The following is a 54,016-nucleotide window of genomic DNA, read 5'->3' as shown; positions in this document are numbered from 1 at the left end:
CTTGATCTGTCACAAAGGCAGAGCACAGACAAATGTGACAACACTGCCACCTTGTGTTCACAACTTGGAACTGCTCTTTGAAATGGTTGCAGTGGTTCAACTGGATAATATACTAATATCTCTTTCTGCACTTCACGCAACTTAATCTACGTTTTCTTCTTGAAGTTGTTTTCGTTTATGTACCATTTCCTTCTTGTAGTCGTTTTCGTTTATGCAGTGTTTACTTCTTAAAAGTGTTTCGTTTTTCCGAAATATAGCGTGTTTTATATATGAATCGCGTTTGCACCTGTCGGCCACCGTAGACGAGTAAAGCAGCCAAAACGCTAGCGGAACATCGACAGGAATTGCGCTTTGAGATCAACCAGTTTTTGTTTTTTTTTTTACGTTTTGGATTTACACACCTGAAGAGCTCTTACTTGACCACACAAAATGAATTGGTTGGTATTTAACTCCTCTGTGTAAACAGTGAACATATAAGTTCACCTGATTTACTTTTAATGCAGCCATACGTTCCTTCAGGCGTAATGCTAACCAGTTAGCATGTTAGCTCGCTGTCGCGGGCCTGCTAGTCATTGTTGATATCTCCGTGTTTTCTTCACTTCTATAAGCTATAAGCCAATTGTTGTGGGGTTTAGCAACGCGAACTAACTTCTGGCTCACCGTTGTGACGATACTAAGCGTCGCCTTTTGAAATAATGTGTGTTTCATGAATATGAAGACAGCAGCTGCACGGGCTAAACTTTAATAAGTTCACGAAAAAAATCTGCGACTGCAGCTAAATTAACCAAAAGGAGACAACGCCTGCTTAACCCAAGATACTTGTTTGGTTTGATCTTTTTGGATACTATGATCTCTTTAACTTCATCTGTTGCATCGTTGATGAATACTACCCAGCCCTGTTTGCAGTTAACCACGATAATGAGTCACATTACCAGCCACTGTTTCTCCATCAGGATCCCTTATTATGGCAGCTGGTAAGCATGTATTGCAACGGGACGTCTGTAAGATCAGCCATAATAAATCCAATGGCCTTCTGCGAACATCTCTGCACGTTTCTTCTCAAAAGAACATGAAGCAGGTATGGAGATGATGCCTAAAAGAAAGAATTGTTGTGTACCGAACCAGTTCATGCGAGAGGTCCTGGTTGACAGTCAAGTACAGTGTATTAGTATTGTAGTAGGTAGAGACTGTGTTAGTGGCCTTATCCCTTATCCTTTTGTTTTAGGTGGATATTATTAATAAGGAAGAATTAGGTAAGGAAAGGTGAGTCTAATCCACATCTGTGGGGTTTATCTAAATATGATCATGAGTTCATTGTCTGTGCCCCACAGATCATCCCTCTCCAGACCATTAAGGCGCTTCTCCATAGCTATCATCTCAATGTTTGTGCCTTAAATGTTGTGCTTTTCCAAATTATGCCAGCCTTTGGTCGATTTTGATCTCCCTCTTGGCAGATTTCAGGTGCATTACAAAGCTCAAAATCCAAGCAAAGCAAAGCGACTGTCATCTTGCAAAAGGAAGAGTTGTGCATCGGCAGAGGTGAGCATAAAGCTGCACCACAAGTCGTCAGATGTAGGCCCTCCCCGAGACCCCGGCATGGCCAACAAAGAAAATGAGCTGACATGCTCAAGTGATGTGCGGGGCATTCACTGCTATGACAGCTGTGGACTGCCCATGAATTCCCCAGAGGGCTCCAAGATGGCAGGAGCCAGCTCCAAATACAGTGATTTTACTGAGGTGAGAAACATCAAACTGCTTCATTTTATGTGAAAATGGTTATTTTTGTCTTCTCACGTGTTTCTAATTAAGTAAAACACTGCATTTCCCTTTGGCCACTTGTTTTATCTACGAGTAGCTATCAAAGGACCATGAAGCTATGACTCACATCCTTTTTGGAAGAGATCTTCGACTCAAAGTAGCGCTAACACTATGGCGAAGAAATGCAAGTGAATTAGTGGCATACTTAATAAGGTAACATCACAATGACAAACATCAGTGTCTGGTTATTGGTGCTTATTTCATGTGACATATATTACATCTTCTTTGTTCTATTTTCCCCAGAATACAAGACACAAGCCTATTGATTGACTGCTTACCCATCTTAACAAACAAGTAAGTCACTTTTTTGTGTCTATTAAAAGCAGAAGCCCAGTTTTCCAGGTAACATTTCCCAAACAACAGATGAAAACAGTAAATAATTTAAATTCAGCTTATATGGTTGAAGCATTTTTTTTAAATCATTTAAGTCAAAACAATTGATGGTTTAATCAGTAGAGTTGTGATGATATGCTTTTGTTTCGATTCAATTCTGATTTTTTTGGGTGCTGATTTGATTTTAAATAGTCATTTTTCTTGATTTCTATTAGGAAAAAGCAACACAGTATCCAGACCATCATTCTGTTGCTATGATGCCCAAGAAGACAAGTAGAAAGATCAATAAAAATGACATAAATTTTCTAGTAATTTAATTTTTTTATTTGAAAAAAAAAAAAGATTTGTGAAGCAAAAAAATCCCGATTTTTTTTTCGATTTTTCAATTAAATTTTCCCACCCCTATTAATCAGCTTTATTTATATAGGGCTGATAACATAACAAATTCATCTGGTCTGTTTACTTTTCTTTCTTCATTTCCAGAGCCTTAAGTACTCAATCAGCTGTTTATCTATCGTGATATAACTATGAGGTTGACATCAACAATGAAAACATTTTTGAATTGTATTTGTTGTTTGTTAATCTTTAGCATTACTCAGTGCTGAAAATCTGTTCCCTTTTCAATCATCGTTATTCCTCTCTCATCAGCCTTCAAACGGAAGCACCATGTTTGTCACTTGGCTGCTGCGTTGACCTCATGCCCCACGTCAAAGTCATCCTCGCCAGTAAATATCAGGAGTAAGTGTCATTTAAGAAATGCATCGATGATCTTCATATGGGTTCTGTTTTGATGGATCGAGTTGAAAGGAGTTGGGTTTCCTATTTTTATCTTTGAAATGTTTCTCCGCTCGTCCAAAAAGCTCCAGCTGGTCTGATGAATAACTAATGAAGTGAAGGGAGAGCTGATGAATCCTGTTGAACGAGTGGTGAAATGCCTTTGACTTGCATGTGTGCTCTTAAATATTATATGTTATGACAGAATTTTCAAATGTTTTTTCAGCTTCATGCTTTGACAGACTCATTACCGTTTTGTTTTTTTATTTACAGACACATTATGGTGGTTTTACACTGGGTTCAATCCGTCATCAAGAAATGGTGGCCAGAACTTTCAAAAAACGAGAAGAGACTGCGGGACAGTTGTTCAGAAGACAGGTGGGCATTTCCTATTGGAAAACAGACACTTAGAAAACTTAGAGTGGGAGGCAATGCGTCAGTGTGTTCCAGCCTCATGGGAGAGCTAATGTAGCACAAACAACTCAAAACTTTTTAATGCTGGTCGTCCATAAAGACAGTTGTGATGTTCAAAAGACTTATGAGTGGGCTCAAGAGTCTGTGCTGGACCTGGAAACTCTCAAAGTAGACATTCTGGTTCATTGAAACACATTTTCTGTTCCATCGCATGGATGGCTGAGTCCGCGTGTGTCATTTGCTCAGGCATGAGATGGCAGCAGTGCACATTATAGGAAGGAGTGGGAGTCGTGTTCACTGCCATTTTCTAGTGGAACATGTTGGATCCTAGTTAGATGTTGATGTCCTTGAAGGCATGAAGTGCAGCACCCACTAAAAGCATTGTTGCAGACCGCGTTCACCTCTTGATAGCAGATGCATCGCCAATGGCAGTGGTAGCATAATGATTTCCCCTCGCTGAAAACCTTCACGAGGAAGGATTTGACAAACATGGCAACGAGTTTAATATGTTAACTCAGGCTGTAAATTCCTTTTGATCTTCGTTTAATTGAACATTTGGAGGATTTGTTGGAAAAATGAAAGCTTTACCTGCATGACAGCAGCATCTTGCAACTGCGTAACAACTTGCTACCGGGTCTTACAGCAGATGATGAAGCTTTTTCATTTTAGCAATGTATTCTGTATTTTTTAGTGATTCAAGTTTACTCAAAGAAATTTAATCCAGAACCATGTGATTATAAAAAAGGGTAGATTCTTTAAGCTTAACTAGTCAACTAAACTACCTGCAAATGCAGGTGATTGAAATTAGTCTTCAGTCGAGCTGGATTCAGTCTTAAAGACTGGGTAAGTCATGTGAAGTAGAACATCTTCCTTCGCATTACATATGAAGCTGGTTAAGACCTCTAGTTCCTTTTCACGGTAATCTGTACAAAGGAACATCTCTGCCATGACACTAGTCTTTAAGAAGATCTTCAGATTATTTGCATAAATCCAGTTCTTGGAGTAGGATGAGTGAGATGTGTCACTGGAACACATCCCTCTGCATATTCCCAAAGCATTAACTGTGATGTCCACGTCACCTTTCACTTTTTAAGTAGCTTGCACTGCGACACAGCCTTACTTGAGATGAGCCCCTCTTGTCATTTTGCCCTGTAAACGAGCTGTCTGTTGAGACAACCTGCTGCTGCTGCTACTGGTGGGATTATGCAAGTCACCTAAAGTTTTCATGCACTGTATTTAAGTAGATTTCTCAAAATGAGATGTGGGGGGCCCTGCTATAAACCACAGAAAGCACCCCCACAGTCCAGTAGGGAAGCCGTTGCTTTTTGATGAGCCTGTCTCTAACTAGTTAAGTTTATCACAATTGTTGTCCGATGCAGGTCCTATACTGTTTTCAAGTCGTACTTTTATAAATCTTTTATTTTTTCAAATAGGAACGTTGACGTCATGAGGCAACGACTGAAGGATTTATGGAAAGAAGGATCCCATTTATGTTTGATTCCAGGATCCATCGGAGAAATGTCAAAGGTATAAAACATCATCATTACATCGTTGAAATGGGATTTAGTTCAATACTTGTCCAACATCTGTCTATATTTGAAATTAATGTTGCCCACAAGCTTCTTGTTCAAAGAGGTGAAAACTGATTGATCACTAATTTAGATATTAGGAAAATGCAGGAGAGTTAAATGAACAAATCTGTCACTGTGTAAAGATAAGGTTTACTTTATATATTTGTAACAGACCTGTGTTAGCTGACTGCAAATCCTTGAATCCGTCTCTGGCCTCTGTTGATTTTTGGGTGGACACAGACAACCACTCCCATTCTTTGAAACAAATAATAAAAGATAACCCCTTCAGGTTTAGCAGGCTTGCTTGTGGTTGTTTCTACATCCTGTTGCATTGTGGAAACAAAGCCGAAGATCCATTTCATTCTGCTTTAAAAGTCAATAATTAACAAAATGCATGTTTTAGTTTTTGCCGAAAATGTTTCCATTTCTACATTTTCAGTGTTCTCTCAAATCATCCTGCATGAAACTTTCATGGCGGAAATGTCAGCGTTGCTCATTCTCCTGATAACATCTACAAACAAATATTATTTTAATGTGTGCAGGCTGTTGGACTGTCTGTGCTGACAGATAACACGCTGTCTCTGCTTTGTGTTTCAGGTCATCGAGGCTTATCTGACACAGCTGCCCTGACAGCTGTGAATGTAGCATTCTTAGGATGCAACCACTACTGCTTACCATGACTGTGTTTTCAGCTGATAATATTGCCAGACAATTGGACTGGTTCACGCTGTTTACACTCAAACCTCTTAAATGGGACTGAACTTGACAAGTCAAACAACTCCCCTCGGTTAGAGCTGGAGACTCCTATGGGAGGCTGCAAAGGCCTTCCTGTGCAGAGAATGACTGCTTCACATTGAAGTGGACCGTCTTGTGAAGGGGCACGTTTAGTGGGCCTCCATGAGACAGGGCGTAATGTTGCTCTATGAAGTGCCAAGGTCTTTTGTCTCTCGCTACACCGTTAGGTTTCAAATGCCCTGTTGTTTTGTGTTTTGCACTTTGGTTCTCTAGAATCAGGAGCTTAAGTTAGCAAGAGTCTTTAAGTTATAAGTGTTTTCTTGTTTTCATTTAGCCTCTTCCTATGACATGTGATGTGTTGAAACAAGTGATTCTTTTAATCTTTTAAATAAATTTGATAAAAATCTAACCCTTATGTTTACCTTGTTCTTCTTTAAGAATATGTTGAAGATAATTATTTCCAATCAAATACATACCTTTATATGCTTTTTAAATAGGATATATAAATATCAAAGCTGGATTATCCAGTGGGCATTATGGGCCCCACATCCACTTGGGGTCCACATAGGGCAAACACCAGCAGTTTGGACATGAAACAAAATGTACATAAAAGCCAGATAGTTTCACCACAGTGTCTAGTGTATTGCTATTGGTACCACTGGCTGAGAGATGTTAGAAATGTCATTTCACGGTGTATCATTCACAATTCTCACAATGTTGTGGTGGGGAACGGGGCCCCTGGAACACTGGGTCCAAGGGCCTGTGCACTTTTAATCTGGTCATGATAAAGATAAATGCCAGGTTTGTTGATTAGCTTTTTTGTCATAGTCAAGGCCGGACTATCTTATGGGCATGGGCCCTGGGGCACACACCCTCTTGGGGTCCATGTGGGGATCACGTAGGGCACTGTTTCTCAAATGGGGGTATGCGTACCCCTGGGGATACTTCAAGGTATTCCAGGGGGTACATTAAATTTTTTGAAAATGTATATCTTTTAATGTTTTCTTTAAAACATCCTTAAATTAAAAAAAATATATTGTATAAATACTTAATATATTTTTTAAAAATGTAAGTATACATTCATGAAATGAATTTACATTTAGATTTACACCATTTCATTCCTCCCAAAAACCCACATTCAGACGTGAACCCCACACATAACAAACCAAATCCTTTTTTTTTTTCTTTTTTTGTCTTATCCAGCATTTAAGCAAGCAGACTGATGTTCTGGATGGTATGTTCTGCTGAGCAAATTTATTTTGCCAAGGGGAACTTTTATAGATGTAATGATCCCCTTGTATTTCTTGATTCTTATTTTATTTTTCTATTTGCTTTGGATAATAGTTTGTATTACAGAGTTTATGCTGCTGGACCTGACCGGAAAGGACAGGAAAGGGGCAGAAAGAGAACAGAAAAGAGAACATAAAAAACAAAAAGAGATCAATGCATACATGTATATGCACATACATACCCACCTACATATATATGTATATACACTCGCACATACAGTACATATATACATACATATATATAGATATACATACATACATATACACATACATATCCATACACATACATACAGACATATGTACACACACATACCCACCCACACACATAAATATATACACCCACACAAGCCAACTCTAGATTCATGGTCCCTGTGGAGAACAAAACCATTGACAATCAGGAGGACCAGAAACTAGCAAGTTAAATCAAAAAGAAAGAAAGAGAGGTACCTGCTGTTAATGAATAAACTTGCTGGATGACTCAGTGACTGTAACACTTGCAGAACATTTAGAGTGGAACGTGTTCAGAGAAGAGTGATCATGCCAATGTGACCCCGCCCGCTGTTACGCCCCTTGGCCTGTCATCTAGCTCATCATTTCAACAAGCATCACCTGGGGGATTTGATACACCTGGCTTCCTTCCTGGAGCTGCCCTCAGGCTGATGTGTGCTGGGTGCTGATTGGTCGCCACACGCCCACCTGCCCCTGATTGGCCAGACCTTCTACAGAGCACCGGAATAAAGGCTGTCACCAAACTTCGTTCTGGGCAGCTGTGTTCTGGTTGAGCCTGGTGCCACAGCTTGCCACTCCTTCAGTGACTGCGAAGGAGTTTTGACTGTTTGGTGTTTGCATTGACGCTTTTGCGATTACCGCTGGGTTGGTGCCAGCTTTGGTGGGCACTTTTGTTATTGGGTTTGTTTGGTTGTGTTCTGGTCTTTGATGCGTTTAGGGACTAGTGGGTCCCAAGAATAAAGCCTTCATTTGTACATTTTCGTGGTATTCTTTTGTTAATGTTGCCACCCCCCCCCTTTACCCCTGGACAAACTCCATTGAGGGTCGTAACACCCGCCTAGGGCTAGAGGCAGGCCAGGAGAACCCAGAGACCTGGGTAACCGACAGTCACCCCCAGGCACAGACCCCAACCACCCCACTCCGAAGCCAGCCATGCATCTGCCCAGGAGGTGGCGAAGGAGGTCCCCAACCAGAGTCCCCCGCAGTCAGGGGGAACAGGCCCCAGCAGGCCCAGGCCGGCAAGGGCCGATCCCGCCGGGCACCGGCCACCCAGGGCAGACAGAGCGCAGGTCCCAGGGCCCCAAGAGCCCGAGAGCAGCCCCCCCACCCCCGCAGGCAGAGGGTACAGCCCACACCGACGGAGGACCAGGATCCCCAGACCGCCACCTAGCGGCAGCCAGGTCACACCCCAGTGCACCAGCTGCGCTCCCCGGGTACAGGACACCCCCCCCCCCCCCACCACCAAACCACACACACATATACATGCACACCCTCCCTCCCCCAACACGCACTCCCCTCTCAGCCCCCATCCACACACCCCTCCGCAATCCACACACATCTCCCATCACATACACAACCCCACCCCACCTCTACTCACTCACCCATACCAAGTCACACAAACCCCAACCTACCCCGCCCCCACACGCTCACACCCCGCCACCCCATCACTCTACTTCTACCCAACCACACATGCCCCACCAAACACCCCTCCACCACCCACAGCCCCCCCACAGACACCCTCACTCCTCCAACACAGGCACACCCCATTACATACAACCCACCCACCAACATACCCCTCCACACACACACCTACTCATCCGCACACATCCCTATCCCCTCACCCCCCTACCCACCTATATCCCCAACCCTAATCCCCCCCCAGCCACCGCACCATCCATCTGTAACCCCATACAACTACTCCCACACATCCTCACCTCACCCCTCCATCATGTCCCATGTGAGATGCCCCAGAGGGGGCAGAGGACAGGATGGCCCCAATCAGGGCCCCCATAATTACCGCCCACCACTCCCAGTGTCCCCCCCACCACTCCACAGATGCAGCTGACCCAGCACCCCCCAAGGGCCGGTGACAACCCCCCTACAGCCAGGCCAGCCCAGACTTAGGTCTAATGGATGGCACTCTTCCCCCACCCGTACCCTCCCCCAGTAAAGCCCCGAGAATAGGGGCATGAGAGGACCCTATTGCCCCTGCCTCCCCCCCGCTTATGACTGATTGTGAAGTATGTATTAGTTGCAATTAAAATCATATCACCAAATCATATTTGTAGTCACTGTCGCCTTGACAACGCAAACAACAGAGTTCTGGTTGAAGCGTAGTAGAGATGTGCAAAACAGTTGCCACTGTTTTGCATGGTTAAAGTTTAATAAAAACAAACACAAATGACAAAGTTCTGTATTTCATGGTTTTTTTTTCTTAACCAAAAATACTTTGCAGTGGTTAGGGGGGTACTTGGCTGAAAAAATATTTTACATGGGGTACTGCGTTGCAAAAAGGTTGACACAGGGCATACACCAGCAGTTTGGACATGAAACAAAATGTACATAAAAGCCATATAGTTACACCACAATGTCTTGTGTATTGCTATTGGTACCACTGGTTGAGAAATGTTAGAAATGTCGATTCAATTTTCCACAATGTTATGGTGTTGAATGGGGCCCCTGGAACACTCTGGGCCCAGGGCCTTGTGCACTTTTAATCCGGCACTGGTCATAGTTTCAAAAAAGTATATTCAGCTATAGCAAGGCTTTAAAATGTTCAACTATTATCACGAATGTAAATATGAAAATTAAAATCTCCAGTAAAGCTGTGGAAAAGCATAAACATAAACGGTATGGTGTTTGTTACGTTCAGAGCGTCTGTAACTGCCGTTTGGACAATAAAGTTTGTTTAAAGTGACGTCATTTTCCGCAGAGACAGCTGATGTAGGATTCTGCCGCTTCTTCCGCAACCTGCACTAGAATAAATGTTGACAAACAATCAGTTAAAAGTAGTTGTAGTTTTGTAAGAAATAGACAATATGTTGTATAGAGAAAGGATGCCGCTATTATGGCTTTTTGTACAAGCTACGCTCGCCGTGGCGTGGTGTTTTACTGACATGGATCCAGGGCCTAGTGCAACACAGCCAAACGGAGATCGGTTTAAAATCGAGGGAAGAGCGATAGTTCCCGGGGTTAAAACACAGGACTGGGTCTCTTCGGCCAGGGTACTGGTTGAAGGTGAAGAATACATCGGCTTTTTAAGGTAAGAAACCACTATGTTTACAATAGCTACTTTGTTAGTCAGGTCGCTAGCTAGTTAGCATTAGCATTGAGAACTAGCAGCTTAAGTTGCGCTGCCGGTGTCGTGCGGCAGCTTTTGCAAGCAGATGGGAGGTTTAAATTACCGCTACTCATTTACAGATTAATATTAGTGAATTTATCTCTCTCTCCAGCCTGATACTGAAAGTAGTTGTTAATGCCGTTGTGAACTTAAACGATTATCACTGTAAAACTGTCACCATAACAAATCGTGGCCCTAAGAGACATGTGTATGTCTGGCGTATAATTACAGTAAATAAATGTTTAGTACTGACACTATGAGTATATTTACACCAGTATATCACAAAAGTACAGTTTTAAGAAAGTTACTATCCTGTGATTATTGTGCCACGTGCTACCTTGAATCCATTGCGGTTCACAAGAACATTTTGTTCCATTCACTCGGCTAGCTCTATTGCAGAGCTCTTTACATTAATCCACGTTTGAATAGCTGTTTTCATTGGTTTTGGGGGCAAATTGGCATATATTTGTATAAAAGAAATCCAGTATGGCTGAACAAACTGGTATTATTTACAAACCTACAGTAAAAATCTTCGCTGAGGGATTTCACAATGGAAACCTTATTAGCCAGTTTGTATGTAATGAGCACTTTAAGGACACTGGGATTAAAAAAAAAAAAAAAAAAAAACCAACCAAAAAAATCGCTGTACGAGTATGGCATACAAATAAAAAATTAAGGAAATTATTACTGAGTTGTGCACTTAAAAATAACTACGAAAGAGTTCAAATATATGCAACTGTTATCTATATTTCTAGCCATTTTGAAAGGATTCAGTCAAAATAGACATGTTTGTGATTTTGCTGTAATTGCAGGATGTCTTCTTAAATTCTGAATTGCATTATCTGTCACACAGTCATTCAAGAGTTTCTATTTTAAATTGACAAACAACATTACAGTTAGGATGTGTCAATGGTAAGTTTACAAATGTGATTAGAGACATGTGCATCTTTTGTTTTTTCTTTTTAGCCTCTGAAAAGGGTCTTGCTTAAAAGTGCAGGCTTGATGTTCTTCGTATGGCTACTAAAAGCTTTAGAAAACCTGAATGTACTTATAGATGTGGCAATTAGAATCTGAACATGATAATAAAGATGGACATTTCTTTGTCACAGAACTGATGGAAGTTTTGCTGTGAATGACGTCCCTTCAGGATCTTATGTTGTTGAAATCATCACCCCTACATTTAGATTTGAGCCCGTACGTGTTGATATTACATCCAAAGGCAAAATGAGGTAAGGTTTTTCTGCATGGAGAAACTTAACAAATACAATGTACTGTATTGTTTGGTTTTGTATACTAGTCAGTATTCAAGTTACTGATTTAAGGCAACTTCAACCCACCACAATGTGTCTTTTACCAGGGCACGCCTTGTAAACTACATAAAAACTTCAGAGGTGATTCGCCAGCCGTATCCACTTCAAATCAGGTCTACAGGTCCTCACAGCTACTTTATGAAGAGAGAAACATGGGGCTGGACGGACTTCCTTATGAACCCAATGGTAAGAAAATGCACCATGTGTTTATTTATATAATGTTGCTCAGTGGGTTCCAGAGACGTGAAGAGATAAGTCGATGAAAGATGGGTTAAAGACTCCAACTTTCTGTTCCAGTTTACCTCAAACTTCCAAAGAACAAGTTGTGTTACTATGATAATATGAAGCGATGGCATTACATCGTACACAACATAAACTGATGGACCGCTGCTTCTGATAGACTAGTTGATTACTTCTAACTGAGCTGCTGATGTCAACCCCACACAGCATTACACATGGTGCTTTTCTAGGTGACTAGATGACAGATGTTCAGTTTGTTACATGTACATGCAGGTGTTGTGTTCATATTGCTGCTCAGCTGAGCTGGAGCCGGTTAAACCAACATCTAGTCGCACGACTGAATGCAATTAAACAGTTGGAATCAACAGCCCGATGTTAACAGGGTGGGATTTTTTTTGTTTTCCTACCATCATCAAATGGTTTTAACTGGGTTTTGCCATGATTTTTTTTTCCTGATGTCATGCCATTGTGCTAAATGAGAAAAGATGTGATCTTGTATTTTTACACTTAAGACCACATGGTTTCTAGTGTGACAAATTAATTGTTTCACAACTTTACTGTTATTTTATGTAGCAAATTAAAGTGAATTTTTATGTGTGCTGATTTTAGATGGTTCTGTTGACTGTAGTGCTGCTAACTAGACTAGGACTTTTGTGTATGTGTGTCAGGTTGGGATTTTCTCACAGTTATGGCCTGTCATATGTAATATATACCATAAGATTGGCTTATATTAAAAATTATAGTTTCATATATTCATGTATGAACATGAATGTCTTGTTTATATGGCACGTTTGCTGTCTCTGCAGGTTATGATGATGGTTCTGCCCCTGCTGATCATCGTTTTGCTGCCCAAGGTGGTCAACACCAACGATCCGGAGATGAGAAAGGTAGAAAATTAGTTTTTCTTTCTTAACTATCAATTGTAGAACAGCGATGATAATAATAATGTTTCTGAATTAGAATAACTCCCTGCTGATCAGTTAAATAAGTACTTACTATGGCTCTGATGCATTAAATGTAAACCAAATGCTTGTTTAAAATGCATTACCAATCACCCCTGTCTTAGCCTTCATTCTTAAATGTAATCTGAAATAATTTGACTAAAAAAAGTGGTTTGTTTTCCAGGAATAATTTGTCCACACTGACTCTTTTCATTTATCCCCATCTTTACAGGAAATGGAACAGTCCATGAACATGTTGAACCCCAACCCCGAGCTTCCAGACGTGTCCGAGCTCATGACCAAGCTTTTCTCTGGTTCCAAGGGCTCCAGCAAAGCCGGCAGCAGCAGCAAGGGCACCAGGCCAGCAGCCAAGAGGAGGTAGTACCGTACCTGCCTGCGAAGATCCACCTAAAGAAGCTTGACTTATCCCATGGAAGCAGGATTTTTAAGTGTACAGATTTCTTTATTAGTAGATGTTCTGAGCACATCTCGATTTCTAATATTATATTGGAAACTGAATGAAAAGGGTTTTTTTTTCTTTATACTGCACTGATTAAATTATCTGCAAAAGCTGTTGTCCATCTGCTCTATACCTACAACCTACCTGTAACTCTGCTATCCATCAGTTTTTCTTTTCTAACCCTCCATTTTGTATTTTTCCACTGCTGCTAATTTACCACCTGAAGAGAGCATATATACATATTGTGAGATTTCCTTGTCGGCTTCCCTAATACGACTGTGAATGAATATAAATTTAATTTTATGATTCATAAATTCTTATTTAAATGTGTAGATGAATAAATTGCAAAGATATATGACAACTGTCTTTTTATTTTAGACATTTGTTTGAACGTAAACACATGAAATTCTTATTCCTGAAATCACTGGCTACTTTATGGCCAGAAGTCACATACTGTACATTGTGTGCCTGAGATGTACAAATTCAAGTGGATAAAATAGTAAAGCGCTATGTGGTTGCTTTTAAGATCTCTATCGAGTGTTTTTGGTTTTACTTTTAATAAAATGGAGAGTAAATATTAAAGTCATTAACAAAAGTCTTTGTGTTAATTTTATTCTTTGCAATTCCAGTTGAATAGAAACAGCCAAATTTATATGTAATTTATGGTGTCTAAAGGTTTTTTCCATACCTTCAGACAGTTGTTCTGCATCATTGTTCACATGATCTTTTCTGAATGTACAAGATCACTACCTGGAGAGATTTTGGGTTCGTAGTTGGCTTCATATGTTAAAGACTAGTCTTGCTTTTCTATAGATTTGGCCGTAGGCATTTGAGGTGATATGACACCTATTCATTCATTTTCTGAACTGCTTAGACCAGGCTTATTCAACTTGGACCTATGAGGTCTGCAATCCAGCAGGTTTCCCATATATTTCTGCTTCAACGCACCTGAATCAAATGAAGTGGATCTAACAGCCTATCAGGTTCTACACATAGACTCAATAATTTTAGGCAGCTGTGTTGGAGCAGGGACACATGGAAAACCTGCTGGATTGCGGATTTGAACTAAATTGAGTACCGCTGGCTTAGACTGATTAGGGCAGTGTTTCTCAGTGCCAGTCCTCAGGCCCCCCTGCCTTGCATGTTTTATAGGCAACCCTACCTTAACACACCTGAATGAAATAAAGACTCATTAACAGGCTGCAAAGAACTTGATGAGGAAGTTCAATAATCTGACTCAGGTGCTTTGGAGAAGGAACATGCAGGGCAGGGGGCCTGAGGACTGGATTTGAGAAACACTGGATTAGGGTCACAGGGAAGCTGGAGCGTATCCCAGCAATCATTGGGTGAGAGGCAGGATACACCCTGGATAGGTCGCCAGTCCTTCACAGGAAACGCTATCATGTGATCTTAATTCTCTTTAGGAAAGCACTTTTTTCATATCTGATGTGCCACTTTCATTGAAGCATGCAGGAACTAGCTGGTGGTTTAAAAAAAAAAAAAAAAGTACACAGCACATTATAAGATAATGCATCAAAGTCAATCACTCCTTGGATCAACAGTTAAAACAGATCAATAGATGAACATTGTTCTCATGGGATAATTTGGGTATTCAGGAGCATGAAAAACAATACAGAAAAATAAATAATAGAAATGAAATATTATGAAAAAGTCAACTAAAGTGACACTAAGCAAACAAACAGTCTATAGATAAATAAATGCTATAAAAATATACAAGCCAGGTTAAAAAGGACATGAGTCAAGTTAAAGGGACCTGCTGTGACAATCTTTTTGCCCAATCCACACACTGTGTTTTGCTCTAATGCCCACCCCCCGTCTCCCCTCCCAATGTGCTGCTGAATAGTGTGATGGCCCTGCGTAGGAAGGATTTCTCTACAGTTCAGTGGCTGCATCCTGCTGCTGAACGAGCTCGTCTGACTGACATCATGCAGCAGCTTGTCCAATGTTGTCTTCTCTGGAACTACAACAGAATCCAGCTCCAACCTCATAGCCAAGCCAGTATCTTTCACCAGTCTATCCAGTCTGTTCGTGTCCATCTTCCCTTCTATAATCAGTAATTGCATAAGAGCTGCGAATATTGATCATGATGATTGCTCCTGAATGTCATCGGATGCTCATTGATTGAAGATTTCTGTTTAAACCATACATGTTTTTTCATTTAACTCCTCCCTTAAAGAAGCACGTAAATCTTACTAGAATCCAGCTGCATCACAAGTATAAATCTTTACCCATCCGAGCAGCAGGAAGAGTGACGTGCAAGAAAACAACAGAAAACAGTTTCATGGTCGTGGCATTCGGGTGCCTGGAGAAAAACATTAATTGAGTTTTTTTTTTTTTTTAGTGAGGGAAAGTTCAACCTTGAAGGATTTAGAGAGAATAAAAACATGTTTGCACATTTTTAATGTAGATGTTAACTTTCTGGGCAACTCGGACAAGATGTCTTAAAAATGCAACAGAACAATTAATCGATAGTACTGAGCTGGCAGTAAGAATGGAGCCATCCCTTCAGGGAAACTGCAGGAAAAAGATTTACTTCAAGGTCAGTGTTTGTTGTCTCTTATTAAAAATTTAAGATGAGCTGTTTTCATTGATTTAGCTGTAAATCTGTTGTTGTATCACCTACGATAAAAACAAAGCACTTAACAGACAAAAACAAACAGTACTAATATTAATTTCCTTCAAAGACTTTGGCTTCTCTGAAAAATGGTTTTAAATGATTTATTTTCTATTTTACAAAGACAAAAATAATCAAACATGACCTGCACATGGACAGATAGTTCATGTGCCGCAACTTTTTTTTTTTTGCTTCAGATTTGAAGCTTTCCAGGTCTTCAAAGTAACGGCAGGATAATGTATTGGTAGAGACTTGTAGAGACTTCGTGGAAAGTGTTACTTGTTTTGTTCACTGGAATGTCGGGACAACATAAAGCATTTACCTTACTGCTACTAGCAGTGATCTTTTATTTGTCTACAGTTTTTATGTATGCTTCACATCTGGGAAAAAAAAAAAATCAAGTTGGGAATGTTAGTCTGCCTTTGAGTTCGTATTTTACTGTTTGTACTTTTGTACACACAGACTCACTTTTACAAAACTGCACAGACACACAGTGGCCACAGATCAGTTCACAAAGCATTTTGTCAGAACAAAAGGCACAAAGTTCATGGAAACAGCGAAAACATTTCATAAAAGACACACAGCTGCAATAGTTTACAACATCACAGATACAGTACTGTGTAAAATCCAGGAGCCACCTGGGGGTCTTTCTATATTACCAGGAAAACAAGAAATGTTCACAGAGATGTATTAAAGTTTAGTATATAAGACAAAAAACAAAGTTTATACAAGTGTAATGAGCCTAAAAATGATTGGCTATGACCACATTTATTGTTCAACATGGCCTTAACCTTCTTAGAAAGACTTTCTTGTTATTTCTTTAAGTGATCTTCAGGAATAGTTCTCTGGGATTTGTGAAGGACTTTCCAATGCTCGGCTTTGGATGTGAAGTGCAGTCCAGTTCTTGTGTCTTTCACACCTAAGCCTTGCCTCCCTGTTTCCACTTCCTTATGGATGATTTCTTACAGCAGAGCTGTCAAACTCCAGTCATTGAGGGCCAGTATCCGGCAGGTTTTTATTGTTTCCCTCTACCAACACAGCTGATTCAAATCCAATGGATCCAGCAGCTTCTTGTCAAACCATTAATGAATTTCAGTCAGGTGTGATGGAGTGTGGAGACAACAAAAACCTGCAGGATACCGGCCGTCGAGGACTGGAGTCTGACACCTGTGCTTTACAGCCACTTACACATGGCGTTCATTTCTTATAAGACTTCAGTCAACAGTAGATGGGTCAACCAGAAGTCCAGATGCATCTCTTAGATCTTGTATCATGTTTTTGCATTTATCCATCCATTCATTGTCTTTATCTGGATATTCCAATGCAGGATCATGGAATATGTCTCAGCTCCTACCAGACAAGAGGTCAGGCTACACCCCAGACTGGTCATCAGTCCGTCATAGAAGCCGACTTTTTTTTTCCAGCTTCAGACATCATTTTCAGACACTGTTAATCTGCTGTAGACCATTTCTTAGACCTTGTCAAACTCCTCGAGGGCCGGTATCCGGCAGGTTTTTATTGTTTCCCTCTGCCAACACAGCTGATTCAAATCAAATAGATCCAGCACCTTTATGCCAACCTATTTTTGAATTTCAGTCAGGTGTGTTGGCGCATGGAGACAATAAAAACCTGCAGGATACCGGCCCTCGAGGACTGGAGTTTGACATCTGTTCCTACTACTACTCTTTCATACTAGCAACAACTTATTTGACACTATGTATTGTCCTGCATGCATCCAGAGTACTCAGTTGCACACCATGCTGACATTTGCCAAGCATTCCGCTAAGAGCTCTTTAGGAAAAATACTGTTTTTTCTTAGTTAAACTGTGATCGTAGGTACAGTTAAATAAATGGAAACGAAAATCGTTTTCATTGCAAAAGATATAAGGCTGGTTCTCCGCTCAGATGTTGGCTGCAAACACAACACTGGCCCCTCCCTCCAGTCAGCTGCCTGCTTTATCCTTAAATGACTCATGCGTTTGTGTTTAAGTAGCTTAAATATAAGAGAATACATATCCTGAAAAAGATTAGGTACACGGACTGGACTGAAAATAAGTGAACAAGCTGTCATTGTTCAAATAAAAACTCTGAAAGACCTTCAACAAGTCTGATGGCAGTTTCTCAAGGCCCCTTTAAAAGATCACAATAAAAGTTTGGCGCCTTGAAAGCATATAAAGGAATTACATTTGCACATTAGTGTACTTTCCTAAAAGCTGAACAAATCCATGATTTGTCACCTGTTTTATTATCTTCTGTTGCAGTCTCACGACTCCAAAACACTGGTTGTTCTTTTCTGAGTCAGAAATCAGTTTCCTGAAGCCCAACTTGTCTTCGCATCACTACAGTTCAAATGTTTAATGACAGGATTAGAGAGTTTTTTCACACAAATGTTGACAGCAAAAGAAATGTAATGGGTTAAAACAAAGACATCCTGGGAAAAATGGTTCAAAGACAAACAATAAGGAGAAACCTGGAAAGACCCTCTGCAGGTGTGAGAGCTGTTTTCCAAGACCACTTTTAAAGAGTGTAAGAAAGTATTAGAAAAGACAAAGAGCTCAAGTCTTTTGCACAGTACTATATACATCTACAAAGTTCTTTTTTTCTTTTACCATGACATGAGTATTGACAAAATGTGTGATCCATAAATAATCTCACATGTATCGTTAAACTACAGCAGCTTTAAATGCACAGAAATGCACAAATTAGCCCTTAAACACAAGATCAAATATCAAAAGCAAGAGCTAAGATACGAAACAGTAGAAGAAACATTCACTCTGATATGCAATAAGCAGATTTAGCATTTGTGATGTGTAAAGATAATCAACATAATCAGCAAAACATACTAAGAATAATCTCCTAAACGCCTTTATGTCATTTATATACAGTATAAAGTAGAAATATGGTACAACAAGATTAGATGGAGTTTAAATGGTTCAAAATATCCTTAGTTGATCAGTGGGTGTGTTGAAATATGTTGTTACTGCCTCTCTTTGAACAGATATGTTAATACTCTTGCCTGGTTAAATTGGATTTAATCGGACACACAGTCATTAATTCCAGACTATAGTATTGTTTGTTTGCTGCAAATCGATTTCAGTAAGTCCCCTCAGAAAAAAAAAAAAAAAAAAAAAGGATTCAACAAAAATGTTTAAAAAAAAAAAAGAAACTAAAATGTTAAAGCTGTGTGCATATAATCATATTTGTAGTTAATTTCTGTATGAGACACGTAGTCTGGAAGATGCCTGGCTCTCCTACTAACAGGAGCTCTTACTGTATTTCTGCAAACACGAAATGGTGGAAATATGTCAAAACATCAACACATACCAGCTATAAACTGAGCGTAATGAGTCGCCCATGATTAAATCACTGTTTCCGTGGCAACGCATGAGAGAAGGACTCCACACAAAGAAGTTAATGTGCTCCAAAGTCGCTGTTTTTCATCGAAGCGGGTTAAACGCATTTAGACTTGCAGAAGATAATAAATGTAGCAGTTTTACTCAGATCAGGTTTAACAACATGAGGATTAAAGGAAAATGTACCAGGCTGTATCAAAAATAGATTACCTGAGACAAAGTTGGGAGATTAGGAGCCTCTGCATAACATTTAACATCAGCATAAACACAATACAGTGAAATGAGGAAGATGCATTTTTTTCTGTGTCCTGAACAGCAGCCAGTGGAGCCGCAGAGTAAAAAATGAGATAAAAGAAGACAAGTTTCTCTAAAACCAAAGAAAATCAGATTCATTTCATTTCAAATCAGCATATTTATAAATACAGATCTTTATTATCATTGTGTCCAAGCAAATGTGGTCTAAGCCAAACATTGCGTGTTTATCTTCTGATTTTAAATGCTAAACAGAGGACTTAATGATCAATGCTTGAACTAGTTTCATGATGTCAAAGATTCCAGCTCGATGTTTGCCCAGACTGAGACGATGTAGACACAGTGCTTTACTCTATTGTTAGTCTTTTTGTCAATAAAATGAGCAAACTTAAACTGGAACTCTTTGATGTGTAAACTATCTGTTTGTACAGTATGATACCGCTCCCTCAGATTTAAATGTGTGCAAAAACATTTATATATATATATATTGGAGTGATAATGAAGTTATTTTTATTTTTTTATTTATTTGTTTTTTTGCAGCTAAGGTTGCCATAACTACCATCTTACCAGAGCAAAAATAAGACAGCCAACACTAAGATGCCTTTACAAAACAAACAGGAATGCAAAACAAAGCAGTGTAACTGTGCTATCATGAAAATGAATAAGGAAAATCATTTTAATTGATGCCAAATACAGATTTGTCTGCAGATTCCTGCAAAATCGTGCTGGACAAAGTTAACTATGCGCTCGCATACTGACTCAATGAGAAAATGCAGAAAGAAATTATTTACTGTAGAAAGAAAAATCTAACATATGTCCAGATATGCTGATCTTTATTTTTTCATACTAACACTGACTTATTTATATTTTTGTGAAAAACAAAATTCAGATTTCCCCCCCCCCCCCCCCCACTTTATCTACATTGGAATCAGCATGGGAGGAGGTGATTGGGGTGATGCAATAAAAAAGCAATACAAGTAATGATATATGGGTCTGTGAGTACCACGTGAAAGAATACTCTACTGTCTAAAAATCAACCTAAGATTGCAAATAAAAATTGGAAGGATGCAATAATTAATGCAGCAGAGACAAAGACACCATTTTTATCTTATTTAACAACAACAACAACAACGAAAAAAACCATCTTTGCAACACAGTTAGGGGCATCTCAGGGCGTAGCTTGTAAATGAGGTCTAACACTCTCAAGCTGCTCATTCCAAGCAGAGATGAGAGTTTTTTGGGACTCTGCACTGGGAGATTTGCAAGTCAGCAGCCTTGGGGCTTTCCTCTTTGATATCTAAATTCAGTGGTATGACCCTTTAGGCTAAACATTTAAAAATCTGAACCTATTCTTTAACCTTTTCTTGTGCATGAAGGAGCAGAATGAGCTTTCCTCCCTCCTTATGTATGATTTGTATTTGAACATAACTTACACGCAGCACTTCATGCGCTGAGCACAATGGCTGACTGCAGTTTCTATCAACATGTTAAAAAGCAATCAGATGCTTTAAGTCATTTTATTGTTGATGTTTGGGTTTTGTCCGCCCCAGTACATATTGTCCTCGCCTCTCCTCCTCCTCCTCCACTGGCAGAGCAGAAGCATGCGAAAGGTTTTCTGAAAGGTCTTGTTGCAGAGCGCGTAGCACATGGGGTTGATGGTGCTGTTGACGTAGCACAGCCAGTAGCCCAGGTGCCAGAGGGACGTGGGGATGCACTCGCCACAGAAAGTGGAGATGAGCACCATGATGTTGTATGGTGTCCATGTGAGGATGAAGGCCAGGAGGATGGCGCTTAGGGTCTGGGCTGCTTTCTTTTCCTTCACCAGCACCATCCTCTTTCTCTTGGTGATCTGGTTCTTCAGGGCGGGGTCCATTGGTTTTGAGGTGGTGGAGGTAGAGGAAGGGGAGGCGTTTTTGGTGAACTGTGCTGGTTCAGGAGGACATGTTGTTCTACTTGTCGGACTGCTGTTTTTACCCTTTGAGCCTGGTTTGAACCTATAGGAGATGGACTTTTTAGGATTCTTCTTTAGAGGAGTGGTAAAATATTGGTCTTCTGTATAATCAGAGACTTTGCCGTTCTTATTACTTTGTCCACTATCTTGCTCCTTGAATGATCCTTGAGGTGTTTCTATTGAAACATGATGCTCCTCCTCTGATGATGATGTATAGCTGTTAAAAGACGTGATCTGGTCTGCTTTCACCCATGCCTCATCTGACCTTGTGGTGGTTTTGGTGGCATTGCTTTGATTCGATGAGGACCAGGATGCCTGACTCTGCTCTCTCCTCTCTCTGGTAAAATGAAAGCAAGAATGAATGACGGTCTTCTGTGGTTTTATTCCTTCTGAAACATTCTCTTTTGTGAGCCCTTGTAGCTCTGCAAGATCCTTTGTCCGTTTTTGAGTCTCCTTGTAGATCCTGCAGTAGAGTATGGTCATAACAGAGACGGGGATGTAGAAAGCAGCAATGGCTGTCCCAAACGTGATCACAGGCTCTGTTAAAAACTGGATTTGGCACTGGTCCATTGGCACCTTTCTCTCTCCTACAAAGTACTGCCAGCACAGAATGGGTGGTGCCCAAAGGACAAATGACACCAACCATGCCAGGCCAATCATGATAGCAGCTCTTTTGGGAGTTCGCTTTGCCCTATATGTCAGCGGCCTTGTAATGGAGAAGTATCTGTCGAAACTTATAACAAGCAAGTTCATCACTGAAGCGTTGCTTGCTACGTAATCCACTGCAAGCCAGAGATCACAGGCCAGATTCCCCAGAGACCAATAGCCCATAAGAATATATGTGGTATATAAATTCATGGACAGCACTCCTATGATGAGGTCAGCAAAGGCCAAACTCAGCAGGTAGTAGTTATTCACAGTCTTAAGCTGGCTGTTTACTTTAAAGGACAGCATCACCAGCACGTTTCCAACAATAGTTATAAGGCTGACAATTGCAGACACCGTGGCGATGGTTATGACTTCCCAAAGGCTGTGAGTAGCAGTGTGGACATGCGAAATGTTGCCAGAAGTGTTGTTTTGGAGATCCATTGTCCTGTGTTATCTGCGTTACAGATAAAAAATGTCCCTTTGAGGCCCCATGCAGACTGAGATGCCTTCCTGAAAGGAAAACGCAACAGTGGTGAGATAAACATATACACAAACATATAACTTATATATGTTTTTTTAAATCAATAAATATGTATTTAAAACTATAATTAGGACTTTGTTTAATTTTATATCATTATATATTAAATAAAACTAAAATAAAATAAAGTATTATATTCTATCAATTTTGTCGATTTAAATTACTGAATTTATCATGACAATATTCAACATTTGTATTTTCCGTGCTCTATATCAGTATGAATATTAAAATAAATAAATCTAAGTACTGAACCTTGAATCAGTCAAGTAAATAAGCCTTTTGTGTTTGACTATTTAAAATTAAATGAAAAAATGAAAATGAAATGAAAAATACTTTATTAATCCCCAAAGGGAAATTCAGTGTTGTGGTAGATAATAATAATAATAATAATAATAATAATAATAATACCATACAATAATAATAATATTAAAATACCATACATTTGAATTTTTAAGATTTAATTAAAACGGTAGTGTGCCATTCAAGCATTAAAACTGGGTTATTTTGGAAAAATCTGTAAATATTCAACATGTTAATGCAAAAAGGGACGTGGAACTATTAAACAGACTTTCTGAAGGACACTATTCAGTGTTGCACCCAATGCGCTCTGTTTTGAGGTGTCACGTGTTTTACTGTTCGGCTACAGTTGTCAGTCAGCAATGGAGGGAAGAGTGAGCCGGCGCCGTGGAGGCAGCTGGAAAAGAGGTGGACGAGGTGGAAACGACAGCGACAGCTTCGGCAGTGAACACCGAGGCCGAGGGAGAGGAGGGCAACACCGCGGCCGGGGGAAACGAGACTCCTACCGCGGCCGTGGACGCGGGGAAGTCGCTGCACGGGTGAGACTTTCCTCAACTTTTTCAGCTTACAACTAAACTCACTCGCTCCGCCAAACATCACTGAAAATGCAGATTCAAAACAATGATTATAGTTATGTATATATAATTAATACATATATATATATATATATATATATATATATATATATATATATATATATATAGGTATATAGGTATTCTTAGACAACATTTTAAGCCTAAACAAGCAAGTATGTAGAATTTAGCGTTTGTATCAGTTATATGCATGGTTATGGGAACCTGTAAAAATTAATCATTTCTAAGCGAGTGTCAGGTATGGTATCGTGAGACTCGGTGTGTAACACCCAGGGGTGGATTAAAAGTGCACAGGCCCTTGGGCTAAGATTGTTCCAGGGACCCCCTTCCTCACCGCAACAACGGAAAATTGTGAATGATACACTGTGAAATGACATTTCTAACATCTCTCAGCCCATGGTACCAATAGCAACACACTGGAGACTGTGGTGGAAGTATCTGGCTTTTATATACATTTTGTTTCATGTCCAAACTGCTGGTGTTTTCCCTACGTGGGCCTGTGGCTATAAAGCCCATTGGATAATCCGGCCTTGGTAACATCTGGTTCTCTGTGCATGCAGCTCAACCCAGTTTATGCTGCCGAGCCGGCACTGACAGTGAACACATCAGGCGTCCACAGTGTATAGAACTAGATTAAACAGAATCAACCATTGCCATGAAAGTGACAGAGCATTAAAATATCTCCCCCCAATGTAACTTCAGAGTCTGGGGCTTGCAAATGACACGACACGCTTAATCTTCACAGGGATTTCACATTCAGGTGGCTCCTCTTCCTCATTAACTACACGATTAGAAGGAAAGCAATAGGAGTTCCTTGATTGCAAGCACACAATGATCTTTTGGTAGTAGGGGTTTCTTGATTGCAATCATAAAAAAATCTCCTTCAGTGCATTCATCGTTGCCCTGCGGTCTTTGATGACATTGCTGGAAAAAAAAGAGCCCCTCTCATTTGACTTGTGTGAGGGCACATGAAACATGGTACAAAACAGATGTGCAGGTTTTTTAGACACATCTCATGCAGAGCATTTCTACTCTATCGTTATCCAGATATCTCTTCAGCTTTGTGACAAACTGATGTCCACTGTTTGTTACAGGCTTAGCTGCCAATCACGAATAAGAGCTCTGTTAATGACCACTTAAAAGACAGTTACTATAAATGCAGTTTTAATTCAGTAGTGTCCAAAGGAAGGTTCTTTATCAAGCTCAAAAGTGAAGATTTGCTCATTTTCTAGTCTTTCATGTTAGAAATTAATATGCTAGGTTTTAGACAATTTATTCTCATGCTAATTTCACATTGTCCTTCAGGATGAAGATGAAGAAGATAAGTTTGAGGAGGAAGACAACAAGACGGAGGTGTTCTCGAGGAGGAAGCTGGAGTCAAACTGGGATCGTTATGTGGAATCGGAGCAGGCGGAGAAGGACGATGACACGCCCACTCAGAGGGGGACTGACTATCATGTGCTGCTCGAATCAGCAGGTAAGACGATCTTGTTTGGCCTCCTACACCTGTTGCGCTCCTCATTTATAAAACAGGTGGCGTACGAATGGAAAACAGGAAATGTGGCGGAAAAAAACTTCTTGATCTATAAAGCAGTGCGCACGGACGTCCCACGCCTGTTTTGCTTTATAAATCAGGATCAACACTAAATTTGGCGTATGTGAGGGAACATCTTGTCACGTCCACGTGTTGGCTATAAAAGGTCAGACGAACACCCCTGATTAATAGCAATCGATCTCATTTCGGGAGGTGGTTTATTTCTGTTTTCACATTATAAAATGAACGTACATAAATGAGACGTCTCTGACTCCAGTTTATTTACTGGTAAAACACTGGTGTTCCTGTGTGTCCATGCTGGGTTGCAGCGCTGCAGCTGTGGTTGGAGAAGGGGAGGCTCCAGTGATTCCACCTCGTGCCCCCCAGTAGGTACCTTGTCCTAGCAGAGGACACAATAATTGCCATCAGGGAGGTGGTCTGGGAGGTGGTCCAGGAGTCGGGTAGAAATAAAGCCCACCCTGATGACACTAAAAGACAAACTTGTGACTAAATAAGAATTTGTCACCTCTTGTGTTGCATCACGTCTAGACACTGCGTAAAGCAGCAGGGTTTGTTTCCAACATGGCGGGATGGGTTTGAGCTTGCGGACAGCTGCACTTGTTGCAGGTGAACATGACACGTTCCCATTTAGTCCCATTTATGTAGCGCCTCCACTATCTTGCACGCATTTGCAGCTGTACAGCAGGTTTCCTGCTGAACATTGAGGCACCGCCGCCTGGCCTTCATCAGCCCTATGGCTGCTACACCACGGCGTGTCTGGCTGTGGAGCACACAGTTCTGTTTCTCTTGGCTCTGCGTTGGGAAAAGGAGGGTGCCGCCCCGACCTGTCAGTCATTTCCCTTTGGAAGACTCCAGAGTCTTCATGTGCCATGTTCATCAGCAGGGGCAGATAAGCCACTGTGCGCTTTTACGCATTGCGGTGCACTTTATATCCAACCATCACTTCATGTTCTGTACAGGTGGGTGAAACACCCTAATCGTAGACGAATGATGGGCGTTTAATTTTAATTGCAATTTTTCATTTAGAACTTTATTTTTATGGCAGCTTCTGTACGACATATTGTGTGACCTGGCTTTCATAACATGTGGAACTACTGAGTTTCAGAAAGTATTTTTGTGGTTGACGTTTTTATTACATATCTGATGTAAATCTAGTTTTTTTTTTTTTTGTGGTGGAATTTAGAGCTGGGTGATTAATCGGATTTTAATCTCAGTGACGATCTGGGTTTACAACGATCATAAAAATAAAAGGATGCGATTATTGGGAGCGATTATTTTTCTCTTTGCAGTTTTGGGTGCCGCCACCCACCCAAAACCCCATTCTGACCTTATACAACTCCCCAGCAGTAAGAATTAAACAACACAAAAACACTCCTCGGGTTAATCGTGAAAACCTCATAAAAATAAAAACAATGGATCTAATAAAATCTGAAAATAAGACAATAAAGTGTGGCCTACTGAATATCAGATCCCTCCCACATAAGTCTTTATTAGTCAATGACCTGATAGGTGATCACCACATTGATTTATTCTGTCTTACGGAAACCTGGTTACAGCAAGAGGATTATGTTAGTATTAATGAAGCTACGCCAGCTAACTATTTAAACTTTCACATTCCTAGAACTACAGGCAGAGGAGGAGGGGTTGCAGCTATCTTTAAGTCAGAATTTTTAATTAATCCTAAGCACAAAACTAACTATAAATCCTTTGAATTCCTGACATTAAATTTATCTCATCCAAAATGGAATTCAGAGAAACCGCTCCTTTTAGCATTAGTGTATCGCCCACCTGGACCTTACTCCGAGTTTCTGACCGAATTCTCTGATCTCTTGTCTGAGTTAGTGCTGACTACTGATAAGGTCATTGTACTAGGTGATTTTAATTTTCATGTTGACGATGAAAATGATAGTTTAAACATTTCCTTTAGCTCTATTCTAAACTCAATTGGGTTTTCACAAAATGTTCATGGTGCCACTCACTCTCATGGTCACACTCTTGATCTGGTTCTAACATATGGTATTGAGACTGATAAGCTCAAAGTATTTCCTCAAAACCCTGTCTTGTCCGATCACTTCTTATTAGCCTTTGAATTCACTTTATTTGATTACTCACTGACCAAAAATAAATTCTACTATAGTAGATGTTTATCAGACAATAATATTACAAAATTTAAACAATCAATTGAATCAATTTTTTCACCTCTACCATGTGTTAGCATGACTGAGAGTCCCCCTTTAAGCCTTACTCCTGCTCAGATTGATCAGCATGCTGATACTATAACAGCTTCAATGCGTACAACCTTGGATAATGTTGCCCCCCTAAATAAGAAGAAATTAGGTAAGATTATGACGGCTCCCTAGTTTAATTCTCAGCTTCGAGCTCTAAAACAGGCGTCAAGGCATTTGGAAAACAGATGGCGTTCATCAGGACTAGAGGAGTCTCACTTAACCTGGAAAGAAAGTTTAATTGTATACAAAAAAGCCTTACGTACGGCAAGAACAGCTTATTATTCATCATTGATAGAGGAAAACAAAAACAACCCTCGGTTTCTTTTCAGCACTCTAGCTAGGCTTACGAGGAGCCGAAGCGCTGTGGAGCCATGTATTCCTTTGATGATTTCATGTATTTTTTCAGGAATAAAATTGACACTATTAGAGATCAAATTGACAATACTCTTCCTTCTACCTATAATGTTGAGCCTGTTGTGGTCTCCGAAGCATCCTTAGAACCAGGATCTGACTTGTGTCTAAATAGTTTCTGTCCTGTCCAACCCTCTGAATTAACTAAAATAATAGCTTCATCTAAACCATCCACCTGTATCTTAGACCCTCTCCCAACGAGCCTCTTTAAGGACATTTTCCCTTTAATTAATACATCACTACTAAATCTTATCAATATGTCTTTAGTGACAGGATATGTACCACAATCATTTAAAACTGCTGTAATCAAGCCTTTACTTAAAAAGCAATCTCTGGATCCAGAGGTGATAGCAAATTATAGACCTATATCTAACCTCCCGTTTATGTCCAAAATTCTGGAGAAAATAGTTTTAGCTCAGCTACATGCCCACCTGAGCAGAAATAATTTATGCGAGGAGTTTCAGTCAGGATTTAGAGCTCATCATAGCACTGAGACAGCATTGGTGAAAGTTACTAATGACCTTCTTATGGCCTCAGACAAAGGACTTGTGTCCGTACTTATCTTGCTTGATCTTAGTGCTGCATTTGATACAGTCGATCATAACATTCTGTTACAAAGACTAAAACAGGTGGTCGGAATTACAGGTACAGCGTTAAGCTGGTTTAAATCATATTTATCTGATAGACTTCAGTTCGTTCATGTAAATGACAAGTCCTCCTCACAAACTACAGTAAGTCATGGAGTTCCCCAAAGTTCTGTACTTGGACCAATACTCTTCACGCTATATATGCTCCCTTTAGGCAAAATTATTAGACAGCATGGAATAAACTTTCATTGTTATGCAGATGATACTCAAATATACTTATCCTTTAAACCAGATGAAACAAATCAGCCCAATAGGCTACAAAATTGTCTCATAGACATAAAGACTTGGATGTCTAGAAATTTTCTCCTCTTAAACTCAGATAAGACTGAAGTAATTCTCGTTGGATCTGAAAAACTCGAGCTAAATTTTCCGGTTTCGTAATGAACCTGGATGGCATTACTTTAGCTTCCAGTGCTACAGTGAGAAACCTTGGAGTAATATTTGACCCTGACCTGTCCTTTGGCCCACATATTAAGCAGGTTACTAAAACAGCCTTCTTTCATTTATGTAATATAGCCAAAATTAGGGACATTCTGTCTCAGAGTGATGCAGAAAAACTGGTTCACACATTTGTTACTTCGAGACTAGATTACTGTAACTCTCTATTACTGGGCTGTCCTAAATATGCCCTGAAAAGCCTTCCGCTGATCCAGAATTCTGCAGCCAGAGTCCTGACCAGAACCAGCATGAGAGATCATATTTCTCCAATTTTAGCCTCTCTTCATTGGCTGCCTGTTGAATCTAGAATAGAATTTAAAATCCTTCTACTTACATATAAAACCCTCCACAACCAGGCACCACTATATATCAAAGACCTCATTGTTCCTTATATACCAAGCAGAGTACTTCGTTCCCAGACTGCAGGCTTACTTGTGGTTCCTAGAGTCTCAAAGAGCCGAGCAGGAGGCAGAGCCTTTGGTTATCAGGCCCCTCTCTTATGGAATAAGCTCCCAGTTAGTGTTAGGGAAGCAGACACCCTCCCCACCTTTAAGACTAGGCTGAAGACTTATCTTTTTGATAAGTCCTATAGCTAGGGATGGTTAGCATCCCTTAGTTATGCTGCTATAGGTTTAGACTGCTGAGGGACATTTCCTGATACACTGAGCTTCTTTCTTTTTCTCTTTATCTCTTTCTTTTACCCCCCCATAACAGTGTTGCATCATTAACATGTATGTCTCCTGTCTCAGCAGGTCTCCCTGGCCGGGAGTAGCAGTTCCTGTTGTCTGTTGTCTTTCTGTCCTCTTCCCCCCACACAGCAGAGGCAGATGGCTGCCTGTCCTGAGCCGGGTTCTGCCAGAGGTTTCCTTCCTGTTAAAAGGGAGTTTTTTCCTTCCCACTGTTGCCAGTGTGCTTGCTCAGGATGGGAGATTGAGTTGGACTCAACTCAATCTGTTGGTTTCCTTATATAGGCTATTATGAATTGGCCTTCATTATGTTTTCCCCTCTGTCTGTAAAGCGTCTTGAGATGGCATTGCCGTGATTTGACGCTATATAAATAAAGTTGAATTGAATTGAATTTCCTCTCCTGCTGTCTTCAGTTGCCAGTTGAGCGTCATGGCATTCAGCACTGTGCTGTAAACACTGTGCTGTATTGGTTCATTCAGTCACTGTTGCCAACTTGACGAGTTTCCAAAACCCCTTGACTTCTTTTTTGTTAAAAGCGAGGGTCCACATACATGGAAGCTGCCTTATTTGTGTGTAAATGGACTGATGTTTACACTAGGGCTGGGCGATTAATCTGATTTTAATCTCAATTATGATCTGAGTTTTCAACGATCATAAAAATAAAAGGGTGCGATTATTTTTCTCTTTGCGGTTTCCTCTCCTGCTGTCTTCAGTTGCTAATCGAGCGTCTCTGGCATTGCAGCGCTGTGCTGTAAACTCCTCCCACAGCCGCTTTGGTTTCATTCAGATACTGTTGCCAACTTGACGACTTTCTTGCTAAATCTGGCGACTTTTTTTGTTAAACGCAACAAGCAACAAATCTAGTAACTTTTACTGGAGTTATTAGAGACTTTTCTGGTGTTTTGGAGACTGACTTAAAGGCACATATTGTTCTGCAGTTACTGTAACGGACGAGCAGTGGGAGCCTCTCCCCATCCTAAAGCACTCCCAGGCGGCCAGTCTCAGTCGGCTCCGGCTGCAGGTCGATGTAGAATAACTGCAGTAGGTTGTGGAGGTTCACTACAACATAGTTTATACCATTGTCAGTGACAACTGGCTGCATTATTTTTGTATAAACACACTCATAGTTCGGCGAGTTAAATCACTATAATATCCCTCCGTCATGGGGCGTTACCATAGCAACGCGTTAATCAGTTGGTTCAAATCAGCTGTCTTTTAACAGTTGAATGAGAAATACGCGCTGTAGCCTGACAGCGGTTGTTTGGGACAAAGTATACATGGAGGCCAACATAAAATAGTTCATATATTTGAGTATATTTAGCAAATGTAAAAAAGAAATACAAATTTGTTATAAAATATTTATTGTGTGAGACCATGGTATAAGCGGATTAAACAACTCGAAACTGTGCATTAGACGGTTATAATGCCCGACGCCGAGTTGAGAACACCACGACGCACAGCGTTGTTTAATCCTTACTTATATTTATCTATTCAGTTTACATCAGTATTTGCACTTTGTCAAGACAAAGCTTCATGTTATTTGTTTGTCTTTAGGATTCCACAAATTTCACGGTTTGATGTTAAATAAATTCATATTGTTAAAGATAATGGATAATCGTGTTAAATAATCAAGATCTCAATTTCAGTCAAAATAATCGTGATTGTAATTTTTGCCATAATCGAGCAGCCCTAGTGGAATATCATTATCAAATATGTATGTTCCTAATTTTTGCAAATAATGTTAAATGTTTAACACTTTTTGCAAAAGTTTATATTTGATTTTGCACAAATGTCCAAAATTTCACAGCATTTCTTTGGTTTTATTTAGTGCCTTTGGTGTCGCCGTTTCTCCAGGTTTTATGTGGATGGCACAGTAAGAGTTGGTGTGGAGGTAGGGACTTTTTACCACCAAGTTCGGTTCTTATAAATCCCAAAAGATGACTATATTTGGCGTACACCGGGTTTTGTGCATGCAACCGCTTTATAAATGAGGTATCTGGTCATTTGCTGATGTTTGAATGTGTGTGTGTGTGTGTGTTTGCTGCAGTGAAAATATGCAAAGTGTAACTGAGGTTGCAGTTTTCTGTAGTTGTTTCTGTATCCCAATTAGATAGAAGGAAATGTACGCTGTCTTAAGGGATTTTAATTGCTCTGTTTGGACTCTGCTGTCTGGTGGTTGCTTACAAGATCCTTGTTTGTTACTTTCAGCCTGAGTGGTCAGTGTGGCCCCCTGGGCTCTACAAAACCTTAGTTCTGTTGATTTTTTCTTTCCTCTCATTAAAATGGACTGATTCTGGGCTCTAAAATGTTACTGTCACATGCAGAGAGAAACTCCTGGGATGAGCAGCTTTGACTGAAACACAAACAAGCTCACATTTATTTCAAATGACCTTTTTGAAGTTAATTTTCCCTTTTAATTTAATTTTTGCTGGTTCAGATTTGGTAGCATTCTAATCAGAAGATGCAGACAGGTCCTTGGTAATCTGCTCATCAGCTTCAGTAAACATCTTCTGATTATTTCTGGTCCGAATGTGGAGATCATGATCTGTAACTTCAGACTACACTGAGACTTTTGCTGCGAATTTGCTTCTTAATAATCAGCTCTCTCCCTCCACATTTCTCCTGATATTTGGCAGCTTGGAATCTTCTGAGGTTTTCTTCCTGTCAAACTGGATTGTTACTATTTTAATAATCCCTTTCAGTAGAACTTATTGCGTGTCATATTCCTCAGAAGTAGAGGCTGCAAATAGATTTGTTAGCTTGGACTGTTTGAGTGTGTGTGGGTGTGTGTTTTTATTTATTTATTTTTATTTTAAAATGGATCTCAACTCCACACATGAGACCAGTCTGTAATCGTCTTCTCCAGTAATGCTGAAAGATCTGTTTTATAGCAACAACTTTGCTGTCAAATCACTTGATGAAATTAAACCCATTAGAAGTGGTAACCTCCGTGGTTTGTTGCAAGTAGCAAAAAGAAAAACTTAAGGAGACTTTTCTTGGCATTTTAGAACTTGTATATACTATACTTGATTGCCTTTTTATTATGTGTATTTTTATTTTTTATTGTTATATTTTATATTATTTATTTATTATTATTTTATTTTTTATTGTTTTTATTCTGCTCATGTGAGTGCAACTCAGTCAGCTGTTGTCATGGAGTCCAGGTCAGGTTAACCCAGTGTTTCTCAGTTCAGGTCCTCAGGTCCTCCTGCCTGTTTTAGACATTAACTTCCTCCAAAGCACCTGAGTCAGATTATTGAACTTCTTCATCAAGGTCTTTGCAGCCTGTTAACAAGCCTTTATTTTATTCAGGTGTGTTAAAGTATGGTTGCCTATAAAACATGCAGGGCAGGGGGGCCTGAGGAACGGGATTGAAAGACACTGGGTTAACTTGTGGTGACGCTGCCAACAGCTGTGGAAGTAAAACTGAGATCCCATCCCGAGCCATATATGTCAGTAGAAAGGTGGCCTTGTTTTTAAGCAATAAATAGATCATTTATGCGTCCAACTGGAGTCACAGCAGTCCACTAGGACCTTCTAATGATGTCCTCTACTGTTAGAGTTTGTTTGTGTTGCTCTCACTCTCATATGTAAGTTGCTTTGGCTAGAAGTGTCTGCTAAATGACTGTAGATTGGAATAACTAACTCAGCCAACACAAGTGTTTTAATTTGCAGTTTAAATTGTTGCACTGCCTCCAGTTGGCTGAAAAAGAATAAATGAAACATTAAATGTAGTTTTTCAGGACGGGGGGGAGCAACTTTTCTGGAAGATCGTTAATAATCAACTCTTTAGGATCTCGACTGCAACCTCTGTCTGCCCCAATCAGCCACGTTTGACGAAAATCTGAGCATTTACGCTGCGCACTGCAGGATGTTACTGTTTTTGGACAAAGTCATGAGGCCATTTTTACCTTTGGATGAGTGTTTTGAGCTTTTGAGTGTGTTTTTTTTCCCCCACGATATTTGAAAGTAAGCGTTGTGGTGCCATGTCACGCTCTTCTTCTGTTGTAGTGTAAATGCCAAAGGTGCTCTTATGAGTTGTTTGACTCGTATCCCTCGTCTCTGTGTTGTGCCCACATTGCCAGATTAGTCATGCCATATGCAGCAAGCGGCTGCCGCTCTCTACATGATGCTTAATTGTATGTAGGCGGTAACGCTGTCAAAAGTTGTTTTTCTGGCCAATTAAGGTAACTATAAAATCAGGACATAACCCAGAATTCTCCCCTTTTCTTCTTTGGGTAAAGTCATTACAGATTGCTTCTTGTGGAGCTTCTATTAGGTTTTTTATTAAAGACTGGAGTATTGTTTGTTATGTTGACGAGATTGGAAAGGTCAGAAGTATTTGTTTAGATTTTATTTCATAAGAGAAATGGCCTGAAGCAGTGTTCCTCAACCCTTTGTAAAATGTCTTTCACGTCTTATGAAATTCAGAATCCAAGGGCAGGAAGGTTGCGAGTAGAGCTTTACCTACAGCATGGTGGAGGCGTTAAGAGTGAGTGTGATTATAGGCTCTTTTTACACCATTTTAATCAAGTAGATGCAGTATTTTGTCATTTACTGCACAGCAGAACACCATTCTTTGGAAGATGAGAGTTTCAGATGGAGTATTTTACGAACCCCTTTTATCAGAACCCAGAACAAAACTGCTTAAGTATCTGAGTGGGTTTATTTTTCCTCCGACATCCACAAGAGCAAATTAGAGCATGGTAATCCACACAAAACCACAGATGAAAATGAGTTCTTTTTCAGTAGCATTATCAGTTCTGTGTTTGTCTTTATACAACTGCCGTCATTTAACTTGATGCTTATGAACTTGTTAAGTAACTTTCTGACTTTAAAACTCATTGTTCCAGATTTCTTTGATGAGTCGGTGATATTATTTATGTGCATTTCTGAAGCTGCTGCTGCCCAGTAGCTTTCAAGGCTGAGAAACTGTACTATACACCTTTTACATCCGTGATGCTGCGGCAGAGTTTCTCTTCATGCTAGAAAACGGATGTAAACACTGATGGTGGGAAATCAAATCGAAAAAAATCGGGGTTTTTTGCTTCACAATTTGAAAATGATTTTTTTTGTCAAAAAATTTATCTTTTTCAGAAAAATACAAATGATCCATTATAATCTTTTTTGTTATTTTTATTGTTGGTCTTTTCATTTGTCTTGCTGGGTAATATAGCAGCAGAATGATGGTCTGGCTACTGTGTTGTTTTTCCGAACTGAAATTAAGAAAAATGACGTGCAAAAAAAAGTTTTGTACATTTTTTTTTTGTTTTGTTTTTAGTCTACAAAAATCATCAATATCAAAGTATCGGGTGAATCACAATTTATATTAAATCAGCACCCAAAACATAAAAATTCAAATCAATATCGGGACAAAAGCATGTAGTCACAGCCCCAGTAAACACACTGGCTGTTTTGAACGCGCACCATTGTTGAAACACAAGAAGATTAAAAGAGAAAGGTACAGAACAAGACTCATTGTCAAATTGTCTTTTGCTGGCTAGAGAGCTAACAGTACAGGTAGGATGCCAGATGGATAGCCATCGATAGGGGGAGCACCACTGGGTTGGTTTCAGCACAACTAACAGATGTCTGAAGTAACACATTGACTACGGTTGCATGGTGTTTTTTTTTTTTTTTTTTTAATTTGGAATTAAAAATTCGGAATGAAATCAAATGGAATTAACATATTCTCCTACGAGTTTACATGAAAATAATAATTCCGATTGAAGGTTTACATGACAAACGTCCTTAATTCCTCTTTAGAGCGGCGGGTTGGGAAGGGTTCTGATTGGACAGAGGGTGCACGTGACATATGATGTATACCGGAAATAAACAAAGTTGGCTCCCTGCTTCTCGTCTTTTCAGTCATAACTTGTAAAAACTACATAATAAAGACCAGTTTTGCTGCTATTTTTATTATAAATTTGAAGTAGCAGCTCAACACGAGGATACTACTTCACTTTTTGCAGCAACTTAGAAGGAGAAGAACGACAGACCACTGAACATCGGAGGCAAAACAACGAACGTCATCGGGACAGGACAAGGTAACGAGCATGCTCAGAACGACTGCAATTAACTTAGAGCGAAATGAAGGTTTACATGACAGAGGAATTAAAATGCGAATAAACCAGCTACTTACATTGGAATTAAGTTTAATTACGAATATAAATTTGCATCAGGAATTAAGTGTTTACATGGTTGTTTTTCATCAGTTTAAATTGGAATTAACTTTCATTGGGAATTAAACAGGAAATAAAACTCCCATGTAAACGCACGGAGTGAGAACTTGTAAACTTAGATTTACAGCATGGAACATAGAAACCTGCGATGTGACTATTGTACACTCATATATTGCGATGATGATGCTCAAATGATATATTGTTCAGCTCTTATTGACGTGTCTAAAAAGTCACATTTTTCAACATAAATGACAAAGCTTTTGGCATTTCTTACACTTATGTGCCTTTGTTCACTAATCTGAAGACAAAATAATGATCTTTTATGGTATTGGGAGCACATAATGCACATTTTTGAGTCCTTCATGATTTCATATTGGCTGCTAAAGGAAAAGCGGGGCTGTCTCTTGACATCAGCAGTGAAAGTCAGTTTGCAGCCTAAAATGATTGCACATATGTAATAAAGAGATTTGGGTTTATCTCCGGTCAGGGGATAACTCTTCTGCGTTCCTGCACATTGAGCTGCTTGGTCCATCCATCCCACTTTTCTCATTCGGTGTGCCTCAGATATCCTTGTGCAAAACATTTCACTGCTGTTTATCCAGCATCCATTCATATGTGTTTTCTCCGGTCTGGTATGTCTGAATGTATTTTCTGTTGCAGTAATTCCTTTACTGACCAAAAAAAAAAAGCCCTTTTTCGATATGAATGTGGCTACAGTTCCAGTACACACACCTGAGAGATTTTACTTGTTAGCAGTAAAGAGCTTTAGTGTGTTTTCCTTGTTAGCCCATTAAAAGACATAATATTGCTTTATATGCTTGAAAAACTTCTTTTGAAAGCTCCTCTCTGTTATCAGGGAAAATTAAGCCTGACATGGGCATTATGTAAACAAATGTTTTGATGTGACATGAAAGCAAAGTTTTTTGTTGTTGTTGTGTGACCTCATTGATGGCTGTGATGCAGAAACATTGTTTTTTCCAAGTGCTTTTAGCGTAGTTGTTGTGATTGTTGCTCCCTTTAGCTTCAGTTGCATCCTGTGTTGAAACACACTGTCGGTAGGATGAAAACACTTCTCGTGCCCACAGCTTCCAGTGTGAGGCGACTATTCAAGGATGAAACCTTGATACTTTTTATGATGGAAATACATCAGGACTGGTGTATTTTGAAGCTGCTTTTGTGCCGTATGGCTTTCATCGCCTTGAAAAAGCCTCAAGGAATTCATTACTGTCGATTTTCTCTTCTTTTTTGCTTCTTGTTTGTCCTAGTCCTTGTGATGCTGGGGTTGATTGTGCTCCTTCTAGAGGCATTGCACACATGATGCGATTCCCTAATTTAGTGTTAGTGTGTGTCTGTAATACTGGGGGAAATTGCTGCCCAGTTATTTACATCCTAACACGGTCATCTATCTGTACACTTTAACTCAAGAATCAATCCACCTCCCCCGCAGCCGTAGTTTACCGAGGCCGCTAATGGGCACCTTTCAGAGCTCAATCATAATAAGACAAAAGTAAATCACATTAAAGCTTCAGTGATTTAGGTAACTGGAGTGACAAACACAAGGATGTTTTCCTAACTGTGATGAATGGTCACAATCATACTGTTAATTTATATTTTCCGGTGCGGTTATGGATACTTTATTAGCCATGTAGACTAACTGGGCGCATTGGAGTCAAAGCAGAGGAATGAGGCCAGTCATGTATTGTGTGGTTGGCAAAGATAGGAAGTAAAAAATCTCTACATTTATTTTAGTTTTTGTTATGTTTTTTTATTTAAAGTTTTGGTCAGTGGTAAACAAAACAAAATTATTCATCAAACAAAAGCAAATGATCATTTTGTTTTAAAATCTACTTCATATGTAGGAGCTATTTATAAATCAATTCCAGCTGCTATGAAACAATATTAGATATTTCTGCTCATGATGAGCAGATCTGTTGAAAATTTTCATTTATATTATAAGATAAATGAGAGATATTGACAAATTCTCCAAGCTAAATATGATTTTAACAGATTTATTGATTTTATTCAGGTATGTAATGTTCATATTATTGATATATATATTATTGTTAAGCTGTGATCTTTGTTTGAATAATCTGTGCAAAGGAATGCAATAATTTCCTGTTTTCTATTTTAAAGAAATATGTTGCACATTTGACAATCTTTTATTCTTAGATGTGATGATTTCTGGCCTTAAGTTTAAATAGAATATTGGGTGTGGGCAAAATTGCTAAAACACCAAACATATTTTAGTGATTTTTGTGCCACATATAGACTCATTTTATAGACCAGAGTAAGTTACAACTCTTAAAATGTAACTGAACAAATATTTAATCTTTGTAAAGCTGTTTTTGACAGCATCCATTTCTTCTTATTTCAGCTATTGTTCATTTTGTCTAATTTTATCCTGAATGTTCAAACTCCAGATAAGTGGAGTCAACATGTTGACTCATACGCCCCAGTTTGTTTAAAATATTGTTTCAATTAAAATCAGTGCACTGCTCTCCAGCAAGCTGAACAAAGCGAGACGTAAGCATGTCTTGAGGAAACCTGAATTACCTCTTTTTGCTGCAGATAAATGTTCGATTTGAACTCCAGTCTGGAAAGATTGTTTTATATATCTGTAAGTCTGACTTGTAAGAGCTCCGGCAACAGCTGATGTACCCCAGCACATATTCCACGTTTCATTAAAATAGCAATTCTGGCTACATTTACGATTCAGCTATAAAAAATTTAAGATGTTAGAATTTATAATATGGTTTCATTGAACTGTGAGGAGGGTCAGTTGACAGCTGCTTCTGTGAACGGTTTAATTTTCTGCCAAAACAGCCACATCAAACAGAATACATACTCACCCTGTAAGGATCTGACAGAACCGTCCAGCATTAAACGGGCGTTTTAGACCAAATCTGTTTATTTCTCTTCCTCCTTGTGTCTGGCAGAGTTTCTTCTCTCAGCTTTGCAAGTCTGTTTCTCTCTCACAGCTTCACACCTTCCCTCGCCGGCTCTCCCCTCCCCTGTTGCCTCTCGCTGACTCTGTTCCTCTCTGCTCTTCTCTCCAACGAGGTGAAAAACACCCTTGTCAAATACAGGTAGGTCATCACACCATCTCTCATCCTCACCAGTTGCTAAGAACGAGGCACTTTTATGCAAACAAGTTGGTCGGCATCGGCGTGGAGTATGCTGCAGCTCCTAAATGGTCCAGCTTCTTTCTGAGACAGGATGGCAAACGCAACAGCTGTTCATCGTCGATGTGCGTGTGGCAAAACAGCTGCGCTGGACTCTATAATGCTGTTCAGACCTTATTTTGCACAGATTACTGAGAAGAGCTGCTTGTTCTCAGTAGCAGAGAGCAACTGGAGGTTCACACACGCAGCATCTTTTGAGAGACCGAAGAAAGCTGCAGAAAGTCTCTCTTTGTAGAGTTTGAGCGACTCCACTTGCTGGGAAAGGAAGAAAACTTCTATAATCCTCAAGGCTGCAAAGAATGAATCACTTTTTGCTTCCTAGTGGGCTTCCGCCGCTGAAAATTTTTTTCTTGGATGTACAATGCACTGACATCTTCTCTCACACACTGACTCTGCCGTCAGGCACTATTAGAACAAATTCCCACGTAGATGGAAGCCTTGTGCTGCACGAGAGCCCTGAGCAACATGTAAGACGAGGTGGATGAGGTGGAGGAGTAGGATGAGACGGAGGAGGGGAGGAGCTGGAGGAGGAGTTGATGTGGGTGTTGGAGGCACTTGAGGAGGAGCAGAGTGTTTTCCAATGCCAGTGTGTTGGAGACCTGCATGTCCTGCTGGCTTCTCAATCAGCCACACGTGTCCCACTTCACGGTGACTTGGCTGGCAGTCCCAGACAAGCAGCCTCCTTAAAGGTAGAGGGAGTGAAGCAGTTGGAGAAGTTTTGTAGAGTTTTAAAGTGTTTTTCATGCCCTCATGCAGTCTCATCTCCATCTCTTCTCAGTGTGTGTGCTTTGTGTGTTGTTTGCTTTGACCTTCCCTGTGCCGATATGATTTGTGCAGTAGATTTTAGACAGAAGAGCTAACAATATTTCTTCTATTTTCTCGCAAAATGACATGGTTCCACAAAGAAGAAAAAAACATGAATTTTCTCACTGCCTGAAACGATCAGACTGTTGAGGAGATTTAGCAACGCACCCTGACAGGCACTGTATATTTGAGCCTGATCGCTTTATATTCTTGGCTGATCATAAAAAAAACATGACATGAATACCAAGTACGATCATTCTTGAAATGTCTTCCCTTATTTTTTGGGCTGTTGAAGTAATTGGAAGACGCATTACGTAACTTTCTGACCTTAAAACTCCGCGTCCCAGACTTGTTCAATGACACAGCGACGTCTGTTATGTGCATTTCTAGAGTCGCCGCTACCCAGCAGTGTTCTGAGGCTGAGAAACTGCACTATACAACTTTTACATCCAGGACGCAACGTAATGTTGCAACAGAGTTTCGCTTGACGGTATAATAAGGACCTGGCTGTTTTGAACACCTAACATTGCTGATTCAGCAAAATTATAAGAGAGAAAGCAACAAAATAGTCATTCTAAGATCGCCTTTTACTGTCTGAAGAGAGCTAACAGGTCAAGTAGGATGTAAGATGGATGGCGAATTAGCGGTCGATCTGGGGCACGTGACGGGGAAGATGGCAAAAGCGCTGTAGTGCGTCTCTAAGGCCTTATGAAATAACTTTTTTTTTTTTTTTTTCTCAGATTGTTTTTTTTCCCCTCTGAATTCTGTGAGCATGTGTTTAATTATGTGGTTAATGTATATACTTTCCACAGTTTGATTGCAAAATATAGTTTTCTGGACAAAACAAAGGGGGCCAGATACAGAGTGGTTGACGTTAGGGGTGGGAAAATCGAATCGGAAAATCGAAAATCGGGATTTTTTTGCTTCACAGTTTTAAAATCGGTTTTTTGTTTTAAAAAATCGTTGGTTTTTTTTTTGTTTTTTTTTTTGTCAAGTAAATAAATATAATTCATTACAATTTTTCCCCCCAATTGAAATCAAGAAAAATGGCGTGCAAAAAAAAAAGAAAAAAAGTTTATACATTTTTTTTGCTTTTAATCTACAAAAATAGCAATATCGAAGAATTGTGAGAATCGCAATTTAAATCTAATCGGCACCCAAAAAATCGGAATCGAATCGAATCCGGACAAAAGCATATCGTCACAGCCCTAGTTGATGTGCAGTAAAAGGCTCCAAGCTGGGATTCGAACCTGCGCCAGCTGCATCGAGGTGCTGCCATCTCTGTATGTTATGAGCTTGCAGCTCAACCAGTTGAACTTAGTGTTAAATGTGTCCTCTTTTTTTCTTTTTCTTTAAATTATGTTTTTATCTCTAATATCAACAGTCTCACCTACAAGTACTTTTGTCCACATGGGCTGTTTTTATTTCTTCCCCGTGGAAACTTCTGAAGCCTCCAGCTGCAGCTCAACACTTGATGTGGTCAAGTTTGATGGAGGCTGCTTGTTTCCCAACATTGCTCTTTCTTGTCTGTAATTTTTCACCAAAAATGGAAGCTGTTTTTTCTTTTTTAAGGGACATTTAGGGTAGTATTTCCTCATTTCCTGGACAACCATGTTTTTATGTTTGTCTCTTCCCTTCTGCTGACTTCCTGGGGGAGACTTTCTACCAGTTTAGGTGACATCAACCAAATGGAGCTTGCAGTCATAAATCATAGGTTCCCAGTATGACATGGAGTTTTCCCATCAGATCAGTGTTTTGTCTTCAGGCATGAATAGCTCATTTTTATGCAGAGGAAAATGTAATCAATATTTTCATGCTTTATGTGCCGATAAAAACATTATTTTGATATTGCAACTCTGCCAGTAGGTCAATGTTCACATCTGCTTCTTGCACCACATGAAATGATCTGAAATGATGCAAACACTTGTTCAGTTAAAACCAAATATACGCTGTAAATCCATTGTATTTCATGTTTTTTGGGTCATGTTTCATTTGGGCAGCAAGTAAATTTCTGAAATATACAGGGTACTTCATAGTCACTGGTGTGTGTGTGTGTGTGTGTGTGTGTTTGTGTGTGTTTTTGTTTGTTTGTTTGTTTGTTAGTAGTGATGCATGACCAGATACTGGCAGGATGAAGGCCAAGCAGGGAGCCAGTCCACTAAGCAACTCCAGTAACTGTAATGTGATGAGTATGTGCATAACTCCTAATTATGAGCTGTTTAAACTAAATAAAAGTGACAGAATTAATTTCACAATCACGGCAGCACCACCTCTAACTGGCCTCGTCAACGGTTTGGTTTTATTATAAGGCTCTGCATCATTGCTTAGATTGGTTTGCTTATTATACGATAGATAGTTGGCTCATTCAGTCATCTGGTGTGTGAAGTCAGATCTCTTTTATCTTTATTAATGCAGATATTTATCTTTGGGTATGAAATCCAAACTGTTTGAGTACAGTAATAGTATCTGCAGTTGTTCTGCAGATACAGTTACTCCTCAACTTGCGTCGTTGCGACTTTACAACGCTTGTTAAATAAAAGTATATTAAAAAAATAGAGCAAGCTTTGAAGTTACAAGGTTCTGTATAAGCACTTACGGCATGAGACGCAAAGGCCGAGACGAGGCCTCAGTGTGTGTATATTTATTTTATTTGAATTGAAATGTCTTTTTTAATTGACTCTCCTGTTTTTCCAGTAATGTGATGTATAATATGTGAAATTAGATAGTTATTAAGTTATTCTGGGGGTATATAGGGGGTATTTAAGGGTAAGAATCCGACTTAATCAGAATTTCGGGTTACGTTGTGGCGTAGGAACGGAACTCAAGGCGTAGGAACCAAGGACCGCCTGTTCTGAGATACTTTATACCCTGAGACATTTCCAGCAAATTCTCATCACCCTTTAAATCAGTGTTCTTTGTTAAATTTTTAGTTCATCTGAAACATCTTTTTGTATCTTGTTAAATGAAGCCGTAAGAAAATATTCGTTCCAGATGTAATTTGACTTGATTATGAGACCTTTCACTTTGCAAAGCTGTTCGTGTTGGAAAGCAGTGTCCCCTCATATTCAGGCCACCTTTGTGACTGTTCGGTGATTCAATGAGACTAACTATGTCTCTGGATGAGCATGCTGTCAGCACACAACACTTATGACATTAAGCTACATCCCAATGGGCAGCAGTGATGAAGATCTTTGAGGTACTTGATGTTATTGCACTAATTTTAGTGTGTTATTTATAAATCATCGAAGTTGTCACTTTAAGCTTTCAACCAGGTTTTTCAGCGTTTTCTGTTTGATTCAGAGCTTTTAAAATCTGGGTTTCTTTTTTCCCCCCAGGAAATTAATTTTCCCCTTATGTGTAATACATTTAATAAAAATATTAAATATAATTTAGATAGAAGATTTATGGCATTCTTAGAGTTCATCTGCTTTTCATACTGAACATTATACTGAACATTACTTTTCATCATAACAAAGAGGACTGTTAATCAAATTGTTGCCACAGTTTGTTGTTAAAATATAAGACTGTAGGATTTTTTTTTTGGCGATGGTTCATCACCCACTCTGCTGTACATCAGCCCACATAGCAGCCCACCAGAGAGCCAGCATTCTTCCAGCTCTTTCAGAAATCACATATTGCTTGAGCAACTTAAAGGACATGGGTTGAGTCATTGTCACTCTCTGCGACTGAATCGTGTGACAAGCTCTGCTTACTGGCATTTCTTTGAAAGAGATGTCTTTCATGTGAATATCATGCATCCCTCTGTCAACCTCTAAGCCATAGCCTAGCTATTGATTAGGCTTCTGCTGGTGCTGTCAACTACTACTACTACCATGGTGAATGAAAGCTGTCACATCTTTTGACGAGAGTGCTTTCTTGAAAGCTTAGTACCTGGGAAAATTTGGAATTCAATAATTAAATAAGTTGATTTAATCCTTTCATGGACTTTAAACATTAGGGACTTACTTCAGTTTTATACAGAATTTTCATTGGCTGTCTATGACGCACATCTAAGAGCTTTTTTTCACAAAAAATATTAGTTGTATTGATCTGTTGTAAAGAGTAGTTGGGACTGTCTTGCATTCTGGAAGTTTCCAATTGGGTCTTTCCAGCTTAATCCAAACAAAACTGTCCCAGGACTTCAGAGAAAAGAGGTGGCCTTATTTAACAAATAAAGCTAGAGAAAGTCGTTGTAGGGCAGTGATGGTCACTTAATGCAGCAGAGAACCACCACCCCCTTCAAAAAGAAAGCGTTCCCACGCTACGTATCCTGCTATGCTGACAAATCAGTAACATTCAGTTTTTTAGCAAGGAATGGTTATCCTAAATATTGCACGGAGTAATCGCATTCTTATGCAACAGTAAATGGTAAAAATATTATAATGCCTTTGGAATGTGGGTGTTTCTTTTTCATTATATACACGCAGCTACCGACGGAGCAGCTCTTTGGAGGAGTTCGGTGCAGCTGAAATTAGCCAAAATTGGCAACTCTGACAGGGTTTTTGCTAGCAGCCTGCAGCTCTTGTTTCATTGAGGATCATTATGACTTGTTTAAATAGCATTTTCAGAAAGCCAGTGGCTGCTTCACGAGCCGCAAATCAAGAGTCAGTGAGCCACACGCAATGAGGAACACTATTGTGTCTGGGTTCACCACATAAATCGTAGGTGTACTCCAGGAGCTGCGTGCTGATTGTTGTTGGTTGATGCCCTGCGTCAAGCGTCAAAAGTTCAGATTTTCCATCTCTGGCTTTTGATGCACGTTCTACATGAAATGCTCGTCAAGCTTAAAAAGCTTTTTAAAGTTTCAGCGTGTGACGCGCGTCACACCGACCCTCAAAACACCCAAAACATGATGCGAGAAAGCTTGACGCCTCCTTGACGCGCCTCCACATAGACTTTACATGTAAACCTGCCGCTCCTGATGCTCTTGACGCTCAAAACGTGTTTGGTCTGAACACACTATTAGTCCTGAACCAGTGTTGGATACTTTTTTCCCTTAATTCAAGTTGCAATCAGATACTTGCTGAAATAACATCCAAACATCAGATCTGTCTTTCCAAGCAATTAGCAGCCAAGACACTGGGTGCACCGTGGACAGGTCACCAGTCCCTCACAGAACAAAGGTCACATTTGCAGCTAATAGTGTGCTCAGCTCTGTACGGTTGTAGAGTTGCAACTTTCAGTCGGTCCAAGTTTGCTGTCATGTAAACCTTTGAACATACTTTCCTCCTTGACAGAGGCATCATTTAAATATTAAGGAAGAAAAGAAAAACCTTGAACATTAAAACTAGCTTGGTTTATGTTTATGTTGAGCAACTTCTGTTTTTGACACATAAGTCCAGTTCCTGCATATAGTTCACTTGAAATGAACTCAAGATTTCTGTGAACAAATTATTCATAATTGTGTCTGAGACATTGTGTAATTTCCTAAAGTTGAGCCAGTTATTAAAAAAAGAGTGTTATAGAAAGAAAAAACAAATTAGTCATTTAATGGTGTGCTTCTCTGCCTCAATTAAAGATAATTGCTTTGTGTGCTTCACACCTCCCACACTGTGTTGCTTGTCTTTTGGTAAATGACAATAGCGGTGCTGATAATAATGCCACATGAAGCTTTCCACCAGATGTATGGTTTCACCCTTCTGCGTGACTATTCTTATGTTCAGTAGAAACTCAGGCTGCTCATTATCTGTGGCAAACCAAATATAACATTTCTCTTCGGTCAAATGGACATTCACTTGAACATCAAATATTCTAGACCTAATATGCTGTAAACAGATCCTGCTGACACGAGCAAAACAAGACAACCCGTCTAAGTGGTATCTGGATGAGTTATACTGTCATTTAATAATAATCCCCTGATGTGGTGAATAGATGCTACCCAATTCTGTAAACAATCAACATTTGATTGATTGCCTCCTGTAGTAGTGCCTATTAAATCCCATATTTCTTGTTCCTCTTAATTCTTAAATTGCATACCTTTGAATATGGATGCAACATGAGTCTGAAACTGAAGAAAACAAGATGAATGACGGTCATTAAAAGCTGTAGGCAAGACAGCCTTCAAGAAAAGGTTCTTAAAAAGGATAATATTTTTTCTCTCATTGTGCACTCATATGGCAGTCCTGCCTTAGAGAAGACAATGAAAAAGGAAGTTGTTGAGACCAGGAAGGCTAAAAAGCAGTGGGCAGCTGGGATAATTGCTGTTGACTCTGCCACATATTCATTGACCCAGACCTGCCAACTCGTCTGCGGCTGTCCAGTATGTTTGTGCCATGTAGGTGTGCAGATAAGCATTTTAAAACTACACGGACACATGACTGTGTCACACAGTTCAGTGAATAACAATGAAGTTGCTTCCTACATCCTCGCCCAATAGATTTTAATCTCTGTTTATGTCTGCTTATATTGCTCATCAGTGTGAGATGTCTGGAGCACTGAAGCATGTGTCTGCAGTAAATGTGTGTTGTAAAATTTTGCTTCCCTTGGATTTAGTTTCTTAAGATTGTAATTTCTGTATCCATTTGAGAGATGCTGAATTTTCTCCAAGTTAGTTATCCCTTTGGTGCAACCGTCACTTTCCTTGATTGCTGCATTACAGTGAAGCAGCTGGGGCCAAAATCATCACAGGATATTGTTTCATGAAAAATAACGACAGCATTTTCTAGTAGTAGGAAAAGTATATTTTTACCACATTTCAGTTGTTGACTAGACTAATAGGAACAAAGTGGTTGAATGAAATATAACTGGAGTCTTTTTGTCCTTGGAAACATAGCATTTCACCCCTCACCTTAAAGTTGACTTGGCTATTTTCTTAGAAGTGAGTGAAACATCGTCACAAACTAAAATTTTCAGTTGTCTTTAGCTTGAGTACAATCAGTCATCACAATCTGGATAGATAATGATCTGCAACACCAACATTAAACTACTTAAGTCGTATTGTTGAACTTTTTCACTAACACAGGCTAATTCAGCATATTGTATAAAGCCTCTTCTCTGAGCGCTCTCCAGCCAATAAAAGTCAGTCTGATATTTACTTTTAACTTTCTTTCTTTCTTCTCTCTTCCTCCTACAATGTTCTCCTGGGTTTTTTTGTTTGTTTGTTTTTTGCTAAATCAGCCATGACAGACACCCAAAAACAGCCAGTGTTTTGATGTCCAGTTGCTGCCATGTGATGCTGTGCAACAACACATAAGCATTTTCAGGTCTGTTGGATAAGGAAGGTTTTGTTGCGTGCCATACGTGTATCTTGTTTATGCTTGATCAGATTGGTGTTATAGCACACAATTCTTGTCAAGGCAGCTCCCATCTGAATTCCAGGACCAATTAGGACAATTAGATAGATAAAGTCTGATTTCTGTCAGATGCGTTGCAGCAGGGAAACTCCTAACACTAGCATGATTGCTGTCCTCGAGGACCGTTGTTTCCCACTTGCTGTATTAGATCATCAGTGTTACTTAACGTGACTGTATTTGAAAAGTCATGCATGACACTGTATTTGTTAAGGCATGGTCTCAGGTGCAAGCAGAAAGGACACTTAAAAGTTACAAGTTTGTTATTTTTTGGTGATCTAGAATAAACAAAAGAGGACAAAGGAGTACAGAAATCCTCTGCAGGCATCAAGTACAGCCCAAAATACAACTGTGTGTATCATGTTCACTGCATCTGGATCAGTCTTCTATTCACTAGCTTATGTAAGTATACAAGACAAAGAAGACGTCAAACAACTATTCAGATGCTTGTTTTGAGGAGAACCTGAATAGAGCTCCATTGTTTTGCAGTTATTTAATCAATAACCACAAGGACAAGAGATTGATTTAAAGTTCTGCAGCCTTCCTAAACTGTATGACGAATCAGAAGTTGTGCCAAATAACAATCAGTTTTGGGGTGCAGAAAATATCACTTTGTCTTAACAGAAGGGCATTTTATATAGAATTTAATTAAAATCTTTTATTTTATTGAAAGTATTGTGATTTTCCATAAATTACTGTAATCAGTTTAACAGAAGTCATTTAATCGAATAAAATGAAACATGGTTATTAACCAGTTTATGTAATTTTTCATTAAACATGCAGGTTTTTTTCTGTCTGAATAGTTCTCTCTCATGCCACAGTCGCAAATTTAAGAGGCCACAAAGTCAACTTATGATTTATTTTGCTTTGCCAACAAAACCATGATCTCAAAATCATAAAACACCAAAGAGAATTTTTCACTATGGCAGCAGCTTTGCTTGTAAAAAGAGCTCTTACATTGTGTCTTTGGGAATGATCTGTTATAGTACTTTGTCATGTGTGTCTTTAGAGTCCAGGTGGCTGCATGTGTTCTCGCTGTGCTCGGTAAACAAAATTTCTGAGGTAAATAGATCAACCGGTCTGGCTGCTTCGGATGTATTGTCTAAATTTAATGGCTGCCGTGTTCCATCCTCTCAAGCCTTCATTGAATTGAAACATTCATGCTTTCTAGCTGTTTGGTGCTTATTTAAGGCCATCCACGGGTCTTTATTTAGCTGCCAGTGGGTGCATTGTTCTCATCCTCATCTGACCTTTTGGGAGCATTTTCTTTGGTAGAAGCATAAGCTACATTAGTGATGCTCTGCTTGTCGGGAGAAAAATATCTATACGCTTTAACATTTTAGAGAATTTTAAAAGTTTTGCACCATCTATGAAATTGGAAGAAATGTTACATTATATGTGTTTGTTGTAGGGATGTCACCATTATGAGTTTTCTTGCTCAGCACTATAAATAATAAATAAATGTGATATATTTAACTCTGGGTTGAGAGAAAACAGAATGAAAAGGCTTCAGGACCTCTACCTGGACTTAAGAAGCTTCCTTCTCGAAACTACATTATAAAAATGTAGCTTTAGATATCTAGCCGTCTTTTAGCAGAAGAGTTGCTTTTTGACACAACAGTTATACTGGAACAATGACCACATGTCTGAAATTAAATATGGTGTCTGTTACAGAGCATTGAACTCAGATGATAAAAAGGCTAATGTCAAGTAAATTGTGTTTGAACAGCGAACAATTGCAAATGACACCATAACATTTCATTTTAATGTTACGTTAGACAGACAATAGCCTAATTTAATTTAGCCCAGTTACTGTCCATTTAACTTTTACTTTAGTGTACAAATCTGGTTGTTCATCCAGTAGATGGTGAAACAGATTCAGTATGTCTTTTTACTTTCTATATCAAAACATTCTTCCATAGCTAAAGAAATTTTACAAGGATAACTATTCCTTTGCTGTCCCACTTGGACATGCCTCCTCTGCAACTCGCATGGAACAAAAATAGAGCAACACAAGCAATAACATGGGGATGTTGTTTAACCTTCATTTTATCGGTGCTTGAGTTGTGTAGATCGGCCAATTAGGTTTCGGATACAATCCTTTGTGGAAAGTGATGAGTTTGAGGAACCTTTATGGATCACATTTAATACCGCAGTTAAAAATAAAATTAAATAATCTGACAATTTTAATAATGTCTGCATATGAAAATGTAAATTTTTGTCTAATTTTATATTATTATTATTTGCTAATTAAAAAGTGAAAACTTTGATGTTTAAATGTACATGCAAGGTTGGACCTTTGAGTTAAAGAGCTGATGATAAATCTGTTTGGTCTTTGGATCAGTTGTGATGTCATTTAGAAGAAGAAAAAAAAAAGCAAAATGGAAAACGATCAGAAGACCTAAGCCTTCATGAATGCAACTTTATTTATAACGCACTTTAAGAACAAAGTTGACCAAAGTGCCACATTGTGTGGAGTTAAAACTAAAAATAGAATAAATGTCACCTCGGCAAATGGTAAAATAATTACAATCAACTAAAAGTGATCAAAATAAAATCAGATCATAAATATCAGCTTATGTCGTAAAAACCTCCGTAAACAATAGGTCTTTATCAAAGATTTAAAAACGGATATAGAGGAGGCCAGTTCATTATACAGTTCATTCAACAGTTTAGGTCAGGGGTATCCAAAGTCTGTCCTCGAGGGCCGCTGTCCTGCAGGTTTTCCATGTATCCCTGCTCCAACACACCTGGCTTCCATTAAAGAGATCCAACGGCCAATACAGTTCTGCAAAATAAATGATTAATTTGAGTCAGGTGTGTTGGAACAGGAATACATGGAAAACCTGCAGGATTGTGGCCCTTGAGGACCAGAGCTGGACACCACTGGCTTAGGGGCTGCCACTGCATAGGAGGATCTGACATGACTGGGGTAAAGGCTCATGCCACATGAAGCTAAAAAGCTAAGAATTGTCTCAGGTTTTCCTGCATCCATTTCGCTCTCCATTCTGATCAGTGCTTGCCAGGGAAAAAAAACACAAGAAAGCCTCCCCACAGTGTGATGGTGCCATCACCATGCTCGATACCTTAAAGTTACTGTTTAGCCACTTGCTATAATGTGTTTTAGCAGCCTAACTTGTGTGTCCACAATGAGCTGATTATATAAAAGTCAATGTGGAACTTTCTGGTTGTCATAATTGTTAATTTGCATGCCGAACATGCTGTTTCAGCAAGCATTTGTGCCAGTACAATGTGTGATGTGTTTAGTTTATATCAACATGACAGTTTGGCCGTTTATAGACATCCAACCAAAACAGAGACTGTTGCCGTTTCTCCTGACTGAATCAGACCCTGGGGAACCTTGCTGACCAACTGGTTGAGTTTCCTTTTCCCTTTTAGTCGCGCTGCGTTTCCATTTTTAGGCCCGAGCACCTTGGCGGTGCGAAGGCCTATTGTAATTGCAGTGTTTATTATTATTATTATTAGGCCCGAGCACCTTGGCGGTGCGAAGGCCTATTGTAATTGCAGTGTTTATTATTATTAGGCCCGAGCACCTTGGCGGTGCGAAGGCCTATTGTAATTGCAGTGTTTATTAGGCCCGAGCACCTTGGCGGTGCGAAGGCCTATTGTAATTGCAGTGTTTATTATTATTATTAGGCCCGAGCACCTTGGCGATGCGAAGGCCTATTGTATTTGCAGTGTTTATTATTTTTATTCGGACACTTCGCGTGCTTTTTTGGAGGCCTGAACGTGCTCGAAAACTCACCAAATTTTGCGTACCCCCCCAAGGGAATACGAAAAATTTGATATTTTGAGGTGCTCCAGAATGTTTGGGCGAAACTGAACGAGAGCGCCACCTATTTTAGGTGCCCCGCCACTGCATGTCGTTAATCTTTATGAAAATTCATACACATGATCTACATGACAGGACAAACAAAAAATCCTCTTAATGTCATGGTGAAATGTCGACAGGAAGGCGGCCATTTTAGGTCAAAGTCAATATTTTGGCGTTTTAGCACCTCGCATTTTAACGAACTCGTCCTAGAGCTTTTATCCCACTGAGCCACAAATTGCTCAGGATGTTCAGGAGGCCTGTGTGATTCAATGTTGTGTTATTTCTTCTAATAGGAGACTTAGTTTACGAGGGGCGGGGCCTCAAAGTTTGATGTCTCGCCATGAAAAATTAAACGGATATAACTCCCACATAAAGCAACATTTCTGCACCACATTTGCTAGATATGATGGCAGTCCCCTCCTACAGAGTTCTATATGTCAATATTTTGATTATGAAATAGCCACGCCCCCTGGAGGTCAAAAGTGTTGTTTTTTGCTCACACACCCATAACTCTGGCTTGGTGGACACCACATGGCCCAAATTCACTCAGGCATCACAAAACATGTTGGTGAAGAGATCTGATAAAGGACGTTGCTCTACGCTGCACGGCATGCCCGTGATGCCATGGCGAAGTTCCATGCGGCGGCGTGACATCATAAATCACTATAAAATTCTCAATTTTGATCTGATCACCCTAAAACTTATAGGGATTAATAAGGGATCAGTCCTGAACAGATTAATGTGACCATTGCTGGTGTAGACCTAAGCCCCGCCCACTTACAACAGGAAGTGGTTTTTTCCACGTTTGAGAGTCATGCTTCTAAGCAAATGGTCCAAAACACTTGAGCCTCCTCCAAAACATGTCAAACCCATTCATGATGCCACAATAAAAACCTCAAGTCGCTACGCTAAACGGGACATGGCGAATGGCGGTCCAACGCCATGAAACAGGAAGTACCTGTGACCAAGCCATGGAACCTTGGACCGCCATCAAACTTGCCATGACTGATGACAGTAAGGCCCTGAACTAAGCCCCATTGAAACATTATGGAATAAATGGAGCATGTCTCCATAGCGCCCCCTACAATATTTCAATCAATCAGCCCCGCCCACTACATGGACCGACATGGATAAAATTCAGCACAGTTGGAGAACCTGCCAGTACCTTCAAAAAAGTCTCTTGGACATATGGGCTAAATTCAACAGGAAGTCGGCCATTTTGAGAAAGGTGCCATTTTTGGGGTCATTTCTTTGCCATGCATTTTAAACAACTCCTCCTAGGGATATTGTCCAACTGACACCCAACTTGCACAGGATGCTCAGGAGGCATGTGTGATGTAAAGTTGTGTTATTTCTTCTAATAGAAGATTTAGTTTAGGAGGGGCGGGCCCTCAAAGTTTTATGTCTCATTAACAATGACTTATTGCTAAAACTCCCACATAAAACAACATATCAGCACAGGAATCGACACATTTGATGCCAGTCCCATGATGAACAAAATCTGCAATACAATAATGGGACTATGAATTAGCCCCAACCCTTGGCAACAAGAAGTGTCTGATATCATGAACCAGGAAGTACCTGTAACAAAGCCATTAAACCTTTGATCTTCACCATACTTGCCATGAGTCATGAAAGTTATGCCCTTAATAGAGTAAAATTAAAATATAGTGGAGAAGATAGTAAATGGCTCCATAGCGCCCCCTACAATATTTTAATTAATCAGCCCCGCCCACTACATTGACTGACATGGATATGATTCGGGAAACTTGTAGACCCTCCCAGTACCTTCAAAAAAGTCTCTTGGACATATGGGCTAAATCCAACAGGAAGTCGGCCATTTTGAAAAGGGTGCCATTTTTGGGGTCATTTCTGTCATTTTCTTTGTCATGCATTTGGAGGAACTTGTCCTAAGAATTTTGTCCAACTTTAACCCAAATGAGTCAGGATGCTCAAGAGGCATGTGTGATTAAAAGTTGTGCTATTTCTTTTAATAGGGGATATCGTTTAGGAGAGGCGGGGCAGCAAAGCAGATGTGATGCAATGAAAAGGAAAACTGACATAACTCCCACAAAAAACAACCAACCTGCACCAAATTTGCTACAGATGATGCCAGTCATATCCTTCACATTTCTGTATGTCAATAATTAGATTATAAATTAGCCCCGCCCCTTGGTGACAGGAAGTGACCGTTCATAAGGTCTAAATGGCCTGAAGTGCAGTCTGGCTGCACTTTAGGTTGAGAGAGGCATGGGAAGGATGTTGCCAGGGGAGGCGGTGGCATTATGCCGAGTGGCGCGATGGTGCGAGGGCCTATATCACCGCTTGCGGTTTTAATTTTTCTTTTAGTTTTGTTGGCTTCTTCCCACAAACTTGGACTTAATGAGCTCATAACTCGTAAACTCAGTGTGATTGGTTGAGAGAGCATAGAGCAGCAGAGATGACTAATTAAAAGAATTTCTTTTACTTGTTTTTACTTACCCAATCAGACTAATGTACTCCCATCTTACCCACACACAACGTTCACTGGCCTTAGGATGATCGAGTTATCATTAATACTGAACCTTGTTGACGATGAGGTCATGTTTCGTGTCTGGTTTACTTCACACATTGAGCCAGATTATTTGATCAGATTTGTCCTCTCATGGTCATGAGGGCTGACTTGTTTGGAAACTTTGCCGTGAAGGCTTGGAGCACTGCATCGATGTTGTCTTTCTGGATCCCATTTATAGTGACCACTGGTTTGTCCCTTAGTGGTCAACTGTCTTATTAAAACTCTTCCAACATGTTGATTAGTTTTAGTCAGACAATAAGTTTAGAAGTGTTTAAAATAGACTTCCAGGTGATTTTTCATTAATTAAAAATATGCTAATTTAGCTTTTGTCTTGGTAGAGAATTATGTGTTGAGGGTAAATAAAAAAAGTTGTAAACTTAGGTCTCAAAACTTTCTTTCCTCTTAATACAGCTTCATAATCGTATGAGGATATCGCTAATCTGAAAGTAATTATAATGCTGATGGCACTCCTGTGTGGCAGTGGGAGGATTAAGTGAACAAAACATTTCTTTTTCCATTACTTATTCCAATAAGTGTTTAATGTCATGTAAACTTGAAATAAAACCATTCACTCTCTACTTAAATGCTCAGCAAAGAGGTTAATATGGAAATTATACTGTTTGTCTGTATTAGATGCTTATTATGATTTGAGTTGTGAGGTAAGGAGTGCTTGAGCTTCAACCTTTCGCCTCCAAACAAGCTG

General features: G+C 39.7%; 5 protein-coding genes across 5 annotated transcripts in view; 3 read left to right on the top strand and 2 right to left on the bottom strand.

Moving 5' to 3' along the window:
• The first annotated feature begins 310 nt into the window (after positions 1-310).
• katnbl1 (katanin p80 subunit B-like 1) lies at positions 311-6,047 on the top strand. Its single transcript, XM_079255920.1, has 10 exons — positions 311-437; positions 954-1,078; positions 1,226-1,263; positions 1,455-1,737; positions 1,856-1,971; positions 2,062-2,112; positions 2,800-2,889; positions 3,199-3,303; positions 4,773-4,866; positions 5,508-6,047. Exons 2-10 carry the CDS (start codon positions 965-967, stop codon positions 5,538-5,540), a joined length of 924 nt encoding a protein of 307 aa, XP_079112046.1. The 5' UTR covers positions 311-437; positions 954-964; the 3' UTR covers positions 5,541-6,047.
• Positions 6,048-9,867: 3,820 nt separating this feature from the next.
• Positions 9,868-13,820, top strand: emc7b (ER membrane protein complex subunit 7b). The gene is made up of 5 exons (XM_079255997.1): positions 9,868-10,205; positions 11,393-11,512; positions 11,641-11,779; positions 12,640-12,720; positions 13,007-13,820. The coding sequence occupies exons 1-5, from the start codon at positions 9,982-9,984 to the stop codon at positions 13,154-13,156; spliced, it is 714 nt and encodes a 237-aa protein (XP_079112123.1). The 5' UTR covers positions 9,868-9,981; the 3' UTR covers positions 13,157-13,820.
• Positions 13,821-20,981: 7,161 nt separating this feature from the next.
• On the bottom strand, positions 20,982-22,514 carry chrm5b (cholinergic receptor, muscarinic 5b; the record flags this gene model as incomplete). Its single annotated transcript, XM_079255575.1, has 1 exon — positions 20,982-22,514. One exon carries the CDS (start codon positions 22,512-22,514, stop codon positions 20,982-20,984), a length of 1,533 nt encoding a protein of 510 aa, XP_079111701.1.
• Positions 22,515-23,270: 756 nt separating this feature from the next.
• Positions 23,271-25,402, top strand: aven (apoptosis, caspase activation inhibitor; the record flags this gene model as incomplete). The annotated part of the gene is made up of 3 exons (XM_079255061.1): positions 23,271-23,447; positions 24,807-24,978; positions 25,365-25,402. 3 exons carry the CDS (start codon positions 23,271-23,273, stop codon positions 25,400-25,402), a joined length of 387 nt encoding a protein of 128 aa, XP_079111187.1.
• A 13,219-nt stretch (positions 25,403-38,621) lies between these two features.
• Positions 38,622-54,016, bottom strand: part of ryr3 (ryanodine receptor 3) — a gene marked incomplete at both ends in the record, with an annotated part of 139,830 nt that continues 124,435 nt past the window's right edge. The window contains 2 exon segments of the mRNA XM_079255060.1: positions 38,622-38,771; positions 38,964-39,086. Coding sequence (XP_079111186.1) covers positions 38,622-38,771; positions 38,964-39,086 — 273 coding nt within the window.

This window comes from Telmatherina bonti, assembly GCF_933228915.1.
Source record: "Telmatherina bonti genome assembly, chromosome: 16".
NCBI lineage: Eukaryota > Metazoa > Chordata > Actinopteri > Atheriniformes > Telmatherinidae > Telmatherina > Telmatherina bonti.
The sequence above is the reverse complement of the archived record's forward strand: the minus strand, read 5'-3'. Positions and strand labels throughout refer to the sequence as shown.

What these genes read in the sequence shown, in the direction of transcription:
- katnbl1 (XM_079255920.1), top strand. Translation starts at nt 965, where the DNA reads ATGGCAGCTGGTAAGCATGTATTGCAACGGGACGTCTGTAAGATCAGC. An exon ending in GAAGAATTAGGTAAGGAAAG is followed by an intron (nt 1,264 to 1,454) that starts GTGAGTCTAATC and finishes CCCTCTTGGCAG; the next exon opens with ATTTCAGGTGCATTACAAAG. An exon ending in CTCGCCAGTAAATATCAGGA is followed by an intron (nt 2,890 to 3,198) that starts GTAAGTGTCATT and finishes TTTTATTTACAG; the next exon opens with ACACATTATGGTGGTTTTAC.
- emc7b (XM_079255997.1), top strand. Translation starts at nt 9,982, where the DNA reads ATGTTGTATAGAGAAAGGATGCCGCTATTATGGCTTTTTGTACAAGCT. An exon ending in GAATACATCGGCTTTTTAAG is followed by an intron (nt 10,206 to 11,392) that starts GTAAGAAACCAC and finishes TCTTTGTCACAG; the next exon opens with AACTGATGGAAGTTTTGCTG. An exon ending in ACGATCCGGAGATGAGAAAG is followed by an intron (nt 12,721 to 13,006) that starts GTAGAAAATTAG and finishes CCATCTTTACAG; the next exon opens with GAAATGGAACAGTCCATGAA.